Source organism: Carcharodon carcharias, chromosome 15 (assembly GCF_017639515.1).
Source record: "Carcharodon carcharias isolate sCarCar2 chromosome 15, sCarCar2.pri, whole genome shotgun sequence".
NCBI lineage: Eukaryota > Metazoa > Chordata > Chondrichthyes > Lamniformes > Lamnidae > Carcharodon > Carcharodon carcharias.
In genome coordinates, this window is record NC_054481.1 from 77131998 (window position 1) to 77202945 (window position 70948).

The following is a 70948-nucleotide window of genomic DNA, read 5'->3' on the forward strand; positions in this document are numbered from 1 at the left end:
TCTGTGACTTTGTTTAAAATTGCTGGATTTGCAGAAATACTTGAAATGTCCAGTTTTGCCACAATGGAAGCATTTTGCACCCCCTGCTGGGCAGGCTTGGCGTCTATGCTGGGTTTTCATGCCAAGATCTCAAAATGACTGCTGGAGTGGAGTTTCCAACTGTTTCAGTTGGTTTGGAGGGTTTTCTTATGGGTGGGCCCTCTGCCCATGGGCCTACCCAATTGACGGAATCATGTGAAGCCTTGGAGTCATGACAAATTATAGCCTGATTAAATTCTCAAAGCTCAGCCTACTGCACATACTGGACCACCCGATCCAAAATAAGATCAACTATAGTCTGCTGAAAGTTGAAGAGTTTTTCATCCTGAACACCCACAGCTATGCGATAACAGATTAACTCGTCCTTCAGTGTCCCATATCTGGAGCTAGCTGAGTGATATAGGTCAGTTAGGAATAATTCAACCATTCTCCAGATTGTTGCGAGCACTGGTAAAAACATGCTCGGCCGAATATTAAATTTAGCGTCAGCCTATATTAGGTGTCAAAGGCTTTAATAATGGAATCAAAGTCCACGGTGGACTCCTACACACCATGCCGTCAGAGAATGTCATCTGCTACTGGACCCATTGCATAAAGAAAGGAAGTAATTTGAAGTTTTTGCTCTTTTGCATGAAGGCCTGATGCTGCTCAATACTGGAGACATGGCATTTCCATAACTCCCACTGCCGGCCTCTCTGCCAGCTCTCAAGACAGTCAAATCAGTGGGAAAAGGGCAGGGACTGCTCATCAGGTATGGTCATCATTACAAAAACAGAATTACCTGGAAAAACTCAGCAGGTCTGGTAGCATCGGCGGAGAAGAAAAGAGTTGACGTTTAGAGTCCTAATGACACTTCAACAGAACTAGGTGAATCCAAGAAGAGGGGTGAAATATAAGCTGGTTTAAGGTGGGGGGAGGGGGGTGTTGAGTGGGGGGAGAGAAGTGGAGGGGTGGCGTGTTTGTAGGGACAAACAAGCAGTGATAGGAGCAGATAATCAAAAGATGCCACAGGCAAAAGAACAAAAGAACACTGAGGTGTTGAAGTTGCTGATATTATCTAAACGAATGTGCTAATTAAGAATGGATGGTAGGGCACTCAAGGTATAGCTCTAGTGGGGGTTGAGGGGCATAAAAGATTTAAAAATAATGGAAATAGGTGGGAAAAGAAAAAACTATATAAAATATTGGAAAAAAACAAAAGGAAGGGGGAAGAAACAGAAAGGGGGTGGGGATGAGGAGGGAGCTCAAGACCTAAAGTTGTTGAATTCAATATTTAGTCCAGAAGGCTGTAAAGTGCCTAGTCGGAAGATGAGTTGCTGTTCCTCCAGTTTACATTGGGCTTCACTGGAACAATGCAGCAAGCCAAGGACAGACATCTGGGCAAGAGAGCAGGGTGGAGTTTTAAAATGGCAAGCGACAGGGAGGTTTGGGTCATTCTTGCAGACAGACCGCAGGTGTTCTGCAAAACGGTCGCCCAGTTTACGTTTGGTCTCTCCAATATAGAGGAGAACGCATTGGGAGCAACGAATACAGTAGACTAAGTTGGGGGAAATGCAAGTTAAGTGCTGCTTCACTTGAAAGGAGTGTTTGGGCCCTTGGACAGTGAGGAGAGAGGAAGTGAAGGGGTAGTTGTTACATCTTTTGCGTGGGCATGTGGAGGTGCCATAAGTGGGGGTTGAGGAGTAGGGGATAATGAAGGAGTGGAGCAGGGTGAACGGAGGGAATGATCCCTACAGCATGCGGACAGGGCGGGGTGAAGGGAAGATGTCTTTGGTAGTGGCATCATGCTGGATTTGGTGGAAATGGCAGAGGATGATCCTTTGAATGCGGAGGCTGGTGAGGTGATAAGTGAGGACGAGGGGGACCCTATCATGTTTCTGGGAGGGAGGAGAAGGCATGAGGGCGGATGTGCGGGAGATGGGCCGGACACGGTTGAGGGCCCTGTCAACGACCATGGGTGGAAAACCGCGGTTAAGGAAGAAGGAGGACATGTCAGAGGAATTGTATTTGAAGGTAGCATCATCAGAACAGATGCGACGGAGGCGAAGGAACTGAGAGAATGGGATGGAGTCCTTACAGGAAGCAGGGTGTGAGGAGCTGTAGTCGAGGTAGCTGTGGATGTGCTCCTCCATCCTCACACCCCGCTTCCTGTAAGGACCCCATCCCATTCTCTCAGTTCCTTCACATCCGTCGCATCTGTTCTGATGATGCTACCTTCAAAAACAGTTCCTGTGACATGTCCTCCTTCTTCCTTAACAGAGGTTTTCCACCCACGGTCATTGACAGGGCCCTCAACCATGTCTGGCCCATCTCCCACGCATCAGCCCACATGTCTTCTCCTCCTTCCCAGAAACATGATAGGGTCCCCCTTGTCCTCACTTATCACCCCACCAGCCTCCGCATTTAAAGGATCATCCTCCGCCATTTCCGCCAACTCCAGCATGATGCCACCACCAAACACATCTTCCCTTCACCCCTCCTGTCGGCATTCCATAGGGATCGTTCCCTCTGGGACACCCTGGTCCACTCCTCCATCACCCCCTACTCCTCAACCCCCAACTATGGAACCTCCCCATGCCCACGCAAAAGATGTAAAACCTGCCCCTTCAGTTGCTCTCTCCTCACTGTCCAAGGGCCCAAACACTCCTTTCAAGTGAAGCAGCCTTTCACTTGCATTTCCCCCAACTTAGTCTACTGTATTTGTTGCTCTCAATGCGGTCTCCTCTATATTGGAGAGACCAAATGTAAACTGGGTGACCACTTTACAGAACACCGCAAGAATGACCCAAACCTCCCTGTCGCTTGCCATTTTAACACTCCACCCTGCTCTCTTGCCCACATGTCTGTCCTTGGCTTGCTGCATTGTTCCAGTGAAGCCCAACGCAAACTGGAGGAACAGCACCTCATCTTCCGACTAGGCACTTTACAACCTTCCAGACTAAATATTGAATTCAAAAACTTTAGGTCTTGAACTCCCTCCTCCATCCCCACCCCCTTTCTGTTTCTTCCCCCTTTTTGTTTTTTTTCCAATAATTTATATAGATTTTTCTTTTCCCACCTCTTTCCATTATTTTTAAATCTTTTATGCCCTCCACCCCCACTAGAGCTATACCTTGAGTGCCCTACCATCCATTCTTAATTAGCACATGTGTTTAGATAATATCACCAACTTCAACATCTCTGTGTTCTTTTGTTCTTTTGTCTTTGACATCTTTTGATTATCTGCTCCTATCATAGCTTGCCTGTCCCATCAACCACACCACCCCCCTCCACTTCTCTCCCCCCACCCAACCCCCACCCACACCCACACCCCACCTTAAACCAGCTTATATTTCACCCCTCTCCTTGGATTCACCTAGTTCTGTTGAAGGGTCATGAGGACTCGAAACGTCAACTCTTTTCTTCTCCGCCGATGCTGCCAGACCTGCTGACTTTTTCCAGGTAATTCTGTTTTTCTTTTGGATTTCCAGCATCCGCAGTTTTTTGTTTTTATCTCTGTGGTCATCATTACTACTCTCCAGTGTGCCTCCTCCTTCTGCCAATTTTTACAAACTGCCATCAAGGTATTCTTCACTCTGTCGTTCCTTCGATGACACCAATGTCGTTTACATCAATGTCTTCACTGCTGCCACCATATTCTGAGATTGGGTCCTTCTACCTTGGACTCTAGGCGTGGAACTTGGTTCTTAGACAGACTATAGACAAACTCTGGTATTAGTAAACTCTCTCTCTCTCTCTCTCTCTCTCAAGTGTTACACATGACTGACTATTGTCAGTGATGCATCATCATCTACGGCATACATTAGCGTATCCCATGTGTTAACCTTTATATTACACTGAGAGCCTATGCACAGCAAGGTTAGCATTGGCTGCCCACATTCTAATGAGCAGGCAGAATGAATGTGGTATGTTGCTTGCATTTTAATCAGTGGATGTGGGTTACTTGTGATTTGAGATTCCTGTGGCTGTTTTCACATTCCCATGATATGGTAATGAATGAAATTGAATGCAAATTAATCAAAGCAAAGAAATTAATACACTGCACAACTCCAGCCACCAGCAGTGAGAAGCAACTCAGGATATATGAATGGAAATCAAATATAGCAGTTTGACAAGGAAATTTGCAATGTTTTACCTGCACAAATAAGGTCATTGGTCACTTATCCCTCTGATCCTCACTTCAGGACACAGAAACACTGCTATCCTGTTCCTCACTGAAGAAGAAAGAAGATAATAAAACCCTTACCTCGTCAGCAGAGAATTGTTTTAATGAGGTAAATTGAGCAGGTTGCTTTCAGATCAAACAATGCTGCAGCTCTAATCCTACAGATTTCTGATCTGCAATTGGTGGCAATGACAGATCTTTAAACTGGATTGATTCTGGCTTGGGATTAGTAAGCAGCTGCAGCCAGGATCACATCATTCTCAGACTTTGCTGCCAGGCTGCACTTATTAGAATTGTAGTCATGGAATTGTGGCCAAGGATATCCTGTGTAATGAGTAATAACCAGGTTGTGTAATTGGTAATAGCCAGGCTGTGTAATGGATAATAGCTGGGCTCTGTAATGAATAAGAACCAGACTCTGTAATGAGTAAAAACCAGGCTGTGCAATGGATAATAGCTGGGCTGTCTAACACGTAATAGCCAGGCTGTGTAATAAGCAATAACCATGCTGTGTAATGGGTAATAATACCAAGGAAATGCCATGGGCAATAGCTAAGCAGCGTAAAGAGAAATAGCCAGGCTGTGTAATGTGTAATAGCCAGAATATATAACACATAATGACCAGGCTGTCTAATGGATAATAGGCTGGCTGTGTAATGGGCAATAGCCAGGCTGTATAATGCATAATGGTAAGGCCATGTAACATATAATAGTCAAGCTGTGTAATGGGTAATATCGAGGTTGTGTAAAGATAATGACTAGGCTGTGTAATGGACTAAAGCCAGGCTGTGTAGAGTAATAACCAGACTGTGTAACAAGTTATATCCAGGCAGTATAATGCGTAATAGCCAGTCTCTGTACCAAGTAATAGCCAGGCCGTGTAATGGGTAATAGCTAGGCTGAGTAAATAGTAATGCCCAAGATGTGTAATGGGTAATAGCCAGGCTGCGTAATGGGTAATAAGCAGGATGTGTCATGAGTAAGAGCGAGGCTGTGTAATTTGTAATAGCCAGGCCGTGTAATGAGAAATAATGAGGCTGTGCAATGAGTAATAACCAGGCTCTGTAATTTGGAATAACCAGTCTGTGTAATGCGTAATATCCAGGCTGTGTAATGCATAACTGCCAGACTGTGTAATGGGTAGAAGCCATGCTCTGTAATGGCTAATAGCCAGGTTGTGTAATGCGTTATAACCGGACTGTGTAATGAGTAATAATCAGGCTGTGTAATAAGTAATAACCAGACTCTGTAATGAGTAAAAACCAGGCTGTGTAATGGGTAATAGCCAAGCTGTGTAATGAGTAATAAGAAGGTTGTGCAATGGTTAATAACCAGGCTGTGTAATGAACAAAGAACAAGAACAAAGAAAAGTACAGCACAGGAACAGGCCCTCCGGCCCTCCAAGCCTGCGCCGATTATATTGCCCGTCAACTAAAACATTTTGCACTTCCGGGGTCTGTATCCCTCTATTCCCATCCTATTCATGTATTTGTCAAGCTGCCTCTTAAACACCACTATCGTACCTGCTTCCACCACCTCCCCTGGCAGCGAATTCCAGACATTCACTTCCCGCTGTGTAAAAAAACTTGCCCCGCACATCTCCTCTATAGATTTCTCCTTTCACCTTAAATCCATGTCCCCTAGTAATTGACTCTTCCACCCTGGGGAAAAACTTCTGACAATCTACTCTGTCCATGCCATTCATAATTTTGTAAACTTCTACCAAGTCGCCCCTCAATCTCTGTCGCTTTAGTGAGAACAATCCAAGATTCTCCAAACTCTCCTCACAACTAATAACCTCCAGACCAGGCAGCATCCTGGTAAAACTCCTCTGCATCCTCTCCAATGCCTCCATATCCTTCTGGTAATGTGGAGACCAGAATTGCACGTAATATTCCAAGTGTGGCCTAACCAAGGTTCTATACAGCTGCAGCATGACTTCCAAGCTTTTATACTCAATACCCCTGCCAATGAAGGCAAGCATGCCATATGCCTTCCTGACTACCTTATCCACCTGCGTTGCCACTTTCAGTGACCTGTGGACCTGTACACCCAGATCCCTCTGCCCATCAATGCACTTAAGGGTTCTGCCATTTACTGTATTCCTGCCTGTATTAGACCTTTCAAAATGCATTACCTCACATTTGTCCAGATTAAACTCCATCTGCCATTTCTCCGCCCAAGTCTCCAAACGATCTATATCCCGTTGTATCCTTTGACAATCCTCTTCACTATCTGCAAATCCTCCAACCTTAGTGTCATCTGCAAACTTACTAATTAGCCCAGTTACATTTTCCTCCAAATCATTTATGTATACTACAAACAGCAAAGGTCCAAGCACTGATCCCTGCAGAACTCCACTAGTCACAGCTCTCCATTCAGAAAAGCACCCTTCCACTGCTACCCTCTGTCTTCTATGACCAAGCCAATTCTGTATCCATCTTGCCAGCTCACCTCTGATCCTGTGCGACTTTACCTTCTGTTCCAGTCTGCCATGAGGGACCTTGTCAACGGCCTTACTGAAATCCATGTAGATAACATCCACTGCCCTTCCATCGTTGATCATGTTTGTCACTTCCTCGAAAAACTCGATCAAGTTAGTGAGACATGCCCTCCCCTTCAGCAAACCATGCTGCCTCTCACTAATACGCCCATTTGTTTCCAAATTGTACTAAATCCTGTCACGAAGATTCTTCTCCAATAATTTCCCTACCACTGAAGTAAGGCTCACCAATCTGTAATTTCCTGGATTATCCCTGCCACCCTTCTTAAACAATGGAACAACGTTGGCCAATCTGCGGTCCTCTGGGAACTCACCTGTAGCCAGTGAAGATACAAAGATTTCTGTCAAGGCCCCAGCAATCTCCTCCCTTGCCTCCCTCAGAAATCTGATGAAGATCCCATCTGGCCCTGGGGACTTATCCACCTTAATATTCTTCAAGACACCTAACACCTCTTTTTTGATTTCAACATGATCCAGGCAATCTACACACTCTTCCCTAGACAAATCAACTGCTAAGTCCTTCTCTTTGATGAATACTGATGAGAAGTATTCATTTAGTATCTCTCCCATTTCTTCTGGCACCACACACAGATTCCCACCTCTGTCTCTGAGTGGGCCTACCTTTACCTTATCTACGCTCTTGCTTTTTACATATGTATAAAAGGCCTAGGGATTTTCCTTATTCCTGGTTGCCAGTGACTTTTCATGACCCCTTTTAGCCCTCCTGACTCCTTACTTAAGTTTCTTCCTACTTTCTTTATATTCTCCATGGGCTTCATTTTTTCCCAGCCTTCTAGCCCTTACAAATGCTTCCCTTTTCTTTTTGATTAATCTCACAATATCCTTCATTATCCAAGGTTCCTGAAACTTGCCATGCTTATCCTTCATCCTAGCAGGAACATGCCGGTCCTGAATTCTTATCAATTGACGTTTGAAAGCCCCCCAGATGTCAGTTGTTGATTTGCCCTCAAACATCCACCTCCAGTCTAGATTCCTCAGTTCCTGCGTAATATTGTTATAATTACCCTTCCCCCAATTAAGCACCTTAAACTGAGGACACCTGTTATCCTTATCCACCAGTACCTTGAAACTTTCTGAATTATGGTCACTTTTCCCGAAATGCTCCCTTACTGAAACTTCGATCACCTGGCCGGGTTCATTCCCTAATTCCAGGTCCAGTATTGCCCCTTACCTAGTTGGACTATCTACATATTGTCTCAGGAAGCCCTCCTGGATGCACCTTACAAATTCTGCACCATCCAAATCCCTAGCACTAAGTGATTCCCAGTCAATATAGGGAAAGTTAAAATCACCCATCACAACAACCCTATTGCTTTTACATCTTTCCAAAATCAGCCTACATAACTTCCTCAATCTCCCCCCGGCAATTGGGAGGCCTATAGTAAACCCCCAACATCATGACTGGACCCTTCCTATTCCGGAGCGCTACCCTTTTTGCCTCGCTGCATGAGCCCACCGTGGTGTCCACCTGTCATACAGCTGTGATATTCCCCTTAACCAGCAGTGCAACTCCCCCACCTCTTCTACATCCCCCTCTATTCTGCCTGAAACATCTAAATCCTGGACTTGCATCTGTTCTGATGATGCTACCTTTAAAAACAGTTCCTCTGACATGTCCTCCTTCTTCCTTAACCGAGGTTTTCCACCCATGGTCATTGACAGGGCCCTCAACCGTGTCCGGTCTATCTCCCGTGCATCTGCCCTCATGCCTTCTCCTCCCTCCCAGAAAAATAAGAGGGTCCCCCTTGTCCTCACTTATCACCCCACCAGCCTCCGCATTCAAAAGATCATCCTCCGCCATTTCCACCAACTCCAGCATGATGCCACCACCAAACACATCTTCCCTTCACACCCCTGGCGACGTTCCGTAAGGATCATTTCTCTGGGACACCCTGGTCCACTCCTCCATCACCCCCTACTCCTCATTTCCCACCTATGTCACCTCCCCATGCCCACGCAAAAGATGCAATACCTGCCCCTTCACTTGCTCTCTCCTCACTGTCCAAGGGCCCAAACACTCCATTCAAGTGAAGCAGCATTTCACTTGTATTTCCCCCAACTTAGTCTCCTGCATTCGTTGCTCCCAGTGCGGTCTCCTCTACATTGGAGAGACCAATGTAAACTGGGCGACCAGTTTGCAGATCACCTGTGGTCTGTCCGCAAGAATGACCCAAACCGCCCTGTCACTTGCCATTTTAACACTCCACCCTGCTCTTTTGTCCACATGTCTGTCCTTGGCTTGCAGCATTGTTCCAGTGAAGCCCAATGCAAACTGAAGGAACAGCACCTCATCTTTCGACTAGGCACTTTACAGCCTTCCGGACTGAATATTGAATTCAACAACTTTAGGTCTTGAGCTCCCTCTTCCATCCCCACCCCTTTTCTGTTTCTTCCCCCTTCCTTTTGTTTTTTTCCAATAATTTATATAGATTTTTATTTTCCCATCTATTTCCATTATTTTTAAATCTTGTGTACCAGGCTGGTCTTTCCACCCAACCCCCACTAGAGCTGTAACTTGAGTGCCCTACCATCCATTCTTAATTAGCACATTCATTTAGATAATATCACCAACTTCAACACCTCTGTGTTCTTTTGTTCTTTTGTCTGTGACATCTTTTGATTATCTCCTCCTATCACTGCTTGCTTGTCCCTACAACCACACCACCCCTCCACTTCTCCCCCCACCCCACCTTAAACCATCTTATATTTCACTCCTCTCCTTGGATTCACCCAGTTCTGTTGAAGGGTCATGAGAACTCGAAACGTCAACTCTTTTCTTCTCCACCGATGCTGCCAGGCCTGCTGAGTTTTTCCAGCTAATTCTGTTTTTGTTTATCTGCCAATCCTGTCCATCCTTCAACCAAGTCTCTGTAATAGCAATGACATCATAGTCCCAAGTACTAATCCAAGCTCTAAGCTCAACTGCCTGTTACATTTCTTGCATTGAAACAAATGCATTTCAGACGCCCAGTGCCACTGTGTTCAGTAATTTCTCCCTGCCTGCCCTTCCTCTTAGTCCTACTGGCCATATTCACTGGTTCCCAGTCATTTATTTCACCTTTCATTTATTTGACCTATAGCTCTGGTTCTCACCCCCTTGTCATAATAGTTTGAACCCTCCCAAGTGAGACTAGCAAACCTCACAGCCAGCATATTGGTGCCCCCCCAGTTTAGATACAAAACCCTCCTTCTTGTACAGGTCCCACCTGCCCCGGAAGAGATCCCACTGATCCAGATATCGGAAACCCTCTCTCCCACACCATCTGTTCAGCCATGTATTCAGCTGCACTATCTCCCTATTTCTAGCCTCACTGGCATGTGGCACAGGGAGTAATCCTGAGATTACAACCCTAGAGGTCCTGTTTTTTAACTTCCTGCCTAACTCCCTGAACTCCCGCTGCAGGACCTCGTCACTCTTCCTGCCTATGTCGTTAGTACCAATGTGTACAACGACCTCTGGCAGTTCTCCCTCCCCCTTCAGAATGTCCCGTACCTGATCAGAGACATCCTGGACCCTGGCATCAGGGAGGCAACTTAGCATCCTGATGTCGCTTTCACGACCACAGAAGCGCCTATCTGAGCCCCTGACTATAGAGTCCCCTGGACAATTGCTCTTCTGTGCTTTGACCCACCCCACACTGATGAATAACAGAGACAGCCGTGGTGCCACTGCTCTGGCTACTGCTGTTGTTTTCCACTGATAGGCCATACCCCCCAACAGTATCCAAAACGGTATACCTGTTAGAGAGGGGGACAGCCACAGGGGATTTCTACACTGACTGCCTGCCCCTTCTAGCAGTCACCCATCTATCTGTCTGTACCTTGAGTGTGACCACATCTCCAAACCTCCTGTCAATGACACTTTCCGCCACCTGAATGCTCCTAAGTGCATCCAACTGCTACTCCAACCGATCCATGCGGTCTGTGAGGAGCTGCATTTGGGTACACTTCCTGCAGATATAGTTGTCCAGGACACTTGAAGTGTCATCCCACATCCCACATGTGAAGCACTTCACCCCAGCAACTGCCATTTCCAGAACTATTTCATAAATTAATTTAAATCTAATAACTGCTTATTGACTCCTTATTAACTATACGTTCCCTAGGGCAAGATTTCTACTATAAACGCTAAATTCTAAAAATAGTAATCCCCTGATTCTGGTCTAGATACCTTCTACTTATTAATTAAGTGATTAATTTATTTGGTTTAATTAATTTAAGAATGTTTTAGTTTCAAATTCAGTGTAGATTCTCTACCAGCCAATCAGGTCACAGATTTATCGTGACACCACATTTAATTTTTTTTAAGACCCAGGTCCGCGAATCCCCGAGGTCAGTTTTTAATATTCAGCGCTCTGGAACTTAGCCCTCCAACTCTGCTCCCTAGAACTCTGCTCACATTCTTTTATCCCGCTTCTCCTCCACTATTCTCACGCTCTTTTATCCTGTGTCTCCACTCTCCTCATGCTCTTTTATCTCGTGCCTCCGCAGTTCCCCTCATGCTCTTTTATCCTGTGTCTCCGTTGGTCTCCTCGCGCACTTTTATCCTGTGTCTCCGCTCCCTTCGCGCTCTTTTATCCTGTACCTCCTCCGCTCTCGCACTCATTTATCCTGTGTCTCTGCTCTCCTCGAGCTCATTTATCCCGTGTCTCCGCTCTCCTCGCGCTCTTTTATCCTGTGTCTCCGCTCTCCTCGCACTCTTTTATCTCGTGCCTCCGCTCTCCTCGTGTTCTTTTATCCCAAATCTCTGCCGCTCTCCTTGCGCTCTTTTATCCCACAGCTCCTCCGCTCTCCTCGTGCTCTTTTATCCTTTGTCTCTGCTCTCCTCGCGCTCTTTAATCCTGTGTCACCGCTGCTTTCCTTGCGTTCTTTTATCCCACAGCTCCTCCGCTCTCCTCGCACTCTTTTATCCTATCTCTCTGCTCTCTTCGTGCTCTTTAATCCTGTGTCACCGCCGCTCTCCTCGTGCTCTTTTATCCTGCGTTTCCACCGCTCTCGCGCACTTTTAGCCTGTGTTTCGGCCATTCTCCTCGAACTCTTTAATCCTGTGTATCCACTCTCCTCGCACACTTTTATCCTGTGTCTCTGCTTTCCTCACGCTCTTTTATCCCACATCTGCGCCGCTCTCCTAACGCCCTTTTATCCTGAGTCTCCGTGCTCCTCGCGCTCTTTTTTCCTGCGTCTCCCCCACTCTCCTCACGATGCTTTATCCCGTGTCTCCGCTATCCTCGCGATCTTTTATCCTGTGTCTCCACTCTCTTCACACTCTTTAATCCTGTGTCTCCACTCTCCTCGTGCTCTTTTACCCTGTGTCTCTGCTCTCCTCGCGGTCTGTTATCCTCTGTCTCAACTCTCCATGCGTTCGTTTATCCTGTGTCTCTGCTCTCCTCATGCTCTTTTATACTGTGTCTCCGCCACTCTCCTCAAGCTCTTTTATCCTCTGTCTCCGCCACGATCCTCACGCTGTTTTATCCTGTGTCTCCACTGAGCTTGTGCTCTTATATCCTGTGACTCTGCTCTCCTCGTGCTCGTTTATCCTGTGTCTCCACTCTCCTCGCGCACTTTAATCCTGTGTCTCGACTCTCCTCACACTCTTTTACCCTGTATCTCCTCTCTCGTCGCACTCTGTTATCCTCTGTCTCCGCTCTCCTCGTGCTCTTTTATCCTGTAAATCCACTCTCTTCGCGCTCTTTTATCTTGTGTCTCCGATCTCCTCATGCTCTTTTATCCTGCATCTCCAATCTCCTCGTGCTATTTTATCCTGTATCTCTGTTCTCCTCGCGCTCTTTTATCCTGCATCTCCGCCGCTACCCTAGCGCTCTTTTATCCTGTGTCTCTGCTCTCCCCATGCTCTTTAATCCTGTGTCTCTGCTCTCCTCGTGCTCTTTTATCCTGCCGCTCTACCGCTCTCGAGCTCTATTATCCTGTATCTCCGCCACGCTACTCACACTCTTTTATCCTGTGTTTCTACTCTCCTTGTGCTCTTTTACGCTGTGTCTCTGCTCTCCTTGTGCTCTGTTATCCTTTGTCTCCTCTCTCCACGCGCTCATTTATCCTGTGTCTCTGCTCTCCTCACGCTGTTTTATCCTGTGTCTCCACTGACCTCATACTCTTTTATCATGCGTCTCTGCTCTCCTTGTGCTCTTAAAACCAGTGTCTCCACTCTTGTCGTGCTCTTTTATCCTTTGTCTCCACTCTCCTCGAACACTTTTATCCTGTGGCTCCACTCTCTTCGCACTCTTTTATCCTGTGTCTCTACTCTCCTCGTGCTCTTTTACCCTATGTCTCTGCTCTCCTCGTGCTCTGTTATCTTCTGTCTCCGCTCTCCAAGCGCTCATTTAGCCTGTGTCTCTGCTCTCCTCACGCTCTTTTATCCTGTGTCTCTGCCACTCCCCTCATGCTCTTTTATCCTCTGTCTCCGCCACTATCCTCACGCTGTTTTATCCTGTGTCTCCACTGACCTCATGCTCTTTTATCTTGTGTCTCTGCTCTCCTCCTGCTCTTTAATCCGGTGTCTCCACTCTCCTCGAACGCTTTTATCCTGTGTCTCCGCTCTACTCGCACTCTTTTACCGTGTGTCTCTGCTCTCCTCGCGCTCTGTTATCCTCTGTCTCCACCCTCCTCATGCTCTTTTGTCCTGCGTCTCCGCCGCTCTCCTCGCGCACTTTTGTCCTCTGCCTCCGCTCTCCTCGCAGTCTTTTATCCTGTGTCTCTATTCTCCTCGTGCTCTTTTATCTTGTATCTCCGATCTCCTCGCGCTCTTTTATCCTGCATCTCCAATGTCCTCATGCACTTTTATCCTGCATCTGTTCTCCTCGTGCTCTTTTATCCTGTGTCTCCGCCGCTACCCTCGCGCTCTTTTATCCTGTGTCTCCGCTCTCCACATGCTCTTTTATCCTGCATCTCTGCCAGTCTCCTCACGCTGTTTTATTCTGTGTCTCTGCTCTCCTCAAGCTCTATAATCCTGTGTCTCTGCTCTCCTCGCGCTCTCATATCCTGTATCTCTGCTCTCCTCATGCTCCTTAATCCTGCGTCTCTACCGCTCTCGCACTCTATTATACCGTATCTCCGCCACACTCCTCAAGCTCTTTTATCCTGTGTTTCGACTCTCCTTGCGCTCTTTTATCCGGTGTCTCCACTCACCTCGTGCTCTTTTATCCTGTATCTCCACTCTCCTAGAACTCTTTTATCCTGCGTCTCCGCCGCTCTCCTTGATCTCTTTTATCCTGTGTCTCTGCTCTCCTCGCGCTCTTTTATCCTGTGTCTCCACTCTCCTCGAAAGCTTTTATCCTGCGTCTCCACTCTCCTCGCCATCTTTTACCCTGTGTCTCTGCTCTCCTCGCGCTCTGTTATCCTCTGTCTCCGCCCTCCTCAAGCTCTTTTATCCTGCACTCGGCTGCTCTCTTCACGCACTTTTGTCCTGTTCTCCGCTCTACTCCCTTTCTTTAATCCTGTGTCTCCACTCTCCTCGTGCTCTTTTATCCTGTGTCTCCGCTCTCTGAGCACTCTTTTATCCTGCATCTCCGCCGCTCTCCTCATGTTCTTTTGTCCAGTCTCTCCGCTCTCCTCACGCTCTTTTAGACCGCATCTCCGCCCCTCTCTTCGCTCTCTTTTATCCTGCGTCTCCACTCTACTCGCGCTCTTTTATCTTGTGTTTCCGATGTCCTCGCGTTCTTTTATCCTGCATCTCCAATCTCCTCATGATCTTTTATCCTGGGTCTCTGTTCACCTCGCGCTCTTTTATCCTGTGACTCCGCTATCCCCATTCTCTTTTATCCCGCATCTCTGCCGCTCTCCTCACGCTGTTTTATTCTGTGTCTCTGGTCTCCTCATGCTCTATAATCCTGTGTCTCCGCTCTCCTCGTGCTCTCATATCCTGTGTCTCTGCTCTCCTCATGCTCTTTAATCCTGCATCTCTACCGCTCTCGCGCTCTATTATCCCGTATCTCCGCCACACTCCTCACGCCCTTTTATCCTGTGTTTCTACTCTCCTCGTGCTCTGTTACCCTGTGTCTCTGCTCTCCTCGCGCTCTGTTATCCTCTGTCTCCGCTCTCCACGCTCTCGTTTATCCTGTGTCTCTGCTCTCCTCACGCTCTTTTATCCTGTTTCTCCACTGACCTCATGCTCTTTTATCCTGTGTCTCTGCTCTCCTTGTGCTCTTTTATCCTGTGTCTCCACTCTCCTCGTGCACTTTTATCCTGTGTCTCAACTCTGCTTGAACACTTTTATCCTGTGTCTCCACTCTCCTCATGCTCTTTTACCCTGTGCCACTGCTCTCCTCGCATTCTGTTATCCTCTTTCTCCGCTCTCCACGTGCTCGCTTTTCCTGTGTCTCTGCTCTCCTCACGCTCTTTTATCCTGTGTCTCCGCCACTCTCCTCAGGCTCTTTTATCCACTGTCTCCGCCACTATCCTCACGCTGTTTTATCCTGTGTCACCTCTCTCTTCGCGCTCTTTTACCCTGTGTCTCTGCTCTCCTCACGCTATGTTATCCTCTGTCTCAGCTCTCCTAGCACACTTTTATCCTGCATCTCCACCGCTCTCTTCAAGATCTTTTAACCTGTGTCTCCGCTCTCCTCACGCTCTTTTATCCCGCATCTCTGCCGCTCTCCTCACGCTCTTTTATCCTTTGTCTCCACTCTCCTCATGCTCTTTTACCCTGTGTCTCTGCTCTCCTCGCGGTCTGTTATCCTCTGTCTCCATTCTCCACGCGTTCGTTTATCCTGTGTTTCTGCTCTCCTCACACTCTTTTATGCTGTGTCTCACCCACTCTCTTCAAGCTCTTTTATTCTCTGTCTCCGTCACGATCCTCATGTTGCGTTATCCTGTGCCTCCACTGAGCTTGTGCTCTTTTATCCTGTGACTCTGCTCTCCTCTTGCTCATTTATCCTGTGTCTCCACTCTCCTCGCGCACTTTTATCCTGTGTCTCCATTCTCCTCGCACTCTTTTATCCTGTGTCTCTGCTCTTCTCGCGCTCTTTTACCCTGTATCTCCTCTCTCCTCGCACTCTGTTATCCTCTGTCTCCACTCTCCTCGTGCTCTTTTACCCTGTGTCTTCACTCTCTTCGCGCTCTTTTATCTTGTGTCTCCGATCTCCTCGTGCTCTTTTATCCTGCATCTCCACTCTCCTCATGCTATTTTATCCTGTATCTCTGTTCTCCTCGCGCTCTTTTATCCTGCGTCTCCGCCACTACCCTCGCGGTCTTTTATCTGGTGTCTCCGCACTCCCCATGCTCTTTTATCCCGCATCTCTGCCACTCTCCTCACGCTGTTTTATTCTATGTCTCTGCTCTCCCCATGCTCTGTAATAGTGTGTCTCCGCTCTCCACATGCTCTTTTATCCTGCATCTCTACCGCTCTCGCGCTCTATTATCCCATATCTCCGCCACACTCTTCACACTCTTTTATCTTGTGTTTCTACTAACCTCGTGCTCTTTTACCCTGTGTCTCTGCTCTCCTTGTGCTCTGTTATCCTCTGTCCCCTCTGTCCACGCGCTCGTTTATCCTGTGTCTCTGCTTTCCTCACGCTCTTTTATGCTGTGACTCCGCCAGACTCCTCACGCTCTTTTATCCTCTGTCTCCACCACTATCCTCACGCTGTTTTATCCTGTGTCTCCACTGACCTCATACTCTTTTATCCTGTGTCTCTGCTGTCCTCATGCTCTTTTATCCAGTGTCTCCACTCTTGTCGTGCTCTTTTATCCTTTGTCTCCACTCTCCTCGAACACTTTTATCCTGATTCTCCACTGTCTTCGCACTCTTTTATCCTGCGTCTCCACTCTCCTCGTGCTCTTTTACCCTGTGTCTCTGCTCTCCTCGTGCTCTGTTATCTTGTTTCTCCGCCACTCTCCTCACGCTCTTTTTTCCTCTGTCTCAGCCACTATCCTCAGGCTGTTTTATCCTGTGTCTCCACTGACCTCATGCTCTTTTATCCTGTGTCTCTGCTCTCTTCCTGCTCTTTAATCGGGTGTCTCCACTTTTTTCGCGCTCTTTTATCCCTTGTCTCCAATCTCCCCGTGCTCTTTTACCCTGTGTCTCTGCTCTCCTCGCGGTCTGTTATCCTCAGTCTCCACTCTCCACGCGTTTGATTATCCTGTGTTTCTGCTCTCCTCACGCTCTTTTATCCTCTTTGTTACCCACTCTCCTCAAGCTCTTTTATTCTCTGTCTCCGTCACGATCCTCACGTTGTTTTATCCTGTGTCTCCACTGAGCAAGTGCTCTTTATTCCTGTGACTCTGCTCTCCTCGTGCTCTTTTATCCTGTATCTCCTCTCACCTCGCGCACTGTTATCCTCTGTCTCACCTCTCCTCGTGCTCTTTTATCCTGTGTCTCCACTCTCTTTGTGCTCTTTTATCTTGTGTCTCCGATCTCCTCGTGCTCTTTTATCCTGCATCTCCACTCTCCTCGTGCTATTTTATCCTGTGTCTCTGTTCTCCTCGTGCTCTTTAATCCTGCATCTCCGCCGCTACCCTCGCGCTCATTTATCCGGTGTCTCCACTCTCCCCATGCTCTTTTATCCCGCATCTCTGCCACTCTCCTCATGCTGTTTTATTCTGTGTCTCTGCTCTCCCCATGCTCTGTAATACTGTGTCTCTGCTCTCCTCATGCTCTTTTATCCTGCATCTCTACTGCTCTCACGCTCTATTATCCCGTATCTCCGCCAGACTCCTCACACTCTTTTATCCTGTGTTTCTACTCTCCTCGTGCTCTTTTACCCTGTGTCTCTGCTCTCCTTGTGCTCTGTTATCCTCTGTCCCCTCTGTCCACACGCTCTTTTATCCTGTGACTCCGCCAGTCTCCTCACGCTCTTTTATCCTCTGTCTCCACCACTATCCACACGCTGTTTTATCCTGTGTCTCCACTGACCTCATACTCTTTTATCCTTTGTCTCTGCTCTCCTCGTGCTCTTTTATCCGGTGTCTCCACTCTTGTCACTCTCTTTTATCCTTGGTCTCCACTCTCCTCGAACACTTTTATCCTGTGTCTCCACTGTCTTCGCACTCATTTATCCTGCGTCTCCACTCTCCTCGTGCTCCTTTACCCTGTGTCTCTGCTCTCCTCACGCTCTTTTATCCTGTGACTCCACCAGTCTCCTCACGCTCTTTTATCCTCTGTCTCCACCACTATCCTCACGCTGTTTTACCTGTGTCTCCACTGACCTCATGCTCTTTTATCCTGTGTCTCTGCTCTCCTTGTGCTCTTTTATCCTGTGTCTCCACTCTGCTCGAACGCTTTTATCCTTTGTCTCCATTCTCCTCGCACTCTTTTATCCTGTGTCTCTGCTCTCCTCGCGCTCTTTTACCCTGTATCTCCTCTCTCCTCGCGCTCTGTTATCATCTGTCTCTGCTCTCCTCGTGCTCTTTTACCCTGTGTCTCCACTCTCTTCGCGCTCTTTTATCTTGTGTCTCCGATCTCCTCGTGCTCTTTTATCCTGCATCTCCACTCTCCTCATGCTATTTTATCCTTTATCTCTGTTCTCCTCGCGCTCTTTTATCCTGCGTCTCCGCCACTACCCTCGTGGTCTTTTATCCGGTGTCTCCACTCTCCCCATGCTCTTTTATCCCGCATCTCTGCCACTCTCCTCACGCTGTTTTATTCTATGTCTCTGCTCTCCCCATGCTCTGTAATAGTGTGTCTCTGCTCTCCTCATGCTCTTTTATCCTGCATCTCTACCGCTCTCGTGCTCTATTATCCCATATCTCCGCCACACTCTTCACACTCTTTTATCTTGTGTTTCTACTAACCTCGTGCTCTTTTACCCTGTGTCTCTGCTCTCCTTGTGCTCTGTTATCCTCTGTCCCCTCTGTCCACGCGCTCGTTTATCCTGTGTCTCTGCTCTCCTCACGCTCTTTTATGCTGCGACTCCGCCAGACTCCTCGCGCTCTTTTATCCTCTGTCTCCACCACTATCCTCACGCTGTTTTATCCTGTGTCTCCACTGACCTCATACTCTTTTATCCTGTGTCTCTGCTCTCCTCATGCTCTTTTATCCAGTGTCGCCACTCTTGTCGCGCTCTTTTATCCTTTGTCTCCACTCTCCTAGAACACTTTTATCCTGTTTCTCCACTGTCTTCGCACTCTTTTATCCTGCGTCTCCACTCTCCTCGTGCTCTTTTACCCTGTGTCTCTGCTCCCCTCATGCTCTGTTATCCTCTGTCTCCGCCCTCCTCAAGCTCTTTTATCCTGCGTCTCCGCCGCTCTCCTCGCGCACTTTTGTCCTGTGTCTCCGCTCTCCTCGCACTCTTTTATCCTGTGTCTCCACTCTCCTCGTGCTCTTTTATCCTGTGTCTCCACTCTCTTAGCACTCTTTTATCCTGCGTCTCCGCCGCTCTCCTCGCGCACTTTTGTCCTGTGTCTCCGCTCTCCTCGCACTCTTTTACCCTGTGTCTCCACTTTCCTCGTGCTCTTATATCCTGTGTCTCGACTCTCTTAGCACTCTTTTATCCTGCGTCTCCGCCGCTCTCCTCGTGTTCTTTTATCCTGTGTCTCCGCTCTCCTCATGCTCTTTTATCCCGCATCTCCGCCGCTCTCCTCACTCTCTTTTATCCTGCGTCTCCACTCTCCTCACGCTCTTCCATCTTGTGTCTCCAATCTCCTCGCGCTCTTTTATCCTGCATCTCCAATCTCATCATGCTCTTTTATCCTTCATCTCTGTTCTCCTCGTGCTCTTTTATCTTGTATCTCCGCTCTCCCCATTCTCTTTTATCCCACATCTCTGCCGCTCTCCTCACGCTTTTTTATTCTGTGTCTCTGCACTCCTCATGCTCTATAATCCTGGGTCTCCGCTCTCCTCGCGCTCTCATATCCTGTGTCTCTGCTCTCCTCATGCTCCTTAATCCTGCGTCTCTACTGCTATCGCGCTCTATTATCCCATATCTCCGCCACACTCCTCACGCTCTTTTATCCTGTGTTTCTACTCTCCTTGCGCTCTGTTATCCGACGTCTCCAATCTCCTCGTGCTCTTTTATCCTGTATCTCCACTCTCCTAGAACACTTTTATCCTGCGTCTCCGCCGCTCTCCTCGATCTCATTTATCCTGTGTCTCCACTCTCCTCGTGCTATTTTATCCTGTGTCTCTGTTCTCCTCGCGTTCTTTTATCCTGCATCCCCGCCGCTACCCTCGCGCACTTTTACGCTGTGTCTCCGCTCTCTCCATGCTCTTTTATCCCGCATCTCTGCCACTCTCCTCACGCTGTTTTATTCTGTGTCTCTGACTCTCCCCATGCTCTTAAATCCTGTGTCTCTGCTCTCCTCATGCTCTTTTATCCTGTGTCTCTGCTCTCCTCATGCTCTTTTATCCTGTGTCTCCACTCTGCTCGAATGCTTTTATCCTGTGTCTCAGCCACACTCCTCACGCTCTTTTATCTTCTGTCTCCGCCACTATCCTCACGCTGTTTTATCCTGTGTCTCCACTGACCTCATGCTCTTTTATCCTGTGTCTCTGCTCTCCTCCTGCTCTTTAATCCGGTGTCTCCACTTTCCTCACGCTCTTTTATCCTGTGTGTCCATCTCCTCGAACGCTTTTATCCTTCTTCTCTGCTCTGCTCGCGCTATTTTACCCTGTGTCTCTGCTCTCCTCGCGCTCTGTTATCCTCTGTCTCTGCCCTCCTCAAGCTCTTTTATCCTGCATCTCCGCCGCTCTCCTCGCACACTTTTGTCCTGTGTCTCCGCTCTCCTCGCACTCTTTTCTCCTGTGTCTCCACTCTCCTCATGCTCTTTTATCCTGTGTCTCCACTCTCTTAGCACTCTTTTATCCTGCATCTCCGCCGCTCTCCTCGTGTTCTTTTATCCTTTGTCTCCGCTCCCCTCATGCTCTTTTATCCCGCATCTCCTCCGCTCTCCTCGCTCTCTTTTATCCTGCGTCTCAACTCTCCTCTCGCTCTTTTATCTTGTGTCTCCGATCTCCTCGCGCTCTTTTATCCTGCATCTCCAATCTCCTCGTGCTCTTTTATCCTTCGTCTCTGTTCTCCTCGTGCTCTTTTATCCTGTGTCTCCGCTCTCCCCATTCTCTTTTATCCCGCATCTCTGCCGCTCTCCTCACGCTGTTTTATTCTGTGTCTCTGCTCACCTCATGCTCTATAATCCTGTGTCTCTGCTCTCCTCGCGCTCTCATATCCTGTGTCTCTGCTCTCCTCATGCTCCTTAATCCTGCGTCTCTACCGCTATCGCGCTCTATTATCCCATATCTCCGCCACACTCCTCACGCTCTTATATCCTGTGTTTCTATTCTCCTTGCGCTCTGTTATGCGATGTCTCCACTCTCCTCGTGCTCTTTTATCCTGTATCTCCACTCTCCTAGAACACTTTTATCCTGCTTCTCCGCCGCTCTCCTCGATCTCATTTATCCTGTGTCTCCACTCTCCTCGTGCTATTTTATCCTGTGTCTCTGTTCTCCTCGCGTTCTTTTATCCGGCATCCCCACCGCTACCCTCGCGCTCTTTTACCCTGTGTCTCCGCTCTCCCCATGCTCTTTTATCCCGCATCTCTGTCACTCTCCTCACGCTGTTTTATTCTGTGTCTCTGACTCTCCCCATGCTCTTTAATAAAGTGTCTCTGCTCTCCTCATGCTCTTTTATCCTGTGACTCTGCTCTCCTCATGCTCTTTTATCCTGTGTCTCCACTCTGCTTGAACGCTTTTATCCTGTGTCTCCACTCTCTTCGCACTCTTTTATCCTGTGTCTTCACTCTCCTCATGCTCTTTTACCCTGTGCCTCTGCTCTCCTCGCATTCTGTTATCCTCTGTCTCCGCTCTCCACGTGCTCATTTATCCTGTGTCTCTGCTCTCCTCACGCTCTTTTATCCTGTGTCCCCGCCACTCTCCTCAGGCTCATTTATCCACTGACTCCGCCACTATCCTCACGTTGTTTTATCCTGTGTCTCCACTCTCCTTGAATGCTTTTATCCTGTGTCTCCTCTCCCTTCGCGCTCTTTTACCCTGTGTCCCTGCACTCCTCACGGTCTGATATCCACTGTCTCAGCTCTCCTAGCACTCTTTTATCCTGCGTCTCCACCGCTCTCCTCAAGTTCTTTTATCCTGTGCCTCCGCTCTCCTCACGTTCTTTTATCCCGCATCTCCGCCACTCTCCTCGCACTCTTTTATACTTTGTCTCCACTCTCCTCGCGCTCTTTTATCTTGTTTCTCCAATCTCCTCGTGCTCTTTTATCCTGCATCTCCATTCTCCTCACGCTCTTTTATCCTCCGTCTCTGTTCACCTCGCACTCTTTTATCCTGCGCCTCCGCCGCTACCCTCGTGCTCTTTTATCCTGTGTCTCCGCTCTCCCCATTCTCTTTTATCCCGCATCTCTGCCGCTCTCCTCACACTGTTTTATTCTGTGTCTCTGACGCTCCCCATGCTCTTTAATCCTGTGTCTCCGCTCTCCTCGCGCTCTCATATCCTGTGTCTCTGCTCTCCTCATGCTCCTTAATCCTGCGTCTCTACCGCTATCGCGCTCTATTATCCCATATCTCCACCAAACTCCTCACACTCTTTTATCCTATTTCTCCACTCTACTTGCGCAATTTTATCCTGTGTCTCCGCTCTCCTCGTGCTGCTTTTTCCTGTGCCTCTGCTCTCCTCGCAACCTTTTATCCCGTGTCTCCACTCTCCTCATGCTCTTTTATCCTGTATTTCCACTCTCCGCGCGCTCTTTTATCCTTTGTCTCTGCTTTCCTCGTGTTCTTTTATCCTGTGTCACCGCTGTCCTCCTCAGGCTCTTTTATCCTGTGTCTCCACTCTCCTTGTGCTCTTTTATCCTGTATCTCTGCTCTCCTAGCACTCTTTTCTCCTGTGCCTCCGCCGCTCTCCTTGATCTCATTTATCCTGAGTCTCCACTCTCCTAGCAACTCTTTTATCTTGTGTCTCTGATCTCCTCGTGCTCTTTTATCCTGCATCTCCACTCTCCTCATGCTATTTTATCCTATGTCTCTGTTCTCCTGGCGCTCTTTTATCCTGCATCTCCGCCGCTACCCTCACGCTCTTTTATTCTGTGTCTCCAATCTCCCCATGCTGTTTTATCCCTCATCTCTGCCACTCTCCTCACTCTGTTTTATTCTGTGTCTCTGCTCTCCCCATGCTGTTTAATCCTGTGTCTCTGCTCTCCTCATGCTCTTTTATCCTGCATCTCTTCCGTTCTCGTGCTCTATTATCCCGTATCTCTGCCACATTCCTCACGCTCTTTTATCCTGTGTTTCTACTCTTCTCGTGCTCTTCTACCCTGTGTCTCCACTCTCCTCGCGCTCTTTTACTCTGTGCCTCTGCTCTCCTCATGCTCTGTTATCCTCTGTCTCCGCTCTCCATGCTCTCTTTTATCCTGTTTCTCTGCTCTCCTCACGCTCTTTTATCCTCTGTCTCAGCCCCTATCCTCACGCTGTTTTATCCTGTGTCTCCACTGACCTCGTGCTCTTTTATCCTGTGTCTCTGCTCTCCTCTCACCCTTTTATCCCATGTCTCCACTGTCCTCATGCTCTTTTTTCCTGTGTCTCTGCTCTCCTTGTACTCTTTTATCCTGTATCTCCACTCTCCTAATGCTCTTTTATCCTGTGTCTCTGCTCTCCTTGTGCTCTTTTTTCCTGTGTCACCGTACCGCTCCTCACGCTCTTTTATCCTGTTTCTCCGGTCTCCTCATTCTCTTTCATCCTGTGTCTCCGAATCCTCGAACTCTTTAATCTTGAGTCTCTGCTCTCCTCACGCTCTTTAATCTTGTGTCTCTACGCTCCTCATGCTCTTTTATCCTTTGTCTCCACCCTCGTCGTGCTCTTTTATACTGTGTCTCCGCCCTCCTCGCACTGTTTTATCCTGCCTTTCCACCACTCTCCTCAGGCTCTTTTAACCTGTGTCTCCGCTCTCCCATCGCTCTTTTATCCTGTGTCTATGCTGCTCTCCTCGTGCTCTTTTATCCCGCAGCTTCGCTGCTCTCCTCGCGGTCTTTAATCCTGTGTCTCCGCTCTCCACATGCTTTTTTATTCTGTGTCTCCCCTCTCCTCGTGCTCTTTTATACTGTGTCTCTTCTCACCTCACGATCTTTTATTCTGTGTTTCCGATCCCCTTGCGCTCTTTTATCCTGCATCTCCGCTGTCCTCACGCTCTTTTATCCTGTGTCTCCACTATACCCATGCTCTTTTAGCCAGCATCTCTGCCGCTCTCCTTACGCTGTTTTATTCTGTGTCTCTGCTCTGTCCATGCTCTTTAATCCTTTGTCTCTGCTCTCCTCATGCTCTTTTATCCTGCATTTCTACCGTTATCGCGCTCTATTATCCCATATCTCCGCCACACTGCTCACGCTCTTTTATCCTGTGTCTCCACTCTCCTCATGCTCTTTTACCCTGTGCCTCTGCTCTCCTCGCACTCTGTTATCCTCTGTCTCTGCTCTCCACGTGCTCGTTTATCCTGTGTCTCTGCTCTCCTCACGCTCTTTTTTCTTGTGTCTATGCCACTCTCCTCAGGCTCTTTCATGCTCTGTCTCCACAAATATCCTCACACTGTTTTATGCTATGTCTCCACTGACCACATGCTCCTTTATCCTGTGTCTCTGCTCTCCTCTGCTCTTTTATTTTGTGTCTGTGCTCTCCTCATGCTCTTTTATCCTCTGTCTCCGTCCCTCTCCTCGCATTCTTTTAATCTCTGTCTTCGCTCTCCTCATGCTTATTTATCCTGTGTCTCCACTCTCCTCGTGCTCTTTTATCCTGTGTCTCCACTCTCCTAGCACTGTTTTGTCCTGCGTCTCCGCCGCTCTCCTGGTGTTCTTTTATCCTGTGTCTCCGCTCTCCTCACGCTCTTTTATCCCGCATCTCCGCCGCTCTCCTCACTCTCTTTTATCCTGCATCTCCACTCTCCTCGTGCTCTTTAATTCTGCGTCTTTGTTCTCCTCGTGCTCTTTTATCCTTTCTCTCTGCTCTCCCCATGCTCTTTTATCCCACATCTCTGCCACTCTCCTCATACTGTTTTATTCTGTGTCTCTGCTCTGTCCATGCTCTTTAATCCTGTGTCTCAGCTCTCCTCATGCTCTTTTACCCTGTGTCTCTGCTCTCCTCGCACTCTGTTATCCTCTGTCTCCGCTCTCCACGTGCTCGTTTATCCTACGTCTCTGCTCTCCTCATGCTCTTTTTTCCTGTGTCTCTGCCACTCTCCTCAGGCTCTTTCATGCTCTGTCTCCACAACTATCCTCACGCTGTTTTATCCTGTGTCTCCACTGACCACATGCTCTTTTATCCTGTGTCTCTGCTCTCCTCATGCTCTTTTATCCAGTGTCTCCACTCTCTTCGCGCTCTTTTATCCTGTGTCTCCACTCTCCTTGAACGCTTTTATCCTGTGTCTCTGCTCTCTTCGCGCTCTTTTACCCTGTGTCTCTGCTCTCCTCACGTTCTGTTATCCTCTGTCGCTGCTCTCCTAGCACTCTTTTATCCTGCGTCTCCACAGCTCTCCTCATGTTCTTTTATCCTGTGTCTCCGCTCTCCTCATGCTCTTTTATCCCGCATCTCCACCGCTCTCCTTGCTCTTTTATCCCGTGTCTCCACTCTCCTCGCACTCTTGTATCCTTTGTCTCCGATCTCCTCACGCACTTTTATCCTGCATCTCCATTCTCCTCATGCTATTATATCCTGTGTCTCTGTTCTCTTTGCGCTCTTTTATCCTGCGTCTCCACCGCTACCCTCATGCTCTTTTATCCTGTGCCGCCGCTCTCCCCATGCTCTTTTATCCCACATCTCTGCCGCTCTCCTCACACTGTTTTATTCTGTGCCTCTTCTCTCCTCATGCTCTTTAATCCTGTGTCTCTGCTATCCTCACGCTCTTATATCCTATGTCCCTGCTCTCCTCATGCTATTTTATCCTGTTTCTCTACTGCTTTCGCGCTGTATTATACCGTATCTCCGCCAAACTCCTCACGCTCTTTTTTTCTATCTTTCTACTCTACTTGCGCTCTTTTATGCTGTGTCTCCATTCTCCTCGTGCTCTTTTATCCTGTGTCTCTGCTCTCCTCTCACACTTTTATCCCATGTCTCCACTCTCCTAATGCTCTTTTATCCTGTGTCTCTGCTCTCCTTGTGCTCTTTTATCCTGTGTCTCGGAACTCCTCATGCTCTTTTATCCTTTGTCTCCAACCTCCTCGTGCTCTTTTATACTGTTTTTCTGCCCTCCTCGCTCTCTTTTATGCTGCCTTTCCACCACTCTCCTCACGTTCTTTTATCCTGTGTCTCCACTCTCCAAACGCTCTTTTATCCTGTGTCTATGCTGCTCTCCTCGCGCTCTTTTATCCCGCATCCTCGCCGCTATCCTCGCGGTCTTTTATCCTGTTTCTCCGCTCTCCTCATGCTTTTTTTTCTGTGTCTTCCCTCTCCCCGGGCTCTTTTATACTGTGTCTCTTCTCTCCTCACGATCTTTATTCTGTATCTCCGATCCTCTCGCGGTCTTTTATCCTGCATCTCCGCTGTCCTCACGCTCTTTTATCCTGTGTCTCCGCTATCCCCACCCTCTTTTAGCCCGCATCTCTGCCGCTCTCCTCACGCTGTTTTATTCTGTGTCTCCGCTCTCCCCATGGTCGTTAATCCTTTGTCTCTCCTCTCCTAGCGCTCTTTTATCCCACATCTCCCCCGCTCTCCTCGAGCTCATTTATCCTGTGTCTCAGCTCTCCTCATGCTCTTTTATCCTGTGTCTCCACTCTCCTCATGCTCTTTTATCCTTTGTCTCCACTCTCCTCGAACACTTTTATCCTGTGTCTCCGCTCTCCTTGCGCTCTTTTATCCTGTGTCTGTGCTCTCTTCGCGTTCTGTTATCCTCTGTCTCCGCTCTCCTCGGCTCTTTAATGCAGTGTCTCCGCGGCTCTCCTCGCACTCTTTTGTCCTATGTCTCCACTCTCCTCGCACTCTTTTATTCTGTGTCTCCACTCTCCTCGCGCTCTTTTATCTTGTGTCTCCGATCACAACGTGCTCTTTTATCCTGCATCTCAACACTGCTCATGCTCTTTTATCCTTTGTCTCTGTTCTCCACACGCTCTTTTATCCTGTGTCTCTGCCGCTAACCTCACACTCTTTTATCCTGTGTCTCCGCTCTCCCCATGCTCTTTTCTCCCACATCCCTGCCACTCTCCTCACGCTGTTTTATTCTGTGTCTCTGACTCTCCCCATGCTCTTAAATCCTGTGTCTCTGCTCTCCTCATGCTCTTTGATCCTGCTTCTCTACCGTTCTCACGCTCTATTATCCCGTACCTCTGCCACACTCCTCACGCTCTATTATCCTGTGTTTCTACTCTCCATGATGTCTTTTAACCTCTGTCTCCACCAAACTCCTCACACTCTTTTATCCCATGTCTCCACTCTCCTCATGCTCTTTTATCCTGTATCTCCACTCTCCTCGTGCTCTTTTATCCTGTGTCTCTGCTTTCCTCGTGTTCTTTTATCCTGTGTCACCGCTGTCCTCCTCAGGCTCTTTTATCCTGTGTCTCCACTCTCCTTGTGCTCTTTTATCCTGTATCTCTGCTCTCCTAGCACTCTTTTTTCCTGTGCCTCCGCCGCTCTCCTCGATCTTTTTTATCCTGAGTCTCCACTCTCCTAGCGCTCTTTTATCTTGTGTCTCTGATCTCCTCGTGCTCTTTTATCCTGCATCTCCACTCTCCTCATGCTATTTTATCCTATGTCTCTGTTCTCCTGGCGCTCTTTTATCCTGCATGTCCGCCACAACCCTCACGCTCTTTTATTCTGTGTCTCCACTCTCCCCATGCTGTTTTATCCCTCATCTCTGCCACTCTCCTCATGCTGTTTTATTCTGTGTCTCTGCTCTCCCCATGCTGTTTAATCCTGTGTCTCTGCTCTCCTCATGCTCTTTTATCCTGCATCTCTTCCGTTCTCGTGCTTTATTATCCCGTATCTCCGCCACATTCCTCACGCTCTTTTATCCTGTGTTTCTACTCTTCTCGTGCTCTTCTACCCTGTGTCTCCAATCTCCTCGCGCTCTTTTACTCTGTGCCTCTGCTCTCCTCACGCTCTGTTATCCTCTGCCTCAGCTCTCCATGCTCTCTTTTATCCTCTTTCTCTGCTCTCCTCATGCTCTTTTATCCTCTGTCTCAGCCCCTATCCTCACGCTATTTTATCCTGTGTCTCTGCTCTCCTCTCACCCTTTTATCCCATGTCTCCACTCACCTCATGCTCTTTTTTCCTGTGTCTCTGCTCTCCTTGTACTCTTTTATCCTGTATCTGCACTCTCCTAATGCTCTTTTATCCTGTGTCTCTGCTCTCCTTGTGCTCTTTTTTCCTATGTCACCGTACCGCTCCTCACGCTCTTTTATCCTGTTTCTCCGGTCTCCTCATTCTCTTTCATCCTGTTTTTCCGCTATCCTCGAAATCTTTAATCTTGAGTCTCTGCTCTCCTCACGCTCTTTAATCTTGTGTCTCCGCGCTCCTCATGCTCTTTTATCCTTTGTCTCCACCCTCGTCGTGCTCTTTTATACTGTGTCTCCGCCCTCCTCGCACTCTTTTATCCTGCCTTTCCACCACTCTCCTCAGGCTCTTTTAACCTGTGTCTCCGCTCTCCAAACGTTCTTTTATCCTGTGTCTATGCTGCTCTCCTCGCGCTCTTTTATCCCTCAGCTTCGCCGCTCTCCTCGCGGTCTTTAATCCTGTGTCTCCGCTCTCCACATGCTTTTTTATTCTGTGTCTCCCCTCTCCTCGTGCTCTTTTATACTGTTTCTCTTCTCACCTTACGATCTTTTATTCTGTGTTTCAGATCCCCTTGCGCTCTTTTATCCTGCATCTCCGCTGTCCTCATGCTCTTTTATCCTGTGTCTCCACTATACCCATGTTCTTTTATCCTTTCTCTCTGCTCTCCCCATGCTCTTTTATCCCACGTCTCTGCCACTCTCCTCATACTGTTTTATTCTGTGTCTCTGCTCTCTCCATGCTCTTTAATCCTGTGTCTCAGCTCTCCTCATGCTCTTTTATCCTGCATTTCTACCGTTCTCACGCTCTATTATCCATAACTCCGCCACACTCCTCACGCTCTTTTATCCTGTCTCTCCACTCTCCTCATGCTCTTTTACCCTGTGCCTCTGCTCTCCTCGCACTCTGTTATCCTCTGTCTCTGCTCTCCACGTGCTCGTTTATCCTGTGTCTCTGCTCTCCTCACGCTCTTTTTTCCTGTGTCTCTGCCACTCTCCTCAGGCTCTTTCATGCTCTGTCTCCACAACTATCCTCACGCTGTTTTATCCTGTGTCTCCACTGACCACATTCTCTTTTATCCTGTGTCTCTGCTCTCCTCATGCTCTTTTATCCGGTGTCTCCACTCTCCTCGCGCTCTTTTATCCTGTGTCTCCACTCTCCTTGAACACTGTTATCCTGTGTCTCTGCTCTCTTCGCGCTCTTTTACCCTGTGTCTCTGCTCTCCTCACGTTCTGTTATCCTCTGTCTCTGCTCTCCTAGCACTCTTTTATCCTGCGTCTCCACCGCTCTCCTCATGTTCTTTTATCCTGTGTCTCCGCTCTCCTCATGCTCTTTTATCCCGCATCTCCACCGCTCTCCTCGCTCTCTTTTATCCTTTGTCTCCACTCTCCTCGCACTCTTTTATCTTGTTTCTCCGATCTCCTCACGCACTTTTATCCTGCATCTCCATTCTCCTCATGCTATTATATCCTGTGTCTCTGTTCTCTTCGCGCTCTTTTATCCTGCGTCTCCACCGCTAACCTTGTGCTCTTTTATCCTATGTCTCTGCTCTCCCCATGCTCTTTTATCCCGGATCTCTGCCGCTCTGCTCACGCTGTTTTATTCTGTGTCTCTTCTCTCCTCATGCTCTTTAATCCTGTGTCTCTGCTCTCCTCGCGCTCTTATATCCTATGCCTCTGCTCTCCTCATGCTCTTTTATCCTGCGTCTCTACCGAAATCGCGCTCTATTATCCTGTATCTCGGCCACACTCCTCACACTCTTTTATCCTGTGTTTCTACTCTCCTTGCGCACTTTTAACCTGTGTCTCCGCCACACTCCTCACGCTCTTTTATCCCATGTCTCCACTCTACTTGTGCTCTTTATGCTGTGTCTCCGCTCTCCTCAAGCTCTTTTATCCTGTGTCTCTGCTCTCCTTGCATCCTTTTATCCCATGTCTCCACTCTCCTCATGCTCTTTTTTCCTGTGTCTCTGCTCTCCTTGCACTCTTTTATCCTGTATCTCCTCTATCCTCACGCTCTTTTATCCTGTGTCTCTGCTCTCCTTGCATCCTTTTATCCCATGTCTCCACTCTCCTCATGCTCTTTTTTCCTGTGTCTCTGCTCTCCTTGCACTCTTTTATCCTGTATCTCCTCATTCCTCATGCTCTTTTATCCTGTGTCTCCGCTCTCCTCACGCTCTTTTATCCTGTGTCTTGGCTCTCCTCACAATCTTTTATCCTGTTTCTCTGCTTTCCTCGTGCTCTTTTATCCTGTGTCTCTGCTATCCTCATGCTCCTTTATCCTGTGTCTCTGCTCTCCTCGCGCTCTTTTATCCTATGACTCCGGCCCTCTGCTCGCGCTCTTTTATCCTGTGTCTCTGCTCTCCTCGCGCTCATTTATCCTGTCTCTCCGCTCTCCTCGCGCTCATTTGCACTGTGTCTCTGCTCTCCTCGCGCTCTTTTAACCTGTGTATCTGCTCTCCTCACGCTCTTTTAACCTGTGTCTCTGCTCTCCTCGTGCTCTTTTATTTTGTGTCTGTGCTTTCCTCATGCTCTTTTATCCTCTGTCTCCGTCCCTCTGCTCGCATTCTTTTAACCTCTGTCTTCGCTCTCCTCATGCTTCTTTATCCTGTGTCTCCACTCTCCACGTGCTCTTTTATCCTGTATCTCCGCTCTCCTAGCACTCTTTTACCCTGCGCCTCCGCCGCTCTCCTCGATCTCTTTTATCCTGTGTCTCCACTCTCCTCGCACTCTTTTATCTTGTGTCTCCGATCTCCTCGTGCTCTTTTATCCTGCATCTCCACTCTCCTCATGCTATTTTATCCTATGTCTCTGTTCTCCTGGCGCTCTTTTATCCTGCATCTCCGCCGCTACCCTCACGCTCTTTTATCCTGTGTCTCCGCTCTCCCCATGCTGTTTTATCTCCCATCTCTGCCACTCTCCTCATGCTGTTTTATTCTGTGTCTCTGCTCTCCCCATGCTCTTTAATCCTGTGTCTCTGCTCTCCTCATGCTCTTTTATCCTGCATGTCTTCCGTACTCGCGCTCAATTATCCCGTATCTCGGCCACACTCCTCACGCTCTTTTATCCTGTGTTTCTACTCTCCTCGTGCTCTTTTACCCTGTGTCTCCACTCTCCTCACGTTCTTTTACTCTGTGCCTCTGCTCTCCTCACGCTCTGTTATCCTCTGTTTCCGCTCTCCATGCTCTCTTTTATCCTGAGTCTCTGCTCTCCTCATGCTGTTTTATCCTGTGTCTCTGCCACTCTCCTCACGTTCTTTTATCCTCTGTCTCAGCCCCTATCCTCACGCTGTTTTATCCTGTGTCTCCAATGACCTCGTGCTCTTTTATCCTGTGTCTCTGCTCTCCTCGTGCTCTTTTATCCGGTGTCTCCACACTCCTCACGCTCTTTTATATTTTGTCTCCACTCTACTCGCGCTCTTTTATCCTGTGTCTCTGCTCACCTCGCACCCATTTATCCAGTGTCTCCACTCTCCTCATGCTCTTTTATCCTGTGTCTCCGCTCTCCTCGCACTCTTTTATCCTCCGTTTCCACCACTCGCCTCATGCTTTTTATCCTGTGTCTCTGCTCTCCTCAAGCTCTTTTATCCTGTGTCTATGCCGCTCTCCTCACGTTCTTTTATCCTGCATCTTCGACACTCTCCTCGCGCTTCTTTATCCTGTGTCTCCGCTATCCTCCTGCTCTTTTATCCCGGGTCTCCCCCGTTCTCCTCACGCTCATTTATCCTGTTTCTGAGATCTCCTCGCGTTTTTTTATCCTGTGTCTCTGCTCTCCTCGCGCTCTTTTATCCCGTGTCTCAGCTGCTCTCCTTGTGCTCTTTTATCCTGTGTCTCCGCATTCCTCGCGCTCTTTTATCCTGTGTCCCCGGCCCTCTGCTCGCGCTCTTTTTTCCAGAGTCCTTGCTCTCCTCACACTCTTTTATCCTTTGCCTCTGCTCTCCTCGCGCTCTTTTATCCTGTGTCACTGCTCTCCTCACGCTCTTTTATCCTGTGTCTTGGCTCTCCTCACAATCTTTTATCCTGTGTCTCTAATCTCCTCGTGCTCTTTTATCCTGTGTCTCTGCTATCCTCATGCTCTTTTATCCTGTGTCTCCGCTCTCCTCGTGCACTTTTATACTGTGACTCCGGCCCTCTGCTCGCGCTCTTTTATCCTGTGTCTCTGCTCTCCTTGCACTCTTTTGTCCTGTCTCTCCGCTCTCCTCGTGCTGTTTTACACTTTGTCTCTGCTCTCCTCGCGCTCGTTTAACCTGTGTATCTGCTCTCCTTGCGCTTTTTTAACCTCTGTCTCTGCTCTCCTCGTGCTCTTTTATTTTGTGCCTGTGCTCTCCTCATGCTCTTTTATCCTCTGTCTCCGTCCCTCTCCTCGCATTCTTTTAATCTCTGTCTTCACTCTCCTCATGCTTCTTTATCCTGTGTCTCCACTCTCCTCGTGCTCTTTTATCCTGTGTCTCCGCTCTCCTAGCATTCTTTTATCCTGCGTCTCCGCCGCTCTCCTGGTGTTCTTTTATCCTGTGTCTCCGCTCTACTCACGCTCTTTTATCCCGCATCACCGCTGCTCTCCTCACTCTCTTTAATCCTGCGTCTCCACTCTCCTTGTGCTCTTTTATGCTGTGTCTCTGTTCTCCTCGTGCTCTTTTATCCTGTGTCTGAGCTCTCCCAATGCGCTTTTATCCCGCATCTCTGCCACTTTCCTCACGCTGTTTTATTCTGTGTCTCTGCTCTCTCCATGCTCTTTAATTCTGTGTCTCTGCTCTGCTCATGCTCTTTTATCCTGCATCTCTACCGTTCTCACGCTCTATTATCCCCTATCTCTGCCACACTCCTCACACTCTTTTATCCTGTGTCTCCACTCTCCTCAAGCTCTTTTACCCTCTGCCTCTGCTCTCCTTGCACTCTGTTATCCTCTTTCTCTGCTCTCCACGTGTTCGTTTATCCTGTGTCTCTGCTCTCCTCACGCTCTTTTTTCTTGTGTCTCTGCCACTCTCCTCAGGCTCTTTAATGCTCTGACTCCACAACTATCCTCACGCTGTTTTATCCTGTGTCTCCACTGACCACATGCTCTTTTTACTGTGTCTCTGCTCTCCTCACGCTCTTTTATCCTGTGTCTCCACTCTCCTTGAACACTTTTATCCTGTGTCTCTGCTCTCTTCGCGCTCTTTTACCCTGTGTCTCTGCTCTCCTCATGTTCTGTTATCCTCTCTCTCCGCTCTCCTAGCACACTTTTATCCTGCGTCTCCACCGCTCTCCTCATGTTCTTTTATCCTGTGTCTCCGCTCTCCTCATGCTCTTTCATCCCGCATCTCCGCCGCTCTCCTCGCCCTCTTTTATCCTGTGTCTCCACTCTCCTCGCGCTTTTTCATCTTGTGTCTCTGATCTCCTCGCGCTCTTTTATCCTGCATCTCCATTCTCCTCATGCTATTATATCCTGTATCTCTGTTCTCTTCGCGCTCTTTTATCCTGCGTCTACACTGCTAACCTCGTGCTGTTTTATCTGTGTCTCCACTCTCCCCATGCTCTTTTATCCCACATCTCTGCCGCTCTCCTCACGCTGTTTTATTCTGTATTTCTTCTCTCCTCATGCTCTTTAATCCTGTGTCTCTGCTCTCCTCATGCTCTTTTATCCTGCGTCTCTACCGCTCTCACGCTCTATTATCCCATATCTCCGCCACACTCCTCACGCTCTTTTATCCTGTGTTTCTACTCTCCTTGCGCTCTTTTAATCTGTGTCTCCGCCACACTCCTCATGCTTTTTTATCCCATGTCTCCACTCTACTTGTGCTCTTTTATCCTGTGTCTCTGCTCTCCTCACATCCTTTTATCCCATGTCTCCACTCTTCTCATGCTCTTTTTTCCTGTGTCTCTGCTCTCCTTGCACTCTTTTATCCTGTATCTCCACTCTCCTCACACTCATTTATTCTGTGTCTCTGCTCTCCTTGTGCTCTTTTATCCTGTGTCTCCGCGCTCCTCATGCTCGCTTTATTCTTTGTCTCCACCCTCCTCATGCTCTTTTATACTGTGTCTCTGCCCTCCTCGCACTCTTTTATCCTGCCTTTCCACCACTCTCCTCACACTCTTTTATCCTGTGACTCCGCTCTCCAAACGCTCTTTTATCCTGTGGCTATGCTGTTCTCCTCGCAATCTTTTATCCCGCAGCTTCGCCGCTCTCCTCGCGGTCTTTTATCCTGTGTCTCCGCTCTCCTCATGCTTTTTTGTTCTGTGTCTCCCCTCTCCTCGTGTTCTTTTATACTGTGTCTCTTCTCTCCAAACGACCTTTTATTCTGGGTCTCCGATCCCCTCGCGCTCTTTTATCCTGCATCTCTGCTGTCCTCATGCTCTTTTATCCTGTGTCTCTGCTATCCCCACCCTCTTTTAGCCCGCATCTCTGCCGCTTTCCTCACGCTGTTTTATTCTGTGTATCCACTATCCTCATGGTCTTTAATACTTTGTCTCTCCTCTCCTAGTGCTCTTTTATCCCGTGTCTCCCCGCTCTCCTCGAGCTCATTTATCCTGCGTCTCAGCTCTCCTCATGCTCTTTTATCCTGTGTCTCTGTTCTCCTCATGCTCTTTTATCCTTTGTCTCCACTCTCCTCGAACGCTTTTATCCTGTGTCTCCGCTCTCCTCGCGCTCTTTTACCCTGTATCTCTGCTCTCCTCGCACTCTGTTATCCTCTGTCTCCGCTCTCCTCGTGCTCTTTTATGCGGCGTCTCCGCTGCTCTCCTCGCGCTCTTTTGTCCTGTGTCTCCGCTCTCCTCACATTCTTTTATTCTGTGTCTCCACTCTCCTCGTGCTCTTTTATCTTTTGTCTCCGATCAGCTCCTGCTCTTTTATTCTGCATCTCAACTCTCCTCATGTTCCTTTGTCCTGTGTCTCTGTTCTCCTTGCGCTCTTTTATCCTGTGTCTCCACTCTCCCCATGCTCTTTTATCCCGCATCTCTGCCACTCTCCTCACGCTGTTTTATTCTGTGTCTCTGCTCTCCTCATGCTCTTATATCCTGTGTCTCTGCTCTCCTCATGCTCTTTTATCCTGCTTCTCTACCGTTCTCGCGCTCTATTATCCCGTATTATCCCTCACACTCTTTTATCCTGTGTTTCTACTCTCCTTGCGTTCTTTTAAGCTGTGTCTCCACCAAACTCCTCACGCTCTTTTATCCCAAGTCTCCACTCTAAACGCGCTCTTTAATCCTGTGTCTCCACTCTCCTCGTGCTGCTTTTTCCTGTGCCTCTGCTCTCCTCGCACCCTTTTATCCCGTGTCTCGACTCTCCTCATGCTCTTTTATCCTGTATCTCCACTCTCCTCATGCTCTTTTATCATGTGTCTCTGCTCTCCTCGTGTTCTTTTATCCTGTGTCATCGCTGTGCTCCTCAGGCTCTTTTATCATGTTTCTCCACTCTCCTCATGCTCTTTTATCCTGTATCTCCGCTCTCTTAGCACTCATTTATCCTGCGTCTCTGCCGCTCTCCTCGATCTCTTTTATCCTGAGTCTCCATTCTCCTCGCGCTCTTTTATCGTGTGTCTCCGATCTCCTCGTGCTATTTTATCCTATGTCTCTGTTATCCTGGCCCTCTTTTTTCCTGCATCTCCGCCGCTATCCTCGCGCTCTTTTATCCTGTGTCTCCGCTCTCCCCATGCTGTTTTATCCCTCATCGCTGCCACTCTCCTCATGCTGTTTTATTCTGTGTCTCTGCTCTCCCCATGCTCTTTAATCCTGTGCCTCTGCTCTCCTCATGCTCTTTTATCCTGCATCTCTTCAGTTCTCGCGCTCTATTATCCCGTATCTCGGCCACACTCCTCTCGCTCTTTTATCCTGTGTTTATACTGTCCTCGTGCTCTTTTAACCTGTGTCTCCACTCTCCTCATCCTCATTTACTCTGTGCCTCTGCTCTCCTCACGCTCTGTTATCCTCTGTCTCTGCTCTCCATGCTCTCATTTATCCTGTGTCTTTACTCTCCTCATGCTCTTTTATCCTCTGTCTCAGCCCCTATCCTCACGCTGTTTCATCCTGTGTCTCCACTGACCTCTTGCTCTTTTATCCTTTGTCTCTTGCTCTCCTCGTGCTCTTTTATCCGGTGTCTCCACACTCCTCACACTCTTTTATCCCATGTCTCCACTCTACTCGCGCTCTTTTATACTGTGTCTCTGCTCACCTCGCACTCATTTATCCCGTTTCCACCACTTGCCTCATGCTCTTTTATCCTGTGTCTCCGACACTCTCCTCGCGCTTCTTTATCCTGTGTCTCTGCTATCCTCTTGCTCTTTTATCCCGGGTGTCCCCCGCTCTCCACACGCTCATTTATCCTGTTTCTCAGCTCTCCTCGCGCTTTTTTATGCTGTGTCTCTGCTCTTCTCGCTCTCTTTTATCCCGTGTCTCAGCTGCTCTCCTTGTGCTCTTTTATCCTGTGTCTCCGCACTCCTCGCGCTCTTTTATCCTGTGTCCCCGGCCCTCTGCTCGCGCTCTTTTTTCCTGAGTCCTTGCTCTCCTCACACTCTTTTATCCTTTGCCTCTGCTCTCCTCGTGCTCTTTTAACCTGTGTCTCTGCTCTCCTGGTGCTCTTTTATTTTGTGTCTGTGCTCTCCTCATGCTCTTTTATCCTCTGTCTCAGCCCCTATCCTCACACTGTTTTATCCTGTGTCTCCACTGACCTCATGCTCTTTTATCCTTTGTCTCTGCTCTCCTCGTGCTCTTTTATCCGGTGTCTCCACACTCCTCACACTCTTTTATCCCATGTCTCCACTCTACTCGCTCTCTTTTATACTTTGTCTCTGCTCAACTCGCACTCATTTATCCCGTTTCCACCAATCGCCTCATGCTCTTTTATCCTGTGTCTCCGACACTCTTCTCATGCTTCTTTATCCTGTGTCTTTGCTATCCTCTTGCTCTTTTATCCCGGGTGTCCCCCGCTCTCCACACGTTCATTTATCCTGTTTCTCAGCTCTCCTCGCGCTTTTTTATGCTGTGTCTCTGCTCTCCTCACGTTCTTTTAACCTGTGACTCCGGCCCTCTGCTCACGCTCTTTTATCCTGTGTCTCTGCTCTCCTTGCGCTCTTTTATCCTGTCTCTCCGCTCTCCTCGTGATCTTTTACACTGTGTCTCTGCTCTCCTCGCGCTCTTTTAACCTGTGTATCTGCTCTCCTCGCACTCTTTTAACCTGTGTCTCTGCTCTTCTCGTGCTCTTTTATTTTGTGTCTGTGCTGTCCTCATGCTCTTTTATCCTCTGTCTCCGTCCATCTCCTCACATTCTTTTAATCTCTGTCTTCACTCTCCTCATGCTTCTTTATCCTGTGTCTCCACTCTCCTCGTGCTCTTTTATCCTGTGTCTCCACTCTCCTCGCGCTCTTTTACCCTGTATGTCTGCTCTCCTCGCACTCTGTTATCCTCTGTCTCCGCTCTCCTCGTGCTCTTTTATGCGGCGTCTCCGCTGCTCTCCTCGCGCTCTTTTGTCCTGTGTCTCCGCTCTCCTCAAACTTTTTTACTCTGTGTCTCCACTCTCATCGCGCTCTTTTATCTTTTGTCTCCGATCAGCTCCTGCTCTTTTATCCTGCATCTCAACTCTCCTCATGTTCCTTTGTCCTGTGTCTCTGTTCTCCTTGCGCTCTTTTATCCTGTGTCTCCGCTCTCCCCATGCTCTTTTATCCCGCATCTCTGCCACTCTCCTCACGCTGTTTTATTCTGTGTCTCTGCTCTCCTCATGCTCTTATATCCTGTGTCTCTGCTCTCCTCATTTTCTTTTATCCTGCTTCTCTACCGTTCTTGCGCTCTATTATCCCGTATCTCCACCACACTCCTCACACTCTTTTATCCTGTGTTTCTACTCTCCTTGCATTCTTTTAAGCTGTGTCTCCACCAAACTCCTCACGCTCTTTTATCCCATGTCTCCACTCTACTCGCGCTCTTTTATACTGTGTCTCTGCTCACCTCGCACTCTGTTATCCTCTGTCTCCGCTCTCCTCGTGCTCTTTTATGCGGCGTCTCCGCAGCTCTCCTCGCGCTCTTTTGTCCTGTGTCTCCACTCTCCTCACATTCTTTTATTCTGTGTCTCCACTCTCATCGTGCTCTTTTATCTTTTGTCTCTGATCAGCTCCTGCTCTTTTATCCTGCATCTCAACTCTCCTCATGTTCCTTTGTCCTGTGTCTCTGTTCTCCTTGCGCTCTTTTATCCTGTGTCTCCGCTCTCCCCATGCTCTTTTATCCCGCATCTCTGCCACTCTCCTCACGCTGTTTTATTCTGTGTCTCTGCTCTCCTCATGCTCTTATATCCTGTGTCTCTGCTCTCCTCATTTTCTTTTATCCTGCTTCTCTACCGTTCTATCGCTCTATTATCCCGTATCTCCGCCACACTCCTCACACTCTTTTATCCTGTGTTTCTACTCTCCTTGCGTTCTTTTAAGCTGTGTCTCCACCAAACTCCTCGCGCTCTTTTATCCGATGTCTCCACTCTACTCGCGCTCTTTTATCCTGTGTCTCTGCTCTCCTCGTGCTGCTTTTTCCTCTGCGTCTGCTCTCCTTGCACCCTTTTATCCCGTGTCTCGACTCTCCTCATGCTCTTTTATCCTGCATCTCTTCAGTTCTCGCGCTCTATTATCCCGTATCTCGGCCACACTCCTCACGCTCTTTTATCCTGTGTTTCTACTCTCCTCATGCTCTTTTACTCTGTGCCTCTGCTCTCCTCACGCTATGTTATCCTCTGTCTCCGTTCTCCATGCTCTCTTTTATCCTGTGTCTTTACTCTCCTCATGCTCTTTTATCCTGTGTCTCTGCCACTCTCCTCATGCTCTTTTATCCTCTGTCTCAGCCCCTATCCTCACGCTGTTTTATCCTGTGTCTCCACTGACCTCTTGCTCTTTTATCCTTTGTCTCTGCTCTCCTCGTGCTCTTTTATCTGGTGTCTCCACACTCCTCACACTCTTTTATCCCATGTCTCCACTCTACTCGTGCTCTTTTATACTGTGTCTCTGCTCACCTCGCACTCATTTATCCCGTTTCCACCACTCGCCTCATGCTCTTTTATCCTGTATCTCCGACACTCTTCTGGCGCTTCTTTATCCTGTGTCTCTGCTATCCTCTTGCTCTTTTATCCTGGGTGTCCCCCGCTCTCCACACGCTCATTTATCCTGTTTCTCAGCTCTCCCCGCGCTTTTTTATCCTGTATCTCTGCTCTCCTCACGCTCTTTTATCCCATGTCTCAGCTGCTCTCCTTGTGCTCTTTTATCCTGTGTCTCCGCACTCCTCGCGCTCTTTTATCCTGTGTCCCCGGCCCTCTGCTCACGCTCTTTTTTCCTGAGTCCTTGCTCTCCTCACACTCTTTTATCCTTTGTCTCTGCTCTCCTCGCGCTCTTTTATCCTGTGTCTCCGCTCTCCTCACGCTCTTTTATCCTGTGTCTTGAATTTCCTCACAATCTTTTATTCTGTGTCTCTGCTCTCCTCGTGCTCTTTTATCCTGTGTCTCTGCTCTCCTCGCGCTCTTTTAACCTGTGACTCCGGCCCTCTGCTCACGCTCTTTTATCCTGTGTCTCTGCTCTCCTTGCGCTCTTTTATCCTGTCTCTCCACTCTCCTCGGGCTCTTTTACACTGTGTCTCTGCTCTCCTCGCGCTCTTTTAATCTGTGTATCTGCTCTCCTCGTGCTCTTTTAACCTGTGTCTCTGCTCTCCTCGTGCTCTTTTATTTTTTGTCTGTGCTCTCTTTTATTCTCTGTCTCCGTCCCTCTCCTCACATTCTTTTAATCTCTGTCTTCGGTCTCCTCATGCTTCTTTATCCTGTGTCTCCAATCTCCTCGCGCTCTTTTATCCTGTGTCTCCGCTCTCCTAGCACTCTTTTATCCTGCGTCTCCGCCGCTCTCTTGGTGTTCTTTTATCCTGTGTCTCCGCTCTCCTCATGCTCTTTCATCCCGCATCCCCGCTGCTCTCCTCACTCTCTTTTATCCTGCGTCTCCACTCTCCTCGTGCTCTTTTATCCTGCGTCTCTGTTCTCCTCGTGCTCTTTTATCCTGTGTCTCCGCTCTCCCCATGCTCTTTTATCCCGCAACTCTGCCACTCTCCTCATTCTGTTTTATTCTGTGTCTCTGCTCTCTCCATGCTCTTTAATCCTGTGTCTCTGCTCTCCTCATGCTCTTTTATACTGCATCTCTACCGTTCTCGTGCTCTATTATCCCATATCTCCGCCAAACTCCTCACACTCTTTTATCCTGTGTCTCCACTCTCCTCATGCTCTTTTACCCTGTGCCTCTGCTCTCCTCGCACTCCGTTATCCTGTGTCTCCACTCTCAATGTGTTCGTTTATCCTGTGTCTCTGCTCTCCTCACGCTCTTTTTACCTGTGTCTCTGCCATTCTCCTCAGGCTCTTTCATGCTCTGTCTCCACCACTATCCTCACGCTGTTTTATCCTGTGTCTCCACTGACCACATGCTCATTTGTCCTGTGTCTCTGCTCTCCTCGTGCTCTTTTATCCAGTGTCTCCACTCTCCTCGCGCTCTTTTATCCTGTGTCTCCTTTTCTCCTTGAACGCTTTTATCCTGTGTCTCTGCTCTCTTGGCGCTCTTTTAACCTGTGTCTCTGCTCTCCTCATGTTCTGTTATCCTCTGTCTCTGCTCTCCTAGGAATCTTTTATCCTGCGTCTCCACCACTCTCCTCATGTTCTTTTATCCCACATCTCCACTGCTCTCCTCGCTCTCTTTTATCCTGTGTCTCCACTCTCCTCGCTCTCTTTCATCTTGTGTCTCCGATCTCCTCGCACTCTTTTATCCTGCATCTCCATTCCCCTCATGCTATTATATCCTGTGTCTCTGTTCTCTTCGCGCACTTTTATCCTGCGTCTCCACCGCTACCCTTGTGCTCTTTTACCCTGTGTCTCTGCTCTCCCCATGCTCTCTTATCCCACATCTCTGCCGCTCTCCTCACGCTGTTTTATTCTGTGTGTCTTCTCTCCTCATGCTCTTTAATCCTGCGTCTCTACCACTCTCGTGCTCTATTATCCCGTAACTCGGCCACACTCCTCATGCTTTTTTATCCTGTGTTTCTACTCTCCTTGCGCTCTTTTAATCTGTGTATCCGCCATACTCCTCACGCTCTTTTATCCCATGTCTCCACTATACTTGTACTCTTTTATGCTGTGTATCTGCTGTCCTCATGATTTTTTGTTCTGTGTCTCCCCTCTCCTCGTGCTCTTTTATACTGTGTCTCTTCTCTCCTCATGATCTTTTATTCTGTGTCTCCGATCCCCTCGCGCTCTTTTATCCTGCATCTCCGCTGTCCTCACGCTCTTTTATCCTGTGTCTCCGCTATCCCCACCCTCTTTTAGCCCGCATCTCTGCTGCTCTCCTCACGCTGTTTTATTCTGTGTCTCCGCTCTCCCCATGGTCTTTAATGATTTGTCTCTCCTCTCCTAGCGCTCTTTTATTCCGCATCTCTGCCACTCTCCTCACGTTGTTTTATTCTGTGTCTCTGCTTTCCCCATTCTCTTTAATCCTGTGCCTCTGCTCTCCTCATGCTCTTTTATCCTGCATCTCTTCCGTTCTCGCACTGTATTATCCCGTATCTCGGCCACACTCCTCACGCTCTTTTATCCTGTGTTTCTATTCTCCTCGTGCTATTTTACCCAATGTCTCCACTCACCTCATGCTTTTTTACTCTGTGCCTTTGCTCTCCTCATGCTCTGTTATCCTCTGTCTCCGCTCTCCATGCTCTCTTTTATCCTGTGTCTCTACTCTCCTCATGCTCTTTTATCCTGTGTCTCCGCCATTCTCCTCACGCTCTTTTATCCTCTGTCTCTGCCCCTATCCTCACGCTGTTTTATCCAGTGTCTCCACTGACCTCATGCTCTTTTATCATTTGTCTCTGCTCTCCTCGTGCTCTTTTATCCGGTGTCTCCACACTCCTCACGCTGTTTTATCCCATATCTCCACTCTACTTGGGCTCTTTTATACTGTGTCTCTGCTCTCCTCGCACCAATTTATCCCGTTTCCACCACTCGCCTCATGCACTTTTATCCTGTGTCTCCGCTCTCCTCAAGCTCTTTTATCCTGTGTCCATGCCGCTCTCCTCACGCTCTTTTATCCTGCATCTTCGACACTCTCCTTGCGCTTCTTTATCCTGTGTCTCCGCTATCCTCCTGCTCTTTTATCCTGGGTCTCCACCGCTCTCCTCACGCTCATTTATCCTGTTTCTCGGCTCTCCTCGCACTTTTTTATCCTATGTCTCTGCTCTCCTCGCGCTCTTTTATCCCGTGTCTCAGCTGCTCTCCTTGTGCTCTTTTATCCTCTGTCTCCGCAATCCTCACGCTCTTTTATCCTTTGTCCCCGGCACTCTCCTAGCGCTCTTTTTTCCTGAGTCCTTGCTCTCGTCACACTCTTTTATCCTTTGTCTCTGCTCTCCTCGCTCTCTTTTATCCTGTGTCTCCGCTCTCCTCACACTCTTTCATCCTGTGTATTGGCTCTCCTCACAATCTTTTATCCTGTGTCTCTGCTTTCCTCACGCTCTTTTAACCTGTGTATCTGCATCTGCTCTCCTCGCGCTATTTGAACCTGTGTCTCTGCTCTCCTCGTGCTCTTTTATTTTGTGTCTGTGCTCTCCTCATGCTCTTTTATCCTCTGTCTCTGTCCCTCTCCTCACATTCTTTTAATCTCTGTCCTGCGTCTCCGCCGGTCTCCTGGTGTTCTTTTATCCTGTGTCTCCGCTCTCCTCACGCTCTTTCATCCCGCATCCCCGCTGCTCTCCTCACTCTCTTTTATCCTGCATCTCCACTCTCCTCGTGCTCTTTTATCCTGCATCTCTGTTCTCCTCGTGCTCTTTTATCCTGTGCCTCCGCTCTCCCCATGCTCTTTTATCCCGCATCTCTGCCACTCTCCTCACGCTGTTTTATTCTGTGTCTCTGCTCTCTCCATGCTATTTAATGCTGTGTCTCTGCTCTCCTCATGCTCTTTTATCGTTCATCTCTATCATTCTCGCGCTCTATTATCCCATATCTCCGCCACACTCCTCACTCTCTTTTATCCTGTGTCTCCACTCTCCTCATGCTCTTTTACCCTGTGCCTCTGCTCTCCTCGCACTCTGTTATCCTCTGTCTCCGCTCTCCATGTGTTCATTTATCCTGTGTCTCTGCCCTCCTCACGCTCTTTTTTCCTGTGTCTCCGCCACTCTCCTCAGGCTCTTTCATGCTCTGTCTCCACAACTATCCTCACGCTGTTTTATCCTGTGTCTCCACTGACCACATGCTCTTTTATCCTGTGTCTCTGCTCTCCTCGTGCTCTTTTATCCGGTGTCTCCACTCTCCTCGCGCTCTTTTATCCTGTGTCTCCATTCTCCTTGAACGCTTTTATCCTGTGTCTCTGCTCTCTTCGCGCTCTTTTACCCTTTGTCTCTGCTCGCCTCACGTTCTGTTATCCTCTGTCTCCGCTCTCCTAGCACTCTTTTATCCTGCGTCTCCACCGCTCTCCTCATGTTCTTTTATCCTGTGTCTCCGCTCTCCTCATGCTCTTTTATCCCGCATCTCCGCCGCTCTCCTTGCTCTCAATTATCATGTGTCTCCACTCTCCTCGCGCTATTTTATCTTGTGTCTCCGATCTCCTCGCGTTTTTATCCTGCATCTCCATTCTCCTCATGCTATTATATCCTGTGTCTTTGTTCTCTTCACGCTCTTTTATCCTGCATCTCCACCGCTAACCTCATGCTCTTTTATCCTGTGTCTCCGCTCTCCCCATGCTCTTTTATCCCGCATCTCTGCCGCGCTCCTCACGCTGTTTTATTCTGTGTCTCTTCTCTCCTCATGCTCTTTAATCCTGTGTCTCTGCTCTCCTCGCGCTCTTATATCCTGTGTCCCTGCTCTCCTCATGCTCTTTTATCCTGCGTCTCTACTGCTCTCGCGTTCTATTATCCCGTATCTCGGCCACAATCCTCACGCTCTTTTATCCTGTGTTTCTACTCTCCTTGTGCTCTTTTAATCTGTGTCTCCGCCAGACTCCTCACGCTCTTTTATCCCATGTCTCCACTCTACTTTTGCTCTTTTATCCCATGTCTCCACTCTCCTCATGCTCTTTTTTCCTGTGTCTCTGCTCGCCTTGCACTCTTTTATCCTGTATCTCCACACTCCTCATGCTCTTTTAACCTGTGTCTCTGCTTTCCTTGTGCTCTTTTATCCTGTGTCACCGCTCCACTCCACATGCTCTTTTATCCTGTGTTTCCGGTCTCCTCATTCTCTTTCATCCTGTGTCTCCGCTATCCTCGCACTCTTTAATCTTGAGTCTCTGCTCTCCTTGCAAACTTTTATCTTGTGTCTCCGCACTCCTCATGCTCTTTTATCCATTGTCTCCACACCCCTCGTGCTCTCTTATACTGTGTCTCTGCCCTCCTCGCTCTCTTTTATTCTCCCTTTCCACCACTCTCCTCACGCTCTTTTATCCTGTGTCTCCGCTCTCCAAACGCTCTTTTATCCTGTGGGTATGCTGCTCCTCTCGCGCTCTTTTATCCCGCAGCTTTGCCGCTGTCCTCACGGTCTTTAATCCTGTGTCTCCGCTCTCCTCATGCTTTTTTGTTCTGTGTCTCCCCTCTCCTCGTGCTCTTTTATACTGTGTCTCTTCTCTCCTCACGATCTTTTATTCTGTGTCTCTGTTCCCCTCGCGCTCCTTTATCCTGCATCTCCGCTGTCCTCACGGTCTTTTATCCTGTGTCTCTGCTATCCCCACCCGATTTTAGCCTGCATCTCTGCTGCTCTCCTCACGCTGTTTTATTCTGTATCTCCGCTCTCCCCATGGTCTTTAATGATTTGTCTCTCCTCTCCTAGCGCTCTTTTATCCCGTGTCTCCCCCGCTCTCCTCGCACTCTTTTATCTTGTGTCTCCGTTCTCCTCGCACTCTTTTATCCTGCAGCTCCACTCTCCTCATGCTATTTTATCCTACGTCTCTGTTCTCCTGGCGCTATTTTATCCTGCGCCTCTGCCGCTACCCCCGCGCTCTTTTATCCTGTGTCTCCACTCTCCCCATGCTGTTTTATCCTCATCTCTGCCACTCTCCTCACGCGGTTTTACTCTTGTCTCTGCTCTCCCCATGCTTTTTAATCCTTTCTCTCTGCTCTCCTCATGCTCTTTTATCCTGCATCTCTTCTGTTCTCGCGCTCTATTATCCCGTATCTCCGCCACATTCCTCACGCTCTTTAATCCTGCGTTTCTACTCTCCTTGTGCTCCTTTACCCTGTGTCTCCACTCTCCTCGTGCTCTTTTACTCTGTGCCTCTGCTCTCCTCATGCTCTGTTATCCTCTGTCTCCGCTCTCCATGCTCTCGTTTATCCTGTGTCTCAGCTCTCCTCACGCTCTTTTATCCTGTGTCTCCACCACTATCCTCACGCAGTTTTATCCTGTGTCTCCACTGACCTCGTGCTCTTTTATCATGTGTCTCTGCTCTCCTCGTGCTCTTTTATCCAGTGTCTCCACACTCCTCACGTTCTTTTATCCCATGTCTCTCTCTACTCGCGCTCTTTTATCCTGTGTCTCAGCTCACCTCGCACCCATTTATCCCGTGTCACCACTCTGCTCATGCTCTTTTATCCTGTGTCACCGCTCTGCTCCTCACGCTCTTTTATCCTGTGTCTTATCTCTCCTCGCGCTCTTTTATCCTGTGTCTCCGCTCTCCTCATGCTCTTTTATCCTGTGCCTCCACTCTTCTCATGCTCTTTTATACTGTGTCTCCGCTCTCCTCGCACTCTTTTACCCTGAGTTTCCACCACTTGCCTCATGCTCTTTTATCCTGTGTCTCCACTCTCCTCAAGCTCTTTTATCCTGTGTCTATGCCGCTCTCCTCACACTCTTTTATCCTGCATCATCGACATTCTCCTTGCGCTTCTTTATCCCGTGTCTCCGCTATCCTCCTGATCTTTTATCCCGGGTCTCCCCCGCTCTCCTCACGCTCATTTATCCTGTTTCTCAACTCTCCTCACGCTCTTTTATCCTGTGCCTCTGCTCTCCTCGTGCTCTTTTATCCTGTGACTCAGCAGCTCTCCTTGTGCTCTTTTATCCTGTGTCTCCGCACTCCTCACGCTCTTTTATCCTGTTTCACAGGCCCTCTCCTCGCGCTCTTTTTTCCTGTGTCCTTGCTCTCCTCACAGGCTTTTATCCTTTGTCTCTTCTCTCCTCGCACACTTTTATCCTGTGTCTCCGCTCTCCTCATGCTCTTTTATCCCGTGTCTCTGCTCTCCTCACAATATTTTATTCTGTGTCTCTGCTCTCCTCGCGCTCTATTATCCTGTGTCTCTGCTATCCTCGCGCTCTTTTATCCTTTGTCTCCGGCCCTCTGCTCGCGCTCTTTTATCTTGTCTTTCCTCTCTCCTCGTGTTCTTTTATCCTGTGTCTCCGCTCTCCTCACGCTCTTTTATACCGCATGTCCGCCGCTCTCCTCGCTCTCTTTTATTCCGCGTCTCCACTCTCCTCGTGCTCTTTTATCTTGTGTCTCCGATCTCCTCGCGCTCTTTTATCCTGCATCTCCGCTCTCCCCATGCTCTTTTATCCCGCATCTCTGCCACTCTTCTCACGCTGTTTTATTCTGTGTCTCTGCTCTCCCCATGCTCTTATATTCTGTGTCTCTGCTCTCCTCATGCTCTTTTATCCTGCATCTCTTCCGTTCTCGCGCTCTATTATCCCGTATCTCCGCCACACTACTCACGCTCTTTTATGATGTATTTCTACTCTCTTCGTGCTCTTTTACCCTGTGTCTCCACTCTCCTCGCGCTCTATTACTCTGTGCCTCTGCTATCCTCACACTCTGTTATCCTCTGTCTCCACTCTCCATGCTCTCATTTATCCTGTGTCTCTGCTCTCCTCATGCTCTTTTATCCTGTGTCTCTGCCATCTCCTCATGCTCTTTTATCCACTGTCTCAGCCACTATCCTCACGCAGTTTTATCCAGTGTCTCCACTGACCTTGTGCTCTTTTATCCAGTGTCTCCACACTCCTCACGCTCTTTTATCCCATGTCTCCAATCTACTCGTGCTCTTTTATCCTGTGTCTCTGCTCACCTCGCAACCATTTATCCCGTGTCTCCACTCTGCTCAAGCTCTTTTATCCTTTGTCTCTGCTCTCCTTGCACTCTTTTATCATGTATCTCCACTCTCCTCGCACACTTTTATTCTGTGTCTCTGCTCTCCTCGTGCTCTTTTATCCTGTGTCACCGCTCTGCTCCACACGCTCTTTTATCCTGTGTCTACAATCTCCTGGCGCTCTTTTATCCTGTGTTTCTACTCTCCTTGCGTTCTTTTAACCTGTGTCAACACCAAACTCCTCACGCTCTTTTATCCCATGTCTCCACTCTACTCGCGCTCTTTTATCCTGTGTCTCCGCTCTCCTCGTGCTGCTGTTTCCTGTGCCTCTGCTCTCCTTGCACCATTTTATCCCGTGTCTCCACTCTCCTCATGCTCTTTTATCCTGTATCTCGACTCTCCTCACGCTCTTTTATCCTGTGTCTCTGCTCTCCTAGTGCTCTTTTATCCTGTGTCACCGCAGCGCTCCACATGCTCTTTTATCCTATGTCTCCACTCTCCTCGTGTTCTTTTGTCCTGTATCACCGCTCTCCTAGCACTCTTTTATCCTGCGCCTCTGCCGCTCTACTCAATCTCTTTTATCCTGCGTCTCCACTCTCCTCGAGCTCTTTTATCTTGTGTCTCCAATCTCTGCGCACTCTTTTATCCTGCATCTCCACTCTCCTCATGCTATTTTATCCTTTGTCTCTGTTCTCCTGGCGCTCTTTTATCCTGCGCCTCCGACGCTACCCTCGCGCTCTTTTATCCTGTGTCTCCACTCTCCCCATGCTGTTTTGTCCTCATCTCTGCCAATCTCCTCACGCTGTTTTATTCTGTGTCTCTGCTCTCCCCATGCTCTTTAATCCTGTGTCTCTGCCCTCCTCATGCTCTTTTACCCTGCATCTCTTCCGTTCTCGTGCTCTATTATCCCGTATCTCCGCCACACTCCTCACGCTCTTTTATCCGATGTTTCTACTCTCCTCGTGCTCTTTTACCCTGTGTTTCCACTCTCCTCGCACTCTTTTACTCTGTGCCTCTGCACTCCTCAATCTCTGTTATCCTCTGTCTCCGCTCTCCATGCTCTCATTTATCCTGTGTCTCTGCACTCCTCACGTTCTTTTATCCTGTCTCTCCGCCACTCTCCTCACGCTCTTTTAACCTCTTTCTCAGCCACTATCCTCACGCAGTTTTATCCTGTGTCTCCACTGACCTCGTGCTCTTTCATCATGTGTCTCTGCTCTCCTCGTGCTCTTTTATCCAATGTCTCCACACACCTCATGCTCTTTTATCCCATGTCTCCACTCTACTCGCGCTCTTTTATGCTGTGTCTCTGCTCACCTCGCACCCATTTATCCTGTCTCTCCACTCTGCTCATGCACTTTTATCCAGTGTCTCTGCTCTCCTTGCGCTCTTTTATCATGTATATCCACTCTCCTCGCGCTCTTTTATTCTGTGTCTCTGCTCTCCTCGTGCTCTTTTATCCTGTGTCACCGCTCTGCTCCTCACCCTCTTTTATCCTGTGTTTACACTCTCCTTGCGCTCTTTTATCCTGTGTCTCCGCTCTCCTCATTCTCTTTTATCCTGTGCCTCCACTCTTCTCATGCACTTTTATACTGTGTCTCCGCTCTCCTCACACTCTTTTACCCTGAATTTCCATCACTTGCCTCATGCTCTTTTATCCTGTGTCTCCGCTCTCCTCAAGCTCTTTTATCCTGTGTCTATGCCGCTCTCCTCACGCTCTTTTATCCTGCATCTTCGACACTCTCCTTGCGCTTCTTTATCCTGTGTCTCCACTATCCTCTTGCTCTTATGTCCCGGGTCTCCCCCGCTCTCCTCACGCTCATTTATCCTGTTTATCAGCTCTCCTCACGTTCTTTTATCCTGTGTCTCCGCTCTCCTCGTGCTCTTTTATCCTGTGTCTATGCCGCTCTCCTCACGCTCTTTTATCCAGCATCTTAGACACTCTCCTTGCGCTTCTTTATACTGTGTCTCTGCTATCTTCCTGCTCTTTTATCCCGGGTCTCCCCCGCTCTCCTCACGCTCATTTATCCTGTGTATCAGCTCTCCTCGCACTCTTTTATCCTGTGTTTCTGCTCTCCTCGTGCTCTTTTATCCTGTGTCTCAGCAGCTCTCCTTGTGCTCTTTTATCCTGTGTCTCCGCACTAATCGCGCTCTTTTATCCTGTGTCCTTGTGCTCCTCACATGCTTTTATCCTTTGTCTCTATTCTCCTCATGCTCCTTTATCCTGTGTCTCCGCTCTCCTCACGCTCTTTTATCCTGTGTCTCTGCTATCCTCATGCTCTTTTATCCTGTGTCTCTGCTCTCCTCGCGCTCTTTTATCTTGTGTCTCCAGTCCTCTGCTCACGCTCTTTTATCTTGTCTCTCCTCTCTCCTCGTTTTCTTTTATCCTGTGTATCTGCTCTCCTCACGCTCTTTTAAACCGCATCTCCGCCGCTCTCGTCGCTCCCTTTTATCCTGCATCTCCACTCTCCTCATGCTCTTTAAGCTTGTGTCTCCAATCTCCTCGCGCTCTTTTATCCTGCATCTCCAATCTGCTCATGCTCTTTTATCCTGCGTCTCTTTTCTCCTCGAGCTCTTTTATTCTGTGTCTCTGCTCTCCCCATGCTCTTTTATTCTGCATCTCTGCCACTCTCCTCACGCTGTTTTATTCTGTGTCTCTGCTCTCTCCATGCTCTTTAATCCTGTGTCTCTGCTGTCCTCGTGCTCTTTTATCCTTCATCTCCACCGTTCTCCCGCTCTATTATCCCATAACTCCGCCACACTCCTCACGCTGTTTTATCCTGTGTTTCTATCCTCCTCGTGCTCTTTTATCCGGTGTCTCCACTCTCCTCGTGCTCTTTTATCCTGTATCTACACTCACCTAGAACACTTTTATCCTGCGTCTCCACTGCTCTCCTCGATCTCTTTTATCCTGTGTCTGCACTCTCCTCGTGCTATTTTATCCTTTGTCTCTGTTCTCCTCGCGTTCTTTCATCCTGGGTCCCCGCCGCTACCCTCAAGCTCTTTTACACTGTGTGTCCGCTCTCCCCATGTTCTTTTATCCCGCATCTCTGCACCTCTACTCATGCTCTTTTGTTCTGTGTCTCTGCTCTCCCCTTGCACTTTAATTCTGTGTCTCTGCTCTCCTCATGCTCTTTTATACTGCATCTCTACTGCTCTCGCACTGTATTATTCCGTATCTCCGCCACACTCCTCACTCTCTTTTATCCTGTGTTTCTACTCTCCTCGTGCTCTTTTACCCTGTGTCTCTGCTCTTCAAGCGCTCTGTTATCCTCTGTCTCCATCTCCACACGCTCTTTTATCCTTTGTCTCAGCTCTCCTCACGCTCTTTTATCCTGTGTCTCCACTGACCTCATGCTCTTTTATCCTGTGTCTCTGCTCTCCTCGTGTTCTTTTATCCTGTGTCTCTGCTCTCCTCTTGCTCTTATATCCTGCTTCTCCACCGTTCTCGTGCTCTTTTATCCCATATCTCCGCCAAACACCTCACGCTCTTTTATCCTCTGTTTCTACTCTCCTTGCGTTCTTTTAACCTCCGTCTCCACCAAACTCCTCACGCTCTTTTATCCCATTTCTCCACTCTACTCGTGCTCTTTTATCCTGTGTCTCCGCTCTCCTCGTTCTGCTTTTTCCTGTGCCTCTGCTCTCCTCGCAGCCTTTTATCCCGTGTCTCCACTCTCTTCGCACTCTTTTATCCTGTGTCTCCACTCTCCTCATGCTATTTTACCCTGTGCCTCTGCCCTCCTCGCACTCTGTTATCCTCTGTCTCAGCTCTCCACGTGCTCGTTTATCCTGTGTCTCTGCTCTCCTAATGCTCTTTTATCCTGCTTCTCTACCGTTCTCGTGCTCTACTATCCCTTATCTCGGCCACACTCCTCACGCTCTTTTATCCTGTGTTTCTACTCTCCTTGCGTTCTTTTAAGCTGTGTCTCCACCAAACTCCTCATGCTTTTCTATCCCATTTCTCCACTCTACTCGCGCTCTTTTATCCTGTGTCTCCGCTCTCCTCGTGCTGGTTTTTCCTGTGCCTCTGCTCTCCTCGCACCCTTTTATCCCATGTCTCCACTCTCCTCATGCTCTTTTATCCTGTATCTCCACTCTACTCGCGCTCTTTTATCCTGTGTCTCTGTTCTCCTAGTGCTCTTTTATCCTGTGTCACCGCTGCACTCCTAACGCTCTTTTATCCTGTGTCACCACTCTCCTCGTGCTCTTTTATCCTATAACTCCCCTCTCGTAGCACTCTTTTATCCCGCGCCTCCGCCGTCCTCCTCGATCTCTTTTATCCTGCGTCTCCACTTTCCTCGCGCTCTTTTCTCTTGTGTCTCTGATCTCCTCGCACTCTTTTATCCTGCATCTCCACTCTCCTCATGCTATTTTATCCTATGTCTCTGTTCCTCTGGTGCTCTTTTATCCTTCGCCTCTGCCGCTACCCTCGCGCTCTTTTATCCTGTGTCTCTGCTCTCCCCATGCTCTTTAATCCTGTGTCTCTGCTCTCCTCATGCTCTTTTATCCTGCATCTCTTCCGTTCTCGCACTCTATTGTCCCGTATCTCTGCCACACTCCTCACGCTCTTTTATCCTGTGTTTCTACTCTCCTCGTGCTCTTTTACCCTGTGTCTCCACTCTCCTCGTGCTCTTTTATTCTGTGCCTCTGCTCTCCTCACGCTCTGTTATACTCTGTCTCCGCTCTCCATGCTCTCGTTTATCCTGTGTCACTGCTCTCCTCACGCTCTGTTATCCTGTGTCTCTGCCACTATCCTCACACCGTTTTATCCTGTGTCTCCACTGACCTCGTGCTCTTTCATCATGTGTCTCTGCTCTCCTCGTGCTCTTTTATCCAGTGTCTCCACACTCCTCACACTCTTTTATCCCATGTCTCCACTCTACTCACGCTCTTTTATCCTGTGTCTCTGCTCAACTCGCACCCATTTATCCTGTGTCTCCACTCTGCTCATGCTCTTTTATCCTGTGTCTCTGCTCTCCTTGCATTCTTTTATCATGTATCTCCACTCTCCTTGTGCACTTTTATTCTGTGTCTCTGCTCTCCTCGTGCTCTTTTATCCTGTGTCACCGCTCTGCTCCTCACGCTCTTTTATCCTGTGTCTACACTCTCCTCGCGCTCTTTTATCCTGTGTCTCCGCTCTCCTCATGCTCTTTTATCCTGTGTCTCCACTCTTCTCATGCTCTTTTATACTGTGTCTCCGCTCACCTCGCACTCTTTTACCCTGAGTTTCCACCACTCGCCTCACGCTCTTTTATCCTGCATCATCGACACTCTCCTTGTGCTTCTTTATCCTGTGTCTCCGCTATCCTCCTGCTCTTTTATCCTGGCTCTCCCCCACTCTCCTCACGCTCATTTATCCTGTTTCTCAGCTCTCCTCACGCTCTTTTATCCTGTGCCTCTGCTCTCCTCGTGCTCTTTTATCCTGTGTCTCAGCAGCTCTCCTTGTGCTCTTTTATCCTGTGTCTCCGCACTCCTCGCGCTCTTTTATCCTGTTTCTCCGGCCCTCTCCTCGCGCTCGTTTTTCCTGTGTCCTTGCTCTCCTCACACGCTTTAATCCTTTGTCTCTTCTTTCCTCGCACTCTTTTATCCTGTGTCTCCGCTCTCCTCATGCTCTTTTTTCCTGTGTCTCTGCTCTCCTCACAATATTTTATCCTGTGCCTCTGCTCTCCTCGCGCTCTTTTATCCTGTGTCTCTGCTCTCCTCGCGCTCTTTTATCCTGTGTCTCCGGCCCTCTGCTCACGCTCTTTTATCTTGTCTTTCCTCTCTCCTCGTGTTCTTTTATCCTGTTTCTCTGCTCTCCTCGCGCTCTTTTATCCTGTGTCTCCGGCCCTCTGCTCGCACTCTTTTATCTTGTCTCTCCTCTCTCCTCGTGTTCTTTTATCCTGTGTCTCTGCTCTCCTCGCGCTCTTTTATACCGCATCTCCGCCGCTCTCCACGGTCTCTTTTATCCTGTGTCTCCACTCTCCTCGTGCTCTTTTATCTCGTGTCTCCGATCTCCTCGCGCTCTTTTATCCTGCATCTCCAATCTCCTCATGCTCTTTTATCCTGCGTCTCTGATCTCCTCGAGCTCTTTTATCCTGCATATCTTCTGTTCTCGCACTCTATTATCCCGTCTCTTCGCCACACTCCTCACATTCTTTTATCCTGTGTTTCTACTCTCCTCGTGCTCTTTTACCCTGTGTCTCAACTCTCCTCGCACTCTATTAATCTGTGCCTCTGCTCTCCTCACGCTCTGTTATCCTCTGCCTCCGCTCTCCATGCTCTCATTTATCCTGTGTCTCTGCTCTCCTCACGCTCTTTTATCCTGTGTCTCCGCGAGTCTCCTCATGCTCTTTTATCTATTGTCTCAGCCACTATCCTCACGCAGTTTTATCCTGTGTCTCCACTGACCTCGTGCTCTATTATCATTTGTTTCTGCTCTCCTCGTGCTCTTTTATCCAGTATCTCCACACTCCTCACGCTCTTTTATCCCATGTCTCCTCTCTACTCGCGCTCTTTTATCCTTTGTCTCTGCCCACCTCGCACCCATTTTTCCCGTGTCTCCACTCTGCTCATGCTCTTTTATCCTTTGTCTCTGCTCTCCTTGCACTCTTTTATCATGTATATGCACTCTCCTCGCACACTTTTATTCTGTGTCTCTGCTCTCCTCGTGCTCTTTTATCCTGTGTCACCGCTCTGCTCCACACACTCTTTTATCCTGTGTCTACACTCTCCTCGCGCTCTTTTATCCTGCATTTCTACTCTCCTTGCGTTCTTTTAACCTGTGTCTCCTCCAAACTCCTCACACTCTTTTATCCCATGTCTCCACTCTACTCGTGCTCTTTTATCCCGTGTCTCCACTCTCCTCCTGCTGCTTTTTCCTGTGCCTCTGCTCTCCTTGCACCCTTTTATCCCGTGTCTCCACTCTCCTCATGCTCTTTTATCCTGTATCTCCACTCTCCTCGCGCTCTTTTATCCTGTGTCTCTGCTCTCCTAGTGCTCTTTTATCCTGTGTCACCGCTGCGCTCCTCATGCTCTTTTATCCTGTGTCTCCACACTCCTTGTGCACTTTGAACCTGTGTCTCCGCTCTCCTAGCACTCTTTTATCCTGCGCCTCCGACGCTACCCTCGCGCTCTTTTATCCTGGGTCTCCACTCTCCCCATGCAGTTTTATCCTCATCTCTGCCACTCTCGTCATGCTATTTTATTCTGTGTCTCTGCTCTCCCCATGCTCTTTAATCCTGTGTCTCTGCTCTCCTCATGCTCTTTTATCCTGCACCTCTTCCGTTCTCGCACTCTATTATCCCGTATCTCCACCACACTCCTCACGCTCTGTTATCCTGTGTTTCTACTTTCCTCGTTCTCTTTTACCCTGTGTCTCCACTCTCCTCGCGCTCTTTTACTCTGTGCCTCTTCTCTCCTCACGCTCTGTTATAGTCTGTCTCTGCTCTCCATGCTCTCGTTTATCCTGTGTCTCTGCTCTCCTCACGCTCTTTTTTCCTGTGTCTCCGCCACTCTCCTCATTTTCTTTTATCCTCTTTCTCAGCCATTATCTCACGCAGTTTTATCCTGTTCTCCACTGACCTCGTGCTCTTTTATCATGTGTCTCTGCTCTCCTCGTGCTCTTTTATCCAATGTCTCCACACTCCTCACGCTCTTTTATCCCATGTCTCCACTCTACTCACGCTCTTTTATCCTGTGTCTCTGCTCACCTCGCACCCATTTATCCCGTGTCTCCACTCTGCTCATGCTCTTTTATCCTTTGTCTCTGCTCTCCTTGCACTCTTTTATCATGTATCTCCACTCTCCTCGCACACTTTTATTCTGTGTCTGCTCTCCTCGTGCTCTTTTATCCTGTGTCACCGCTCTGATCCGCACGCTCTTTAATCCTGTGTCTACACTCTCCTCGCGCTCTTTTATCCTGCGTTTCTACTCTCCTTGCATTCTTTTAACCTGTGTCTCCTCCAAACTCCTCACGCTCTTTTATCCCATGTCCCCACTCTACTCGTGCTCTTTTATCCCGTGTCTCCACTCTCCTCCTGCTGCTTTTTCCTGTGCCTCTGCTCTCTTTGCAGACTTTTATACCGTGTCTCCACTCTCCTCATGCTCTTTTATCCTGTATCTCCACTCTACTCGTGCTCTTTTATCCTGTGTCTCTGTTCTCCTAGTGCTCTTTTATCCTGTGTCACCGCTGCACTCCTAACGCTCTTTTTTCCTATGTCACCACTCTCCTCGTGCTCTTTTATCCTATAACTCCGCTCTCCTAGCACTCTTTTATCCTGCGCCTCCGCCGTCCTCCTCGATCTCTTTTATCCTGCGTCTCCACTCTCCTTGCGCTCTTTTTTCTTGTGACTCCGATCTCCTCGCACTCTTTTATCCTGCATCTCCACTCTCCTCATGCTATTTTATCCTATGTCTCTGTTCCCCGGCGCTCTTTTATCCTGCGCCTCTGCCGCTACCCTCGCGCTCTTTTATCCTGTGTCTCTGCTCTCCCCATGCTCTTTAATCCTGTGTCTCTGCTCTCCTCATGCTCTTTTATCCTGCATCTCTTCCGTTCTCGCGCTCTATTGTCCCGTATCTCTGCCACACTCCTCACGCTCTTTTATCCTGTGTTTCTACTCTCCTCGTGCTCTTTTACCCTGTGTCTCCACTCTCCTCGTGCTCTTTTATTCTGTGCTTCTGCTCTCCTCACGCTCTGTTATACTCTGTCTCCGCTCTCCATGCTCTCGTTTATCCTGTGTCTCTGCTCTCCTGACGCTCTTTTATCCTGTGTCTCCGCCACTATCCTCACACCGTTTTATCCTGTGTCTCCACTGACCTCATGCTCTTTTATCATGTGTCTCTGCTCTCCTCGTGCTGTTTTTATCCAGTGTCTCCACACTCCTCACTCTCTTTTATCCCATGTCTCCACTCTACTCACGCTATTTTATCCTGTGTCTCTGTTTATCTCGCACCCATTTATCCTGTGTCTCCACTCTGCTCATGCTCTTTTATCCTGTGTCTCTGCTCTCCTTGCACTCTTTTATCATGTATCTCTGCTCTCCTCGTGCTCTTTTATCCTGTGTCACCGCTCTGCTCCTCAAGCTCTTTTATCCTGTGTTTACACTCTCCTCGCGCTCTTTTATCCTCTGTCTCCGCTCTCCTCATGCTCTTTTATACTGTGTCTCCGCTCTCCTCGCACTCTTTTACCCTGAGTTTCCACCACTCGCCTCATGCTCTTTTATCCTTGTCTCCACTCTCCTCAAGCTCTATAATCCTGTGTCTATGCCGCTCTCCTCACGCTCTTTTATCCTGCATCTTCGACACTCTCCTTGCGCTTCTTTATCCTGTGTCTCCACTATCCTCCTGCTCTTTTATCCCGGGTCTCCCCTGCTCTCCTCACGCTCATTTATCCTGTTTATCAGCTCTCCTCGCGCTCTTTTATCCTGTGTCTCTGCTCTTCTCGTGCTCTTTTATCCTGTGTCTCAGCGGCTCTCCTTGTGCTCTTTTATCTTGTGTCTCCGCACTCCTCGCGCTCTTTTATCCTGTGTCCCCGGCCCTCTCCTCGCGCTCTTTTTTCCTGTGTCCTTGCTCTCCTCACACGCTGTTATCCTTTGTCTCTGCTCTCCTCGGGCTCTTTTATACTGTGTCTCCACTCTCCTCACGCTCTTTTATCCTGTGTCTCTGCTCTCCTCACAATATTTTATTCTGTGTCTCTGCTCTCCTCGCGCTCTTTTATCCTGTGTCTCTGCTATCCTCAAGCTCTTTTATCCTGTGTCTCTGCTCTCCTCGCGCTCTTTTATCCTGTGTCTCTGGCCCTTTGCTCGCGCTCTTTTATCTTGTGTCTCCAATCTCCTCATGCTCATTAATCCTGCATCTCCAATCTCCTCTTGCACTTTTATCCTGCGTCTCTGGTCTCCTCGAGGTCTTTAATCCTGTGTCTCTGCTGTCCTCATGCTCTTTTATCCTGCATCTCTACCGTTCTCGCGCTCTATTATCCCATATCTCCGCCACACTCCTCACGCTCTTTTATCCTGCATTTCTATCCTCCTCGTGCTCTTTTATCTGGTGTCCCCACTCTCCTCGTGCTCTTTTATCCCGTGTCTCCACTCTCCTCCTGCTGCTTTTTCCTGTGCCTCTGCTCTCTTCGCAGACTTTTATACCGTGTCTCCACTCTCCTCATGCTCTTTTATCCTGTATATCCACTCTACTCGTGCTCTTTTATCCTGTGTCTCTGTTCTCCTAGTGCTCTTTTATCCTGTGTCACCGCTGCACTCCTAACGCTCTTTTTTCCTATGTCACGACTCTCCTCGTGCTCTTTTATCCTATAACTCCGCTCTCCTAGCACTCTTTTATCCTGCGCCTCCGCCGTCCTCCTCGATCTCTTTTATCCTGCGTCTCCACTCTCCTTGCGCTCTTTTTTCTTGTGTCTCCGATCTCCTCGCACTCTTTTATCCTGCATCTCCACTCTCCTCATGCTATTTTATCCTATGTCTCTGTTCCCCGGCGCTCTTTTATCCTGCGCCTCTGCCGCTACCCTCGCGCTCTTTTATCCTGTGTCTCTGCTCTCCCCATGCTCTTTAATCCTGTGTCTCTGCTTTCCTCATGCTCTTATATCCTGCATCTCTTCCGTTCTCGCGCTCTATTGTCCCGTATCTCTGCCACACTCCTCACGCTCTTTTATCCTGTGTTTCTACTCTCCTCGTGCTCTTTTACCCTGTGTCTCCACTCTCCTCGTGCTCTTTTATTCTGTGCCTCTGCTCTCCTCACGCTCTGTTATACTCTCTCTCCGCTCTCCATGCTCTCGTTTATCCTGTGTCTCTGCTCTACTGACGCTCTTTTATCCTGTGTCTCCGCCACTATCCTCACACCGTTTTATCCTGTGTCTCCACTGACCTCATGCTCTTTTATCATGTGTCTCTGCTCTCCTCGTGCTGTTTTTATCCAGTGTCTCCACACTCCTCACTCTCTTTTATCCCATGTCTCCACTCTACTCATGCTATTTTATCCTGTGTCTCTGTTTACCTCGCACCCATTTATCCTGTGTCTCCACTCTGCTCATGCTCTTTTATCCTGTGTCTCTGCTCTCCTTGCACTCTTTTATCATGTATCTCTGCTCTCCTCGTGCTCTTTTATCCTGTGTCACCGCTCTGCTCCTCAAGCTCTTTTATCCCGTGTTTACACTCTCCTCGCGCTCTTTTATCCTCTGTCTCCGCTCTCCTCATGCTCTTTTATCCTGTGTCTCCGCTCTCCTCGCACTCTTTTACCCTGAGTTTCCACCACTCGCCTCATGCTCTTTTATCCTGTGTCTCCACTCTCCTCAAGCTCTTTTATCCTGTGTCTATGCCGCTCTCCTCACGCTCTTTTATCCTGCATCTTCGATACTCTCCTTGCGCTTCTTTATCCTGTGTCTCCACTATCCTCCTGCTCTTTTATCCCGGGTCTCCCCTGCTCTCCTCATCTTCTTTTATCCTGTGTCTCCGCTCTCCTCGCGCTCTTTTATCCTGCATCTCCGCTGTCCTCACGCTCTTTTATCCTGTGTCTCCGCTGTCCCCACCCTCTTTTAGCACGCATCTCTGCCGCTCTCCTCACGCTGTTTTATTCTGTGTCTCCACTCTCCCCATGGTCTTTAGTCCTTTGTCACTCCTCTCCTAGCGTTCTTTTATCCCGTGTCTCCCCCGTTCTCCTCGAGCTCATTTATCCTGTGTCTCAGCTCTCCTCATGCTATTTTATCCTGTGTCTCCGCTCTCCTCATGCTCTTTTATGCGGCATCTCCGCAGCTCTCCTCACGCTCTTTTGTCCTTTGTCTCCGCTCTCCTCACACTCTTTTATTCTGTTTCTCCACTCTCCTCGCGCTCTTTTAACTTTTGTCTCCGATCACCTCATGCTCTTTTATCCTGCATCTCAACTCTCCTCATGTTCTTTTGTCCTGTGTTTCTGTTGTCCTTCCGCTCTTTTATCCTGTGTCTTCGCTCTCCCCATGCTCTTTTATCCCGCATCTCTGCCACTCTGCTCATGCTGTTTTATTCTGTGTTTCTGCTCTCCTCATGCTCTTATATCCTGTGTCTCTGCTCTCCTCATGCACTTTTATCCTGCTTCTCTACCGTTCTCAAGCTCTATTATCCCGTATCTCCGACACACTCCTCACGCTCTTTTATCCTGTGTCTCTACTCTCCTTGCGTTCTTTTAACCTGTGTCTCCACCAAACTCCTCACGCTCTTTTATCCCATGTCTCCACTCTACTTGCACTCTTTTATCCTGTGTCTCCGCTCTCCTCATGCTGCTTTTTCCTGTGCCTCTGCTCTCCTCGCACCCTTTTATCCCGTGTTTCCACTCTCCTCATGCTGAATTATCCTGTATCTCCACTCTCCTCGCACTCTTTTATCCTGTGTCTCTGTTCTCCTAGTGCTCTTTTATCCTGTGTCACCGCTGCGCTCCTCACGCTCTTTTATCCTGCGTCTCCACTCTCCTCGTGCTCTTTTATCCTGTATCTCCACTCTCCTAGCACTCTTTTATCCTGCGCCTCCGCCGCTCTCCTCGATCTCTTTTATCCTGCGTCTCCACTCTCCTCGCGCTCTTTTATCCTGTGTCTCCGCCACTATCCTCACGCAGTTTTATCCTGTGTCTCCACTGACCTCGTGCTCTTTTATCATGTGTCTCTGCACTCCTCGCGCTCTTTTATCCAGTGTCTCCACACTCCTCATGCTCTTTTATCCCATGTCTCCTCTCTACTCGCGCTCTTTTATCCTCTGTCTCTGCTCTCCTTGCACTCTTTTATCATGTATCTCCACTCTCCTAGCACTCTTTAATCCAGCGCCTCCGCCGCGCTCCTCGATCTCTTTTATCCTGCGTCTCCACTCTCCTCGCGCTCTTTTATCTTGTGTCTCCAATCTCCTCGCACTCTTTTATCCTGCATCTCCACTCTCCTCATGCTATTTTATCCTATGTCTCTGTTCTTGCACTCTTTTATCCTGTGGGTCTCCTCGCACTCTTTTGTCCTGTTTCTCCACTCTCCTCACACTCTTTTATTCTGTGTCTCCACTCTCCTTGCACTCTTTTATCTTGTGTATCCGATCACCTCGTGCTCTTTTATGCTGCATCTCAACTCTCCTCATGCTCTTTTATCCTCTGTCTCTGTTCTTGCACTCTTTTATTCTATGCCTCTGCTCTCCTCACGTTCTGTTATCCTCTGTCTCCGCTCTCCATGCTCTCGTTTATCCTGTGTCTCTGCTCTCCTTGCACTCTTTTATCATGTATCTCCACTCTCCTCGTGCTCTTTTATCCTGTGTCTCCGCTCTCCTCATGCTCTTTTATCCTGTGTCTCCACTCTTCTCATGTTCTTTTATACTGTGTCTCCGCTCTCCTTGCACTCTTTTACCCTGCGTTTCCACCACTCGCCTCATGCTCGTTTATCCTATGTCTCCGCTCTCCTCAAGCTCTTTCATCCTGTGTCTATGCCGCTCTCCTCTCGCTCTTTTATCCTGCATCTTCGACACTCTCCACTCTACTCGCGCTCTTTTATCCTGTGTCTCCACTCTCCTCATGCTCTTTTATCCTGTATCTCCACTCTCCTCGTGCTCTTTTATCCCGTGTCTCTGTTCTCCTAGTGCTCTTTTATCCTGTGTCACCGCTGCGCTCCTAACGCTCTTTTATCCTGTGTCTCCACTCTCCTTGTGCTCTTTTATCCTGTATCTCTGCTCTCCTAGCACTCTTTTATCCTGCGCCTCCACCGCTCTCCCCATTCTCTTTAATCCTGTGTCTCTGCTCTCCTCACGCTCTTTCATCCTGTATTTCTTCCGTTCTCGCACTCTATTATCCCGTATCTCTGCCACACTCTTCACACTCTTTTATCCTGTGTCTCAACTCTCCTCGTGCTCTTTTGTCCTGTATCTCTGCTCACCTAGCACTCTTTTATCTTGCGCCTCCGCCGCTCTCCTCGATCTCTTTTATCCTGTGTCTCCACTCTCCCCGCGCTCTTTTATCTTGTCTCTCCGATCTCCTCGCACTCTTTTATCCTGCATCTCAACTCTCCTCATGCTATTTTATCCTATGTCTCTGTTCTCCTGGTGCTCTTTTATCCTGCGCCTCTGATGCTACCCTCACACTCTTTTATCCTGTGTCTCCACTCTCCCCATGCTGTTTTATCCTCATCTCTGCCACTCTCCTCACTCTGTTTTATTCTGTGTCTCTGCTCTCCCCATGCTCTTTACTCCTTTCTCTCTGCTCTCCTCATGCTGTTTTATCCTGCTTCTCTTCCGTTCTCGCGCTCTATTATCCTGTATCTCCGCCACACTCCTCACGCTCTGTTATCCTGTGTTTCTACTCTCCTCGTGTTCTTTTACCCTGTGTCTCCACTCTCCTCACGTTCTTTTACTCTGTGCCTCTGCTCTCCTCACGCTCTGTTATCCTCTGTCTCTGCTCTCCGTGCTCTCGTTTATCCTGTGTCTCTGCTCTCCTTGCACTCTTTTATCATGTATCTCCACTCTCCTCGCGCTCTTTTATTCTGTGTCTCTGCTCTCCTCATGCTCTTTTATCCTGTGTCACCGCTCTGCTCCTCACGCTCTTTTATCCTGTGTCGCCGCTCTCCTCATGCTCTTTTATACTGTGTCTCCACTCTTCTCATGCTCTTTTATACTGTGTCTCCACTCTCCACGCACTCTTTTACCATGTGTTTCCACCACTCGCCTCATGCACTTTTATTCTGAGTCTCCGGTCTCCTCTAGCTCTTTTATGCTGTGTCTATGCCGCTCTCCTCACGCTCTTTTATCCTGCATCTTCGACACTCTACTTGCGCTTCTTTATCCTGTGTCTCCGCTATCCTCCTGCTCTTTTATCCCGGGTCTCCCCCGCTCTCCTCTCTCATTTATCCAGTTTCTCAGCTCTCCTCGCGCTCTTTTATCCTGTGTCTCTGCTCTCGTCGTGCTCTTTTTTCCTGTGCCTCAGCGGCTCTCCTTGTGCTCTTTTATCCTGTGTCTCCGCAATCCTCACGCTCTTTTATCCTTTGTCTCTGCTCTCCTCACAATCTTTTATCCTGTGTCTCTGCTCTCCTCACGCTCTTTTATTCTGTGTCTCTGCTATCCTCGTGTTCTTTTATCCTGTGTCTCTGCTCTCCACGCGCTCTTTTATACCGCATCTCCGCCGCTCTCCTCGCTCTCTTTTATCGTGCGTCTCCACTCTCCTTGTGCTCTTTTATCTTGTGTCTCCGATCTCCTCGTGCTCTTTTATCCTGCATCTCCAATCTCCTCATGCTCTTTTATCCTGTGTCTCTGTTCTCCTCGAGCTCTTTTATCCTGTGTCTCCTCACTCCCCATGCTCTTTTATCCCGAATCTCTGCCACTCTCCTCAAGCTGTTTTATTCTGTGTCTCTGCTCTCTCCATGCTCTTTAATCCTGTGTCTCTGCCCTCCTCATGCTCTTTTATCCTGCATCTCTACCGTTCTCGCGCTCTATTATCCCATATATCTGCAACACTGCTCATTCTCTTTTATCCTGTGTTTCTATCCTCCTAGTGCTCCTTTATCCGTTGTCTCCACTCTCCTCATGCTCTTTTATCCTGTATCTCCACTCTCCTAGAACACTCTTATCCTGCGTCTCCGCCGCTCTCCTCGATCTCTTTTATCCTGTGTCTCCACTCTCCTCGTGCTATTTTATCCCGTCTCTCTGTTCACATTGCATCCTTTTATCCTGCGTCCCCGTCGCTACCTTCATTTTCTTTTACCCTGTGTCTCTGCTCTCCCCATGCACTTTTATCCTGTGTCTCTGCTCTACTCATGCTCTTTTATCCTACATCTCTACCGCTCTCGCGCTCTATGTCTCGGCTCTTCTTGCGCTCTGTTATCCTCTGTCCCACTCTCCACGCGCTCGTTTATCCTGTGTCTCTGCTCTCCTCACGCTCTTTTATCCTGTGTCTCCACTGACATCATGCTCTTTTATCCTGTGTCTCTGCTCTCCTCGTGCTCTTTTATCCTGTCTCTCCGTTCTCCCCATGCTCTTTTATCCCGCATCTCTGCCGCTCTGCTCACGCTGTTTTATTCTGTGTCTCTTCTCTCCTCATGCTCTTTAATCCTGTGTCTCTGCTCTCCTCGCGCTCTTATATCCTGTGTCTCTGCTCTCCTCATGCTCTTTTATCCTGCGTCTCTACCGCTCTCACGCTCTATTATCCCGTATCTCCGCCACACTCCTCATGCTCTTTTATCCTATGTTTCTACTCTCTTTCCGGTCTTTTAACCTGTGTCTCCGCCACACTCCTCACGCTCTTTTATCCCATGTCTCCACTCTACTTGTGCTCTTTTATGCTGTGTCTCCGCTCTCCTCGGGCCCTTTTATCCTGTGTCTCTGCTCTCTTTTGCACCCTTTTATCCTGTATCTCTTTCTCCTCATGCTCTTTTATCCTGTGTCTCTGCACTCCTTGTGCTCTTTTATCCTGTGTCACCACTCCGCTCCACATGATCTTTTATCCTGTGTCTCCGGTCTCCTCATTCTGTTTCAACCTGTGTCTCTGCTATCCTCGCACTCTTTAATCTTGAGTCCCTGCTCTCCTCGCGCTCTTTTATCCTGTGTTTCCGCGCTCCTCATGCTCTTTTATCCTTTGTCTCCACCCTCCTCGTGCTCTTTTATACTGTGTCTCTGCCCTCCTCGCACTCTTTTATCCTGCCTTTCCACCACTCTCCTCACGCTCTTTTATCCTTTGTCTCCGCTCTCCAAACGCTCTTTTATCCTCTGTCTATGCTGCTCTCCTCGCGCTCTTTTATCCCGCAGCTTCGCCGCTCTCATCGCGGTCTTTCATCCTGTGTCTCCGCTCTCCTCATGCTTTTTTATTCTGTGTCTCCCCTCTCCTCGTTCTCTTTTATACTGTGTCTCTTCTCTCCTCATGATCTTTTATTCTGTGTCTCCAATCCCATCGCGCTTTTTTATCCTGCATCTCCGCTGTCCTCACGCTCTTTTATCCTGTGTCTCCGCTATCCCCACCCTCTTTTAGCCAGCATCTCTGCCGCTCTCCTCACGCTATTTTATTCTGTGTCTCCGCTCTCCCCATGGTCTTTAATCCTTTGTCTCTCCTTCCTAGCGCTCTTTTATCCCACGTCTCCCCCGCTTCCTCGAGCTCATTTATCCTGTGTCTCAGCTCTCCTCAAGCTCTTTTATCCTGTCTCTCCGCTCTCCCCATGCTCTTTTATCCTTTGTCTCCAGTCTCCTCGAAAGCTTTTATCCTGTGTCTCCGCTCTCCTCGCGCTCTTTTACCCTGTGTCTTTGCTCTCCTCGCGCTCTGTTATCCTCTGTCTCCGATCTCCTCGTGCTCTTTTATTCAGCATCTCCCTGGCTGTCCTCGCGCTCTTTTGACCTGTGTCTCCACTCTCCTCGCAAACTTTTATTCTGTTTCTCCACTCTCCTCGCGCTCTTTTATCTTGTGTCTCCAATCACCTCGTGCTCTTTTATCCTGCATCTCAACTCTGCTCATGCTCTTTTATCCTGTGTCTCTGTTCTCCTCGCGCTCTTTTATCCTGTGTTTCTGCCGCTACCCTCACGCTCTTTTTTCCTGTGGCTCCCCTCTCCCCATGCTCTTTTATCCCGTATCTCTGCCACTCTCCTCACACTGTTTTATTCTGTTTCTCTGCTCTCCTCATGCTCTTATATCCTGTGTCTCTGCTCTCCTCATGCTCTTTTATCCTGCCTCTCTACCGTTCTCGCGCTCTATTATCCCGTATCTCCGCCACACTCCTCGTGCTCTTTTTTCCTGTGTTTCTACACTCCTTGCTGTCTTTAAACCTCTGTCTCCGCCAAACTCCTCACGCTGTTTTATCCCAGGTCTCCACTCTACTCGCGCCCTTTTATCCTGTGTCTCCGCTCTCCTCGTGCTGCTATTTCCTGTGCCTCTGCTCTCCTCGCACCCTTTTATCCCGTGTCTACAATCTCCTCATGCTCTTTTATCCTGTATCTCCACTCTCCTCGTGCTCTTTTATCCTGTTTCTCTGCTCTCCTCGTGCTCTTTTATCTTGTGTCACCGCTGCGCTCCTCACGTTCGTTTATCCTGTGTCTCCACTTTCCTCGTGCTCTTTTATCGTGTATCACCGCTCTCCTAGCACTCTTTTATCCTGCGCCTCCGCCGCTCTCCTCGATCCCTTTTGTTCTGCATCTCCACTCTCCTCGCGCTCTTTTATCTTGTGTCTCCTATCTACTCGTGCTCTTTTACCCTTTGTCTCCACTCTCCTCACGCTCTTTTGCTCTGTGCCTCTGCTCTCCTCACGCTCTGTTATCCTCTGTCTCCGCTCTCCATGCTCTCATTTATCCTGTGTCTCTGCTCTCCTCACTTTCTTTCAACCTGTGTCTCCGCCACTCTCCTCATGCTCTTTTATCCTCTGTCTCAGCCACTATCCCCACGCTGTTTTATCCTGTGTCTCCACTGACCTCGTACTCTTTTATCCTGTGTCTCTGCTTTCCTCGAGCTCTTTTATCCGGTGTCTCCACACTCCTCACGCTCTTTTATCCCATGTCTCCACCTTACTCGCGCTCTTTTATCCTGTGTCTCTGCTCACCTTGCACCCATTTATCCCGTGTCTCCACTCTCCTCATGCTTTTTAATCCTGTGTCTCCACTCTACTCATGCTCTTTTATACTGTGTCTCTGCTCTCCTCAAGCTCTTTTATCCTGTGTCTATGCCGCTCTCCTCACGCTCTTTTATCCTGCATCTTCGAAACTCTCCTCGCACTTCTTTATCCTGTGTCTCCGCTATCCTCCAGCTCTTTTATCCCGGGTCTCCCCCGTTCTCCTCAGGCTCATTTATCCTGTTTCTCAGCTCTCCTCGCGCTCTTTTATCCTGTGTCTCTGCTCTCCTCGTGCTCTTTTATCCCGTGTCTCAGCTGCTTTCCTTACGCTCTTTTATCCTGTGTCTCCGCACTCCTCGCGCTCTTTTATTCTGTGTCTCCACTCTCCTTGAACGCTTTTATCCTGTGTCTCCACTCTCTTCGCGCTCTTTTACCGTGTCTCTGCTCTCCTCACGCTCTGTTATCCTCTGTCTCCACTCTCCTAGCACTCTTTTATCCTGCGTCTCCACCGCTCTCCTCATGTTCTTTTATCATGTGTCTCCGCTCTCCTCACGCTCTTTTATCCCGCATCTCCGCCGCTCTCCTCGCTTTCTTTTATCCTTTGACTCCACTCTCCTCGCGCTCTTTTATCTTGTGTCTCCGATCTCCTCATGCTCTTTTGTCCTGCATCTCCATTCTCCTCATGCTATTTTATCCTATGTCTCTGTTCTCTTCGCGCTCTTTTATCCTGCGTCTCCACCGCTAACCTCGTGCTCTTTTATCCTGTCTCTCCGATCTCCACATGCTCTTTTATCCCGCATCTCTGCCGCTCTGCTCACGCTGTTTTATTCTGTGTCTCTTCTCTCCTCATGCTCTTTAATCCTGTGTCTCTGCTCTCCTCGCGCTCTTATATCCTGTTTCTCTGCTCTCCTCATGCTCTTTTATCCTGTGTCTCTACGGCTCTCGCGCTCTATTATCCCGTATCTCCGCCACACTCCTCATGCTCTTTTATCCTGTGTTTCTACTCTCCTTGCGCTCTTTTAACCTGTGTCTCCTCCACACTCCTCACACTCTTTTATCCCATGTCTCCACTCTACTTGTGCCCTTTTATCCTGTGTCTCTGCTCTCCTCGCACCCTTTTATCCTGTATCTCCACTCTCCTCACGCTCTTTTATCCTGTGTCTCTGCTCTCCTTGTGCTTTTTTATCCTGTGTCACCGCTCCGCTCCACAAGCTCTTTTATCCTGTGTCTCCGGTCTCCTCATTCTTGTTCAACCTGTGTCTCTGCAATCCTCGCACTCTTTAATCTTGAGTCTCTGCTCTCGTCCTGCTCTTTTATCCCGTGTCTCCCCCTCTCTCCTCAAGCTCATTTATCCTGTGTCTCAGCTCTCCTCATGCTCTTTTATCCTGTGTCTCCGCTCTCCTCATGCTCCTTTATCCTTTGTCTCCACTCCCCTCGAACGCTTTTATCCTGTGCCTCCGCTCTCCTCGCCCTCTTTTACCCTGTATCTCTGCTCTCCTCGTGCTCTGTTATACTCTGTCTCCGCTCTCCTCATGCTCTTTTATGTGGCGTCTCCGCGGCTCTCCTCGCGCTCTTTTGTCCTGTGTCTCCGATCTCCTCACACACTAATATTCTGTGTCTCCACTCTCCTTGCGCTCTTTTATCTTGTGTATCTGATCACCTCCTGCTCTTTTATCCTGCATCTTAACTCTCCTCATGCTCTTTTATCCTGTGTCTCTGTTCTTGCGGTCTTTTATACTGTGTCTCCGCTCTCCCCATGCTCTTTTATCCCGCATCTCTGCCACTCTCCTCCCGCTGTTTTATTCTGTGTCTCTGCTCTCCACATGCTCTTATATACTGTGTCTCTGCTCTCCTCATGCTCTTTTATCCTGCTTCTCTACCGTTCTCGCGCTCTATTATCCCTTATCTCCGCCACACACCTCACGCACTTTTAACCTGTATTTCTACTCTCCTTGCGTTCTTTTAACCTGCGGTTCCACCAAACTCCTCACGCTCTTTTATCCCATGTCTCCACTCTACTCGCACTCTTTTTTCCTGTGTCTCCGCTCTCCTCGTGCTGCTTTTTCCTGTGCCTCTACTCTCCTCGCACCCTTTTATCCTGTGTCTCCACTCTCCTCATGCTCTTTTATCCTGTATCTCCACTCTCCTCGCGCTCTATTATCCCGTGTCTCTGTCACACTCCTCACACTCTTTTATCCTGTGTTTCTACTCTCCTCATGCTCTTTTACCCTATGTCTCCACTCTCCTCACGCTCTTTTCCTCTGTGCCTCTGATATCCTCACGCTCTGTTATCCTCTGTCTCCGCTCTCCATGCTCTCGTTTATCCTGTGTCTCTGCTCTCCTCACGCTCTTTCATCCTCTTTCTCAGTCCCTATCCTCACGCTGTTTTATCCTGTGTCTCCACTGACCTCGTGCTCTTTTATCCTATGCCTGTGCTCTCCTCATGCACTTTTATCCGGTGTCTCCACACTCCTCACGCTCTTTTATCCCATGTCTCCACTCTGCTCGTGGTCTTTTATCCTGTGTCTCTGGTCACCTTGCACCCATTTATCCCGTGTCTCCACTCTCCTCATGCTCTTTTATCCTGCGTCTCTGCTCTCCTTGCACTCTTTTGTTATGTATCTCCACTCTCCTCGTGCTCTTTTATTCTGTGTCTCTGCTCTCCTCGTGCTCTTTTATCCTGTGTCACCGCTCTGCTCCTCACGCTCTTTTATCCTGTGTCTACACTCTTCTCATGCTCTTTTATAATGTGTCTCCGCTCTCCTCGCACTATTTTACCCTGCGTTTCCACCACCCCGCCTCATGCTCTTTTATCCTGTGTCTCCGCTCTCCTCAAGCTCTTTTTTCATGTGTCTATGCCGCTCTCCTCACGCTCTTTTGTCCTGCATCTTCGAAACTCTCCTTGCGCTTCTTTATCCTGTGTCTCCGCTATTCTCCTGCTCTTTTATCCCGGGTCTGCCCCGCTCTCCTCACGCTCATTTATCCTGTTTCTCAGCTCTCCTCGTGCTCTTTTATCCTGTGTCTCCGCACTCGTCGCGCTCTTTTATCCTGTGTCCCTAGCCCTCCTCTCGCGCTCCTTTTTCCTGTGTCTTGGCTCTCCTCACACTCTTTTATCTTTTGTCCCTGCTCTCCTCATGCTCTTTTATCCTGTGTCCCTGCTGTCCTCACAATCCTTTATCCTGTGTCTCTGCTCTCCTCGCGCTCTTTTATCCTGTGTCTCTGCTATCATCATGCTCTTATATCCTGTATCTCTGCTCTCCTCGGGCTCTTTTATCCTGTGTCTCTGCTCTCCTCTCGCTCTTTTATCCTTTGTCTCCACTGACCACATGCTCTTTTATCCTGTGTCTCTGCTTTCCTCGTGCTCTTTTATCCTGTCTCCACTCTCCTTGAGCACTTTTATCCTCTGTCTCCACTCTGCTCCAACGCTTTTATCCTGTGTCTCCACTGTCTTCGCACTCTTTTATTCTGTGTCTCCACTCTCCTCATGCTCTTTTACCCTTTACCTCTGCTCTCCTCGCACTCTGTTATCCTCTGTCTCCGCTCTCCACGTGCTCCTTTATCCTGTGTCTCTGCTCTCCTCACGCTCTTTTATCCTGTGTTTCTACTCTCCTCGTGCTCTTTTAACCTGTGTCTCCACTCTCCTCGCGCTTTTTTACTCTGTGCCTCTGCTCTCCACATGCTCTGTTATCCTCTGTCTCCGCTCTCCATGCTCTCGCTATCCTGTGTCTCTGCTCTCCTCACACTTTTTATCCTGTGTCTCCGCCACTCTCCTCAGGCTCTTTCATCCTCTGTCTCCACCACTATAATCATGCTGTTTTATCCTGTGTCGCCACTGACCACATGCTCTTTTATCCTGTGTCTCTGCTCTCCTCGTGCTCTTTTTTCCGGTGTCTCCACTCTCCTCGAACGCTTTTATCCTTTGTCTCTGCTCTCTTCACGCACTTTTACCCTGTGTCTCTGCTCTCCTCATGCTCTGTTATCCTCTGTCTCCACTCTCCTAGCTCTCTTTTATCCTGCGTCTCCACCGCTCTCCTCATGTTCTTTTATCCTGTGTCTCCGCTCTCCTCACGCTCTTATATCCCATACCTCCGCCGATCTCCTCACTCTCTTTTATCCTGTGTCTCCACTCTCCTTGCGCTCTTTTATCTTGTGTCTCCGTTCTCCTTGCGCTCTATTATCCTGCATCTCCATTCTCCTCATGCTATTATATCGAGTGTCTCTGTTCTCTTCGCGCTCTTTTATCCTGCATCTCCACCGCTACCCTTGGGCTCTTTTATCCTGTGTCTCCGCTCTCCCCATGCTCTTTTTATCCCGCATCTCTGCCGCTCTCCTCACCCTGTTTTATTCTGTGTCTCTTCTCTCCTCATGCTCTTTAATCCTGTATCTCTGCTCTCCTCGCGCTCTTATATCCTGTGTCTCTGCTCTCCTCATGCTCTTTTATCCTGCGTCTCTCCCGCTCTCACGCTCTATTATCCCGTATCTCCGCCACACTCCTCATGCTCTATTATCCTGTGTTTCTACTCTCCTTGCGCTCTTTTAACCTGTGTCTCCTCCACACTCCTCACGCTCTTTTATCCCATGTCTCCACTCTACTTGTGCCCTTTTATCCTGTGTCTCTGCTCTCCTCGCACCCTTTTATCCTGTATCTCCACTCTCCTCACGCTCTTTTATCCTGTGTCTCTGCTCTCCTCGTGCTCTTTTATACCGTTTTTCTGCCCTCCTCGCTCTCTTTTATGCTGCCTTTCCACCACTCTCCTCACGCTCTTTTATCCTGTGTCTATGCGGCTCTCCTCGCGCTCTTTTATTCCGCATCCTCGCCGCTATCCTCGCGGTCTTTTATCCTGTTTCTCCGCTCTCCTCATGCTTTTTTATTCTGTGTCTTCCCTCTCCCCGGGCTCTTTTATACTGTGTCTCTTCTCTCCTCACGATCTTTATTCTGTATCTCCGATCCTCTCATGCTCTTTTATCGTGCATCTCTGCTGTCCTCACGCTCTTTTATCCTGTGTCTCCGCTATCCCCATGCTCTTTTTATCCCGCATCTCTGCCGCTCTCCTCACACTGTTTTATTCTGTGTCTCTTCTCTCCTCATGCTCTTTAATCCTGTGTCTCTGCTCTCCTAGCGCTCTTATATCCTGTGTCTCTGCTCTCCTCATTCTCTTTTATCCTGCGTCTCTACAGCTCTCACGCTCTATTATCCAGTATCTCCGCCACACTCCTCACGCTCTTTTATCCTGTGTTTCTACTCTCCTTGTGCTCTTTTAACCTGTGTCTCCGCCACACTCCTCATGCTCTTTTATCCCATGTCTCCACTCTACTTGTGCTCTTTTATGCTGTGTCTCTGCTCTCCTCGCGCTCTTTTATCCTGTGTCTCGGAACTCCTCATGCTCTTTTATCCTTTGTCTCCACCCTCCTCGTGCTTTTTTATACTATTTTTCTGCCCTCCTCGCTATCTTTTATGCTGCGTTTCCACCAGTCTCCTCACGCTCTTTTATCCTGTGTCTCCACTCTCCAAATGCTCTTTTATCCTGTGTCTATGCTGCTCTCCTCGCGCTCTTTTATCCCGC